A 70,928-nucleotide genomic window follows, 5' to 3' on the forward strand; every position below is an offset into this window, starting at 1 on the left:
TCTGTTTTCTGGTCAAAAAATGGATGTGTCCACGTTGTGTTTTGGGGCATTTCCTGTCGTGGGCGCTGGTCCTACCCACACAAGCGAGGTATCATTTTATTGGGAGACTTGGGGGAACGCTGGGTGGAAGGAAATTTGTGGCTCCTCTCAGATTCCAGAACTTTCTGTCACCGAAATGTGAGGAAAATTTGTTTTTTTAGCCAAATTTTGAGGTTTGCAAATAATTCTGGGTATCAGAACCTGGTCAGAGCCCCACAAGGCACCCCATCTTGTATTCCCCTAGGTCTGTAGTTTTAAAAAATGCACAGGTTGGTAGGTTTTCCAAGGTCCCGGCTGAGCTAGAGGCCAAAATCTACAAGAAGGCACTTTGCAAAAAAACACCTCTGTTTTCTGTCAAAAAAATGGGATGTGTCCACGTTGTGTTTTGGGGGATTTCCTGTCGTGGGCGCTGGTCCTACCCACACAAGTGAGGTATCATTTTTATTGGGAGACTTGGGGGAACGCTGGGTGGAAGAAATTTGTGGCTCCTCTCAGATTCCAGAACTTTCTGTCACCCGAAATGTGAGGAAAATTTGTTTTTTTAGCCAAATTTTGAGGTTTGCAAAGGATTCTGGGTAACAGAACCTGGTCAGAGCCCCACAAGTCACCCCATCTTGGATTCCCCTAGGTCTCTAGTTAAAAAAATGCACAGGTTTGGTAGGGTTTATCTAGGTGCCGACTGAGCTAGTGGCCAAAATCTACAGGTAGGCACTTTGCAAAAAACACCTCTGTTTTCTGTCAAAAAATGGGATGTGTCCAAGCTGTGTTTTGGGCATTTCCTGTCGCGGGCGCTAGGCCTACCCACACAAGTGAGGTATCATTTTATCGCGAGACTTGGGGAAACGCTGGTGGAAGGAAATATCTGGCCTCCTCTTAGATTTCAGAACTTTCTGCAACCGAATGTGAGGAAAATGTGTTTTATTAGCCAAATTTGAGGTTTGCAAATGAGTCTGGGTAACAGAACCTGGTCAGAGCTCCACAAGTCACCCCATCTTGGATTCCCCTCGGTCTCTAGTCTTCAAAAATGCACAGTTTGGTAGGTTTCCCTGGGTGCCGGCCTGAGCTAGAGGCCAAAATCTACAGGTAGCACTTTGCAAAAAACACCTCTGTTTTCTGTCAAAAATGGGATGTGTCCACGTTGTTTTTTGGGGTATTTCCTGTCGCGGGCGCTAGGCCTACCCACACAAGTGAGGTATCATTTTTATCGTGAGACTTGGGGGAACGCTGGGCGGAAGGAAATTTGTGGCTCCTCTCAGATTCCAGAACTTTCTGTCACCGAAATGTTAGGGAAATGTGTTTTTTTAGCCAAATTTTGAGGTTTGCAACGGATTCTGGGTACAGAACCTGGTCAGAACCCCACAAGTCACCCCATCTTGGATTCCCCTAGGTCTCTAGTTTTCAAAAATGCACAGATTTGGTAGTTTCCCTAGGTGCCGGCTGAGCTAGAGGCCAAAATCTACAGGTAGGCAATTTGCAAAAAACACCTCTGTTTTCTGTCAAAAAATGGGATGTGTCCAAGTTGTGTTTGGGGGATTTCCTGTCGCCGGCGCTAGGCCTACCCACACAAGTGAGGTATCATTTTTATCAGGAGACTTGGGCGAACGCTGGGTGGAAGGAAATGTGTGGCTCCTCTCAGATTCCACAACGTTCTGTCACCGAAATGTGAGGAAAATGTGGTATTTTTTAGCCAAATTTTGAGGTTTGCAAAGGATTCTGGGTAACAGAACCTGGTCAGAGCCCCACAAGTCACCCCATCTTGGATTCCCCTAGGTCTCTAGTTGTAAAAAATGCACAGGTTTGGTAGGTTTCTCTAGGTGCCGGCTGAGATAGAGGCCAAAATCTACAGGTAGGGACTTTGCAAAAAACACCTCTGTTTTCTGTCAAAAAATGGGATGTGTCCACGTTGTGTTTTGGGGCATTTCCTGTTGCGGGCGCTAGGCCTACCCACACAAGTGAGGTATCATTTTTATCGCGAGACTTGGGGGAACGCTGGGTGGAAGGAAATATCTGGCTCCTCTTAGATTCCAGAACTTTCTGTAACCGAAATATGAGGAAAATGTGTTTTTTTAGCCAAATTTGAGGTTTGCAAAGGATTCTGGGTAACAGAACCTGGTCAGAGCTCCACAAGTCACCCCATCTTGGATTCCCCTCGGTCTTTAGTCTTCAAAAATGCACAGGTTTGGTAGGTTTCCCCAGGTGCCGGCCGAGCTAGCGGCCAACATCTACAGGTAGGCACTTTGCAAAAAACACCTCTGTTTTCTGTCAAAAAATGGGATGTGTCCAGGTTGTGTTTTGGGGCATTTCCTGTCGCGGGCGCTAGGCCTACCCACACAAGTGAGGTATCATTTTTATCGGGAGACTTGGGGGAACGCTGAGCAGAAGGAAATTCGTGGCTCCTCTCAGATTCCAGAACTTTCTGTCACCGAAATGTGAGGGAAATGTGTTTTTTTAGCCACATTTTGAGGTTTGCAACGGATGCTGGGTAACAGAACCTGGTCAGAGCCCCACAAGTCACCCCATCTTGGATTCCCCTAGGTCTCTAGTTTTCAAAAATGCACAGGTTTGGTAGGTTTCCCTAGGTGCCCGGCTGAGCTAGAGGCCAAACTCTACAGGTAGGCACTTTGCAAAAAACACCTCTGTTTTCTGTCCAAAAATGGGATGTGTCCACGTTGTGTTTTGGGGCATTTCCTGTCGTGGGCGCTGGTCCTACCCACACAAGTGAGGTATCATTTTTATTGGGAGACTTGGGGGAACGCTGGGTGGAAGGAAATTTGTGGCTCCTCTCAGATTCCAGAACTTTCTGTCACCGAAATGTGAGGAAAATTTGTTTTTTTTAGCCAAATTTTGAGGTTTGCAAATAATTCTGGGTATCAGAACCTGGTCAGAGCCCCACAAGGCACCCCATCTTGGATTCCCCTAGGTCTGTAGTTTTAAAAAATGCACAGGTTTGGTAGGTTTTTCCAAGGTCCCGGCTGAGCTAGAGGCCAAAATCTACAGGTAGGCACTTTGCAAGAAACACCTCTGTTTTCTGTCAAAAAATGGGATGTGTCCACGTTGTGTTTTGGGGGATTTATTGTCGTGGGCGCTGGTCCTACCCACACAAGTGAGGTATCATTTTTATTGGGAGACTTGGGGGAACGCTGGGTGGAAGAAATTTGTGGCTCCTCTCAGATTCCAGAACTTTCTGTCACCGAAATGTGAGGAAAATTTGTTTTTTTAGCCAAATTTTGAGGTTTGCAAAGGATTCTGGGTATCAGAACCTGGTCAGAGCCCCACAAGTCACCCCAACTTGGATTCCCCTAGGTCTCTAGTTTTCAAAAATGCACAGGTTTGGTAGGTTTCTCTAGGTGCCGGCTGAGCTAGAGGCCAAAATCTACAGGTAGGCACTTTGCAAAAAACACCTCTGTTTTCTGTCAAAAAATGGGATGCGTCCACGCTGTGTTTTGGGGCATTTCCTGTCACGGGCGCTAGGCCTACCCACACAAGTGAGGTATCATTTTTATCGGGAGACTTGGGGGAACGCTGAGTGGAAGGACATTTTTGGCTCCTCTCAGATTCCAGAACTGTCTGTCACCGAAATGTGAGGAAAATGTGTTTTTTCAGCCAAATTTTGAGGTTTGCAAAGGATTCTGGGTAACAGAACCTGGTCAGAGCCCACAAGTCACCCCATCTTGGATTCCCCTAGGTCTCTAGTTTTCAAAAAAGTACAGGTTTGGTAGGTTTCCCCCAGGTGCCGTCCGAGCTAGCGGCCAACATCTACAGGTAGGCACTTTGCAGAAAACACCTCTGTTTTCTGTCAAAAAATGGGATGTGTCCACGTTGTGTTTTGGGGCATTTCCTGTCACGGACGCTAGGCCTACCCACACAAGTGAGGTATCATTTTTATCGGGAGACTTGGGGGGGACGCTGGGTGCAAGGAAATATCTGGCTCCTCTTAGATTCCAGAACTTTCTGTAACCGAAATGTGAGGAAAATGTGTTTTTTTAGCCAAATTTGAGGTTTGCAAAGGATTCTGGGTAACAGAACCTGGTCAGAGCTCCACAAGTCACCCCATCTTGGATTCCCCTCGGTCTCTAGTTTAAAAAAATGCACAGGTTTGGTGGGTTTATCTAGGTGCCGACTGAGCTAGTGGCCAAAATCTACAGGTAGGCACTTTGCAAAAAACACCTCTGTTTTCTTTCAAAAAATGGGATGTGTCCAAGCTGTGTTTTGGGGCATTTCCTGTCGCGGGCGCTAGGCCTACCCACACAAGTGAGGTATCATTTTTATCGCGAGACTTGGGGAAACGCTGGGTGGAAGGAAATATCTGGCTCCTCTTAGATTCCAGAACTTTCTGCAACCGAAATGTGAGGAAAATGTGTTTTTTTTAGCCAAATTTGAGGTTTGAAAATGATTCTGGGTAACAGAACCTGGTCAGAGCTCCACAAGTCACCCCATCTTGGATTCCCCTCGGTCTCTAGTCTTCAAAAATGCACAGGTTTGGTAGGTTTCCCTGGGTGCCGGCTGAGCTAGAGGCCAAAATCTACAGGTAGGCACTTTGCAAAAAACACCTCTGTTTTCTGTCAAAAAATGGGATGTGTCCACGTTGTGTTTTGGGGTATTTCCTGTCGCGGGCGCTAGGCCTACCCACACAAGTGAGGTATAATTTTTATCGTGAGACTTGGGGGAACGCTGGGCGGAAGGAAATTTGTGGCTTCTCTCAGATTCCAGAACTTTCTGTCACCGAAATGTTAGGGAAATGTGTTTTTTTAGCCAAATTTTGAGGTTTGCAACGGTTTCTGGGTAACAGAACCTGGTCAGAACCCCACAAGTCACCCCATCTTGGATTCCCCTAGGTCTCTAGTTTTCAAAAATGCACAGATTTGGTAGTTTCCCTAGGTGCCGGCTGAGCTAGAGGCCAAAATCTACAGGTAGGCACTTTGCAAAAAACACCTCTGTTTTCTGTCAAAAAATGGGATGTGTCCAAGTTGTGTTTTGGGGGATTTCCTGTCGCCGGCGCTAGGCCTACCCACACAAGTGAGGTATCATTTTTATCAGGAGACTTGGGGGAACGCTGGGTGGAAGGAAATGTGTGGCTCCTCTCAGATTCCACAACGTTCTGTCACCGAAATGTGAGGAAAATGTGTATTTTTTAGCCAAATTTTGAGGTTTGCAAAGGATTCTGGGTAACAGAACCTGGTCAGAGCCCCACAAGTCACCCCATCTTGGATTCCCCTAGGTCTCTAGTTTTAAAAAATGCACAGGTTTGGTAGGTTTCTCTAGGTGCCGGCTGAGATAGAGGCCAAAATCTACAGGTAGGCACTTTGCAAAAAACACCTCTGTTTTCTGTCAAAAAATGGGATGTGTCCACGTTGTGTTTTGGGGCATTTCCTGTCGCGGGCGCTAGGCCTACCCACACAAGTGAGGTATCATTTTTATCGGGAGACTTGGGGGAACGCTGAGTGGAAGGAAATTTGTGGCTCCTCTCAGATTCCAGAACTGTCTGTCACCGAAATGTGAGGAAAATGTGTTTTTTCAGCCAAATTTTGAGGTTTGCAAAGGATTCTGGGTAACAGAACCTGGTCAGAGCCCAACAAGTCCCCCCATCTTGGATTCCCCTAGGTCTCTAGTTTTCAAAAAAGTACAGGTTTGGTAGGTTTCCCCAGGTGCCGGCCGAGCTGGCGCCATCATCTACAGGTAGGCACTTTGCAGAAAACACCTCTGTTTTCTGTCAAAAAATGGGATGTGTCCACGTTGTGTTTTGGGGCATTTCCTGTCACGGACGCTAGGCCTACCCACACAAGTGAGGTATCATTTTTATCGGGAGACTTGGGGGAACGGTGGGCGGAAGGAAATTTGTGGCTCCTCTCAGATTCCAGAACTTTCTGTCACCGAAATGTTAGGGAAATGTGTTTTTTTAGCCAAATTTTGAGGTTTGCAAAGGATTCTGGGTAACAGAACCTGGTCAGAGCCCCACAAGTCACCCCAACTTGGATTCCCCTAGGTCTCTAGTTTTCAAAAATGCACAGATTTGGTAGTATTCCCTAGGTGCCGGCTGAGCTAGAGGCCAAAATCTACAGGTAGGCACTTTGCAAAAAACACCTCTGTTTTCTGTCAAAAAATGGGATGTGTCCAAGTTGTGTTTTGGGGGATTTCCTGTCGCCGGCGCTAGGCCTACCCACACAAGTGAGGTATCATTTTTATCAGGAGACTTGGGGGAACGCTGGGTGGAAGGAAATGTGTGGCTCCTCTCAGATTCCACTACGTTCTGTCACCGAAATGTGAGGAAAATGTGTATTTTTTAGCCAAATTTTGAGGTTTGCAAAGGATTCTGGGTAACAGAACCTGGTCGGAGCCCCACAAGTCACCCCATCTTGGATTCCCCTAGGTCTCTAGTTTTAAAAAATGCACAGGTTTGGTAGGTTTCTCCAGGTGCCGGCTGAGCTAGAGGCCAAAATCTACAGGTAGGCACTTTGCAAAAAACACCTGTTTTCTGTCAAAAAATGGGATGCGTCCACGCTGTGTTTTGGGGCATTTCCTGTCGCGGGCGCTAGGCCTACCCACACAAGTGAGGTATCATTTTTATCGGGAGACTTGGGGGAACGCTGAGTGGAAGGAAATTTGTGGCTCCTCTCAGATTCCAGAACTGTCTGTCACCGAAATGTGAGGAAAATATGTTTTTTCAGCCAAATTTTGAGGTTTGCAAAGGATTCTGGGTAACAGAACCTGGTCAGAGCCCCACAAGTCACCCCATCTTGGATTCCCCTAGGTCTCAAGTTTTCAAAAAAGTACAGGTTTGGTAGGTTTCCCCAGGTGCCGGCCGAGCTAGCGGCCAACATCTACAGGTAGGCACTTTGCAGAAAACACCTCTGTTTTCTGTCAAAAAATGGGATGTGTCCACGTTGTGTTTTGGGGCATTTCCTGTCACCGACGCTAGGCCTACCCACACAAGTGAGGTATCATTTTTATCGGGAGACTTGGGGGGACGCTGGGTGCAAGGAAATATCTGGCTCCTCTTAGATTCCAGAACTTTCTGTAACCGAAATGTGAGGAAAATGTGTTTTTTTAGCCAAATTTGAGGTTTGCAAAGGATTCTGGGTAACAGAACCTGGTCAGAGCTCCACAAGTCACCCCATCTTGGATTCCTCTCGGTCTCTAGTCTTAAAAAATGCACAGGTTTGGTAGGTTTCCCTGGGTGCCGGCTGAGCTAGAGGCCAAAATCTACAGGTAGGCACTTTGCAAAAAACACCTCTGTTTTCTGTCAAAAAATGGGATGTGTCCAGGTTGTGTTTTGGGGCATTTCCTGTCGCGGGCGCTAGGCCTACCCACACAAGTGAGGTATCATTTTTATCGGGAGACTTGGGGGAACGCTGAGCAGAAGGAAATTCGTGGCTCCTCTCAGATTCCAGAACTTTCTGTCACCGAAATGTGAGGGAAATGTGTTTTTTTAGCCACATTTTGAGGTTTGCAACGGATGCTGGGTAACAGAACCTGGTCAGAGCCCCACAAGTCACCCCATCTTGGATTCCCCTAGGTCTCTAGTTTTCAAAAATGCACAGGTTTGGTAGGTTTCCCTAGGTACCGGTTGAGCTAGAGGCCAAACTCTACAGGTAGGCACTTTGCAAAAAACACCTCTGTTTTCTGTCCAAAAATGGGATGTGTCCACGTTGTGTTTTGGGGGATTTCCTGTCGCCGGCGCTAGGCCTACCCACACAAGTGAGGTATCATTTTTATCAGGAGATTTGGGGAAACGCTGGGTGGAAGGAAATGTGTGGCTCCTCTCAGTTTCCACAACGTTCTGTCACCGAAATGTGAGGAAAATATTTTTTTTTAGCCAAATTTTGAGGTTTGCAAAGGATTCTGGGTAACAGAACCTGGTCAGAGCCCCACAAGTCACCCCATCTTGGATTCCCCTAGGTCTCTAGTTTGTAAAAAATGCACAGGTTTGGTAGGTTTCTCTAGGTGCCGGCTGAGGTAGAGGCCAAAATCTACAGGTAGGCACTTTGCAAAAAACACCTCTGTTTTCTGTCAAGAAATGGGATGTGTCCACGCTGTGTTTTGAGGCATTTCCTGTCGTGGGCGCTAGGCCTACCCACACAAGTGAGGTATCATTTTTATCGGGAGACTTGGGGGAACGCTGAGTGGAAGGAAACTTGTGGCTCCTCTCAGATTCCAGAACTGTCTGTCACCGAAATGTGAGGAAAATTTGTTTTTTCGGCCAAATTTTGAGGTTTGCAAAGGATTCTGGGTAACAGAACCTGGTCAGAGCCCCACAAGCCACCACATATTGGATTCCCCTAGGATTCAAGTTTTAAAAAAGGCACAGGTTTGGTAGGTTTCCCTAGGTACCGGCTGAGCTAGAGGCCAAAATCTACAGGTAGGCACTTTGCAAAAAACACCTCTGTTTTCTTTAAAAAAATGGGATGTGTCCACGTTGTGTTTTGGGGCATTTCCTGTCGCGGGCACTAGGCCTACCCACACAAGTGAGGTGTCATTTTTATCGGGAGACTTGGGTGGAAGGAAATTTGTGGCTCCTCTCAGATTCCGGAACTTTCTGTCACCGAAATTTGAGGGAAATTAGTTTTTCTAGCCAGATTCTGAGGTTTGCAAAAGATTCTGGGTAACAGAACCTGGTCAGAGCACCACAAGTCACCCCATCTTGGATTCCCCTAGGTCTCTAGTTTTAAAAAATACACAGGTTTGGTAGGTTTCCCCAGGTGCCAGCTGAGCTAGAGGCCAAAATCTACAGGTAGGCACTTTGCAAAAAACACCTCTGTTTTCTGTCAAAAAATGGGATGTGTCCACGTTGTGTTTTGGGGCATTTCCTGTCGTGGGCGCTGGTCCTACCCACACAAGTGAGGTATCATTTTTATTGGGAGACTTGGGGGAACGCTGGGTGGAAGGAAATTTGTGGCTCCTCTCAGATTCCAGAACTTTCTGTCACCGAAATGTGAGGAAAATTTGTTTTTTTAGCCAAATTTTGAGGTTTGCAAATAATTCTGGGTATCAGAACCTGGTCAGAGCCCCACAAGGCACCCCATCTTGGATTCCCCTAGGTCTGTAGTTTTAAAAAATGCACAGGTTTGGTAGGTTTTCCAAGGTCCCGGCTGAGCTAGAGGCCAAAATCTACAGGTAGGCACTTTGCAAAAAACACCTCTGTTTTCTGTCAAAAAATGGGATGTGTCCACGTTGTGTTTTGGGGGATTTCCTGTCGTGGGCGCTGGTCCTACCCACACAAGTGAGGTATCATTTTTATTGGGAGACTTGGGGGAACGCTGGGTGGAAGAAATTTGTGGCTCCTCTCAGATTCCAGAACTTTCTGTCACCGAAATGTGAGGAAAATTTGTTTTTTTAGCCAAATTTTGAGGTTTGCAAAGGATTCTGGGTAACAGAATCTGGTCAGAGCCCCACAAGTCACCCCATCTTGGATTCCCCTAGGTCTCTAGTTTAAAAAAATGCACAGGTTTGGTAGGTTTATCTAGGTGCCGACTGAGCTAGTGGCCAAAATCTACAGGTAGGCACTTTGCAAAAAACACCTCTGTTTTCTGTCAAAAAATGGGATGTGTCCAAGCTGTGTTTTGGGGCATTTCCTGTCGCGGGCGCTAGGCCTACCCACACAAGTGAGGTATCATTTTTATCGCGAGACTTGGGGAAACGCTGGGTGGAAGGAAATATCTGGCTCCTCTTAGATTTCAGAACTTTCTGCAACCGAAATGTGAGGAAAATGTGTTTTATTAGCCAAATTTGAGGTTTGCAAATGATTCTGGGTAACAGAACCTGGTCAGAGCTCCACAAGTCACCCCATCTTGGATTCCCCTCGGTCTCTAGTCTTCAAAAATGCACAGGTTTGGTAGGTTTCCCTGGGTGCCGGCTGAGCTAGAGGCCAAAATCTACAGGTAGGCACTTTGCAAAAAACACCTCTGTTTTCTGTCAAAAAATGGGATGTGTCCACGTTGTTTTTTGGGGTATTTCCTGTCGCGGGCGCTAGGCCTACCCACACAAGTGAGGTATCATTTTTATCGTGAGACTTGGGGGAACGCTGGGCGGAAGGAAATTTGTGGCTCCTCTCAGATTCCAGAACTTTCTGTCACCGAAATGTTAGGGAAATGTGTTTTTTTAGCCAAATTTTGAGGTTTGCAACGGATTCTGGGTAACAGAACCTGGTCAGAACCCCACAAGTCACCCCATCTTGGATTCCCCTAGGTCTCTAGTTTTCAAAAATGCACAGATTTGGTAGTTTCCCTAGGTGCCGGCTGAGCTAGAGGCCAAAATCTACAGGTAGGCAATTTGCAAAAAACACCTCTGTTTTCTGTCAAAAAATGGGATGTGTCCAAGTTGTGTTTTGGGGGATTTCCTGTCGCCGGCGCTAGGCCTACCCACACAAGTGAGGTATCATTTTTATCAGGAGACTTGGGGGAACGCTGGGTGGAAGGAAATGTGTGGCTCCTCTCAGATTCCACAACGTTCTGTCACCGAAATGTGAGGAAAATGTGTATTTTTTAGCAAAATTTTGAGGTTTGCAAAGGATTCTGGGTAACAGAACCTGGTCAGAGCCCCACAAGTCACCCCATCTTGGATTCCCCTAGGTCTCTAGTTTTAAAAAATGCACAGGTTTGGTAGGTTTCTCTAGGTGCCGGCTGAGATAGAGGCCAAAATCTACAGGTAGGGACTTTGCAAAAAACACCTCTGTTTTCTGTCAAAAAATGGGATGTGTCCACGTTGTGTTTTGGGGCATTTCCTGTTGCGGGCGCTAGGCCTACCCACACAAGTGAGTTATCATTTTTATCGGGAGACTTGGGGGAACGCTGAGTGGAAGGAAATTTGTGGCTCCTCTCAGATTCCAGAACTGTCTGTCACCGAAATGTGAGGAAAATGTGTTTTTTCAGCCAAATTTTGAGGTTTGCAAAGGATTCTGGGTAACAGAACCGGGTCAGAGCCCAACAAGTCCCCCCATCTTGGATTCCCCTAGGTCTCTAGTTTTCAAAAAAGTACAGGTTTGGTAGGTTTCCCCAGGTGCCGGCCGAGCTAGCGGCCAACATCTACAGGTAGGCACTTTGCAAAAAACACCTCTGTTTTCTGTCAAAAAATGGGATGTGTCCAGGTTGTGTTTTGGGGCATTTCCTGTCGCGGGCGCTAGGCCTACCCACACAAGTGAGGTATCATTTTTATCGGGAGACTTGGGGGAACGCTGAGCAGAAGGAAATTCGTGGCTCCTCTCAGATTCCAGAACTTTCTGTCACCGAAATGTGAGGGAAATGTGTTTTTTTAGCCACATTTTGAGGTTTGCAACGGATGCTGGGTAACAGAACCTGGTCAGAGCCCCACAAGTCACCCCATCTTGGATTCCCCTAGGTCTCTAGTTTTCAAAAATGCACAGGTTTGGTAGGTTTCCCTAGGTGCCGGCTGAGCTAGAGGCCAAACTCTACAGGTAGGCACTTTGCAAAAAACACCTCTGTTTTCTGTCCAAAAATGGGATGTGTCCACGTTGTGTTTTGGGGCATTTCCTGTCGTGGGCGCTGGTCCTACCCACACAAGTGAGGTATCATTTTTATTGGGAGACTTGGGGGAACGCTGGGTGGAAGGAAATTTGTGGCTCCTCTCAGATTCCAGAACTTTCTGTCACCGAAATGTGAGGAAAATTTGTTTTTTTAGCCAAATTTTGAGGTTTGCAAATAATTCTGGGTATCAGAACCTGGTCAGAGCCCCACAAGGCACCCCATCTTGGATTCCCCTAGGTCTGTAGTTTGTAAAAAATGCACAGGTTTGGTAGGTTTCTCTAGGTGCCGGCTGAGGTAGAGGCCAAAATCTACAGGTAGGCACTTTGCAAAAAACACCTCTGTTTTCTGTCAAGAAATGGGATGTGTCCACGCTGTGTTTTGGGGCATTTCCTGTCGTGGGCGCTAGGCCTACCCACACAAGTGAGGTATCATTTTTATCGGGAGACTTGGGGGAACGCTGAGTGGAAGGAAACTTGTGGCTCCTCTCAGATTCCAGAACTGTCTGTCACCGAAATGTGAGGAAAATTTGTTTTTTCAGCCAAATTTTGAGGTTTGCAAAGGATTCTGGGTAACAGAACCTGGTCAGAGCCCCACAAGCCACCACATATTGGATTCCCCTAGGATTCAAGTTTTAAAAAAGGCACAGGTTTGGTAGGTTTCCCTAGGTACCGGCTGAGCTAGAGGCCAAAATCTACAGGTAGGCACTTTGCAAAAAACACCTCTGTTTTCTTTAAAAAAATGGGATGTGTCCACGTTGTGTTTTGGGGCATTTCCTGTCGCGGGCACTAGGCCTACCCACACAAGTGAGGTGTCATTTTTATCGGGAGACTTGGGTGGAAGGAAATTTGTGGCTCCTCTCAGATTCCGGAACTTTCTGTCACCGAAATTTGAGGGAAATGAGTTTTTCTAGCCAGATTCTGAGGTTTACAAAGGATTCTGAGTAACAGAACCTGGTCAGAGCCCCACAAGTCACCCCATCTTGGATTCCCCTAGGTCTCTAGTTTTAAAAAATACACAGGTTTGGTAGGTTTCCCTAGGTGCCAGCTGAGCTAGAGGCCAAAATCTACAGGTAGGCACTTTGCAAAAAACACCTCTGTTTTCTGTCAAAAAATGGGATGTGTCCACGTTGTGTTTTGGGGCATTTCCTGTCGTGGGCGCTGGTCCTACCCACACAAGTGAGGTATCATTTTTATTGGGAGACTTGGGGGAACGCTGGGTGGAAGGAAATTTGTGGCTCCTCTCAGATTCCAGAACTTTCTGTCACCGAAATGTGAGGAAAATTTGTTTTTTTAGCCAAATTTTGAGGTTTGCAAATAATTCTGGGTATCAGAACCTGGTCAGAGCCCCACAAGGCACCCCATCTTGGATTCCCCTAGGTCTGTAGTTTTAAAAAATGCACAGGTTTGGTAGGTTTTCCAAGGTCCCGGCTGAGCTAGAGGCCAAAATCTACAGGTAGGCACTTTGCAAGAAACACCTCTGTTTTCTGTCAAAAAATGGGATGTGTCCACGTTGTGTTTTGGGGGATTTATTGTCGTGGGCGCTGGTCCTACCCACACAAGTGAGGTATCATTTTTATTGGGAGACTTGGGGGAACGCTGGGTGGAAGAAATTTGTGGCTCCTCTCAGATTCCAGAACTTTCTGTCACCGAAATGTGAGGAAAATTTGTTTTTTTAGCCAAATTTTGAGGTTTGCAAAGGATTCTGGGTATCAGAACCTGGTCAGAGCCCCACAAGTCACCCCAACTTGGATTCCCCTAGGTCTCTAGTTTTCAAAAATGCACAGGTTTGGTAGGTTTCTCTAGGTGCCGGCTGAGCTAGAGGCCAAAATCTACAGGTAGGCACTTTGCAAAAAACACCTCTGTTTTCTGTCAAAAAATGGGATGCGTCCACGCTGTGTTTTGGGGCATTTCCTGTCGCGGGCGCTAGGCCTACCCACACAAGTGAGGTATCATTTTTATCGGGAGACTTGGGGGAACGCTGAGTGGAAGGACATTTTTGGCTCCTCTCAGATTCCAGAACTGTCTGTCACCGAAATGTGAGGAAAATGTGTTTTTTCAGCCAAATTTTGAGGTTTGCAAAGGATACTGGGTAACAGAACCTGGTCAGAGCCCCACAAGTCACCCCATCTTGGATTCCCCTAGGTCTCTAGTTTTCAAAAAAGTACAGGTTTGGTAGGTTTCCCCAGGTGCCGGCCGAGCTAGCGGCCAACATCTACAGGTAGGCACTTTGCAGAAAACACCTCTGTTTTCTGTCAAAAAATGGGATGTGTCCACGTTGTGTTTTGGGGCATTTCCTGTCACGGACGCTAGGCCTACCCACACAAGTGAGGTATCATTTTTATCGGGAGACTTGGGGGGACGCTGGGTGGAAGGAAATGTGTGGCTCCTCTCAGTTTCCACAACGTTCTGTCACCGAAATGTGAGGAAAATGTGTTTTTTTTAGCCAAATTTTGAGGTTTGCAAAGGATTCTGGGTAACAGAACCTGGTCAGAGCCCCACAAGTCACCCCATCTTGGATTCCCCTAGGTCTCTAGTTTGTAAAAAATGCAGAGGTTTGGTAGGTTTCTCTAGGTGCCGGCTGAGGTAGAGGCCAAAATCTACAGGTAGGCACTTTGCAAAAAACACCTCTGTTTTCTGTCAAGAAATGGGATGTGTCCACGCTGTGTTTTGGGGCATTTCCTGTCGTGGGCGCTAGGCCTACCCACACAAGTGAGGTATCATTTTTATCGGGAGACTTGGGGGAACGCTGAGTGGAAGGAAACTTGTGGCTCCTCTCAGATTCCAGAACTGTCTGTCACCGAAATGTGAGGAAAATTTGTTTTTTCAGCCAAATTTTGAGGTTTGCAAAGGATTCTGGGTAACAGAACCTGGTCAGAGCCCCACAAGCCACCACATATTGGATTCCCCTAGGATTCAAGTTTTAAAAAAGGCACAGGTTTGGTAGGTTTCCCTAGGTACCGGCTGAGCTAGAGGCCAAAATCTACAGGTAGGCACTTTGCAAAAAACACCTCTGTTTTCTTTAAAAAAATGGGATGTGTCCACGTTGTGTTTTGGGGCATTTCCTGTCGCGGGCACTAGGCCTACCCACACAAGTGAGGTGTCATTTTTATCGGGAGACTTGGGTGGAAGGAAATTTGTGGCTCCTCTCAGATTCCGGAACTTTCTGTCACCGAAATTTGAGGGAAATGAGTTTTTCTAGCCAGATTCTGAGGTTTACAAAGGATTCTGAGTAACAGAACCTGGTCAGAGCCCCACAAGTCACCCCATCTTGGATTCCCCTAGGTCTCTAGTTTTAAAAAATACACAGGTTTGGTAGGTTTCCCTAGGTGCCAGCTGAGCTAGAGGCCAAAATCTACAGGTAGGCACTTTGCAAAAAACACCTCTGTTTTCTGTCAAAAAATGGGATGTGTCCACGTTGTGTTTTGGGGCATTTCCTGTCGTGGGCGCTGGTCCTACCCACACAAGTGAGGTATCATTTTTATTGGGAGACTTGGGGGAACGCTGGTTGGAAGGAAATTTGTGGCTCCTCTCAGATTCCAGAACTTTCTGTCACCGAAATGTGAGGAAAATTTGTTTTTTTAGCCAAATTTTGAGGTTTGCAAATAATTCTGGGTATCAGAACCTGGTCAGAGCCCCACAAGGCACCCCATCTTGGATTCCCCTAGGTCTGTAGTTTTAAAAAATGCACAGGTTTGGTAGGTTTTCCAAGGTCCCGGCTGAGCTAGAGGTCAAAATCTACAGGTAGGCACTTTGCAAGAAACACCTCTGTTTTCTGTCAAAAAATGGGATGTGTCCACGTTGTGTTTTGGGGGATTTATTGTCGTGGGCGCTGGTCCTACCCACACAAGTGAGGTATCATTTTTATTGGGAGACTTGGGGGAACGCTGGGTGGAAGAAATTTGTGGCTCCTCTCAGATTCCAGAACTTTCTGTCACCGAAATGTGAGGAAAATTTGTTTTTTTAGCCAAATTTTGAGGTTTGCAAAGGATTCTGGGTATCAGAACCTGGTCAGAGCCCCACAAGTCACCCCAACTTGGATTCCCCTAGGTCTCTAGTTTTCAAAAATGCACAGGTTTGGTAGGTTTCTCTAGGTGCCGGCTGAGCTAGAGGCCAAAATCTACAGGTAGGCACTTTGCAAAAAACACCTCTGTTTTCTGTCAAAAAATGGGATGCGTCCACGCTGTGTTTTGGGGCATTTCCTGTCGCGGGCGCTAGGCCTACCCACACAAGTGAGGTATCATTTTTATCGGGAGACTTGGGGGAACGCTGAGTGGAAGGAAATTTTTGGCTCCTCTCAGATTCCAGAACTGTCTGTCACCGAAATGTGAGGAAAATGTGTTTTTTCAGCCAAATTTTGAGGTTTGCAAAGGATTCTGGGTAACAGAACCTGGTCAGAGCCCCACAAGTCACCCCATCTTGGATTCCCCTAGGTCTCTAGTTTTCAAAAAAGTACAGGTTTGGTAGGTTTCCCCAGGTGCCGGCCGAGCTAGCGGCCAACATCTACAGGTAGGCACTTTGCAGAAAACACCTCTGTTTTCTGTCAAAAAATGGGATGTGTCCACGTTGTGTTTTGGGGCATTTCCTGTCACGGACGCTAGGCCTACCCACACAAGTGAGGTATCATTTTTATCGGGAGACTTGGGGGGACGCTGGGTGCAAGGAAATATCTGGCTCCTCTTAGATTCCAGAACTTTCTGTAACCGAAATGTGAGGAAAATGTGTTTTTTTAGCCAAATTTGAGGTTTGCAAAGGATTCTGGGTAACAGAACCTGGTCAGAGCTCCACAAGTCACCCCATCTTGGATTCCCCTCGGTCTCTAGTTTAAAAAAATGCACAGGTTTGGTGGGTTTATCTAGGTGCCGACTGAGCTAGTGGCCAAAATCTACAGGTAGGCACTTTGCAAAAAACACCTCTGTTTTCTTTCAAAAAATGGGATGTGTCCAAGCTGTGTTTTGGGGCATTTCCTGTCGCGGGCGCTAGGCCTACCCACACAAGTGAGGTATCATTTTTATCGCGAGACTTGGGGAAACGCTGGGTGGAAGGAAATATCTGGCTCCTCTTAGATTCCAGAACTTTCTGCAACCGAAATGTGAGGAAAATGTGTTTTTTTAGCCAAATTTGAGGTTTGCAAATGATTCTGGGTAACAGAACCTGGTCAGAGCTCCACAAGTCACCCCATCTTGGATTCCCCTCGGTCTCTAGTCTTCAAAAATGCACAGGTTTGGTAGGTTTCCCTGGGTGCCGGCTGAGCTAGAGGCCAAAATCTACAGGTAGGCACTTTGCAAAAAACACCTCTGTTTTCTGTCAAAAAATGGGATGTGTCCACGTTGTGTTTTGGGGTATTTCCTGTCGCGGGCGCTAGGCCTACCCACACAAGTGAGGTATCATTTTTATCGTGAGACTTGGGGGAACGCTGGGCGGAAGGAAATTTGTGGCTCCTCTCAGATTCCAGAACTTTCTGTCACCGAAATGTTAGGGAAATGTGTTTTTTTAGCCAAATTTTGAGGTTTGCAACGGTTTCTGGGTAACAGAACCTGGTCAGAACCCCACAAGTCACCCCATCTTGGATTCCCCTAGGTCTCTAGTTTTCAAAAATGCACAGATTTGGTAGTTTCCCTAGGTGCCGGCTGAGCTAGAGGCCAAAATCTACAGGTAGGCACTTTGCAAAAAACACCTCTGTTTTCTGTCAAAAAATGGGATGTGTCCAAGTTGTGTTTTGGGGGATTTCCTGTCGCCGGCGCTAGGCCTACCCACACAAGTGAGGTATCATTTTTATCAGGAGACTTGGGGGAACGCTGGGTGGAAGGAAATGTGTGGCTCCTCTCAGATTCCACAACGTTCTGTCACCGAAATGTGAGGAAAATGTGTATTTTTTAGCCAAATTTTGAGGTTTGCAAAGGATTCTGGGTAACAGAACCTGGTCAGAGCCCCACAAGTCACCCCATCTTGGATTCCCCTAGGTCTCTAGTTTTAAAAAATGCACAGGTTTGGTAGGTTTCTCTAGGTGCCGGCTGAGATAGAGGCCAAAATCTACAGGTAGGCACTTTGCAAAAAACACCTCTGTTTTCTGTCAAAAAATGGGATGTGTCCACGTTGTGTTTTGGGGCATTTCCTGTCGCGGGCGCTAGGCCTACCCACACAAGTGAGGTATCATTTTTATCGGGAGACTTGGGGGAACGCTGAGTGGAAGGAAATTTGTGGCTCCTCTCAGATTCCAGAACTGTCTGTCACCGAAATGTGAGGAAAATGTGTTTTTTCAGCCAAATTTTGAGGTTTGCAAACGATTCTGGGTAACAGAACCTGGTCAGAGCCCAACAAGTCCCCCCATCTTGGATTCCCCTAGGTCTCTAGTTTTCAAAAAAGTACAGGTTTGGTAGGTTTCCCCAGGTGCCGGCCGAGCTGGCGCCATCATCTACAGGTAGGCACTTTGCAGAAAACACCTCTGTTTTCTGTCAAAAAATGGGATGTGTCCACGTTGTGTTTTGGGGCATTTCCTGTCACGGACGCTAGGCCTACCCACACAAGTGAGGTATCATTTTTATCAGGAGACTTGGGGGAACGCTGGGCGGAAGGAAATCTGTGGCTTCTCTCAGATTCCAGAACTTTCTGTCACCGAAATGTTAGGGAAATGTGTTTTTTTAGCCAAATTTTGAGGTTTGCAACGGATTCTGGGTAACAGAACCTGGTCAGAGCCCCACAAGTCACCCCAACTTGGATTCCCCTAGGTCTCTAGTTTTCAAAAATGCACAGATTTGGTAGTATTCCCTAGGTGCCGGCTGAGCTAGAGGCCAAAATCTACAGGTAGGCACTTTGCAAAAAACACCTCTGTTTTCTGTCAAAAAATGGGATGTGTCCAAGTTGTGTTTTGGGGGATTTCCTGTCGCCGGCGCTAGGCCTACCCACACAAGTGAGGTATCATTTTTATCAGGAGACTTGGGGGAACGCTGGGTGGAAGGAAATGTGTGGCTCCTCTCAGATTCCACTACGTTCTGTCACCGAAATGTGAGGAAAATGTGTATTTTTTAGCCAAATTTTGAGGTTTGCAAAGGATTCTGGGTAACAGAACCTGGTCGGAGCCCCACAAGTCACCCCATCTTGGATTCCCCTAGGTCTCTAGTTTTATAAAATGCACAGGTTTGGTAGGTTTCTCCAGGTGCCGGCTGAGCTAGAGGCCAAAATCTACAGGTAGGCCCTTTGCAAAAAACACCTGTTTTCTGTCAAAAAATGGGATGCGTCCACGCTGTGTTTTGGGGCATTTCCTGTCGCGGGCGCTAGGCCTACCCACACAAGTGAGGTATCATTTTTATCGGGAGACTTGGGGGAACGCTGAGTGGAAGGAAATTTGTGGCTCCTCTCAGATTCCAGAACTGTCTGTCACCGAAATGTGAGGAAAATGTGTTTTTTCAGCCAAATTTTGAGGTTTGCAAAGGATTCTGGGTAACAGAACCTGGTCAGAGCCCCACAAGTCACCCCATCTTGGATTCCCCTAGGTCTCAAGTTTTCAAAAAAGTACAGGTTTGGTAGGTTTCCCCAGGTGCCGGCCGAGCTAGCGGCCAACATCTACAGGTAGGCACTTTGCAGAAAACACCTCTGTTTTCTGTCAAAAAATGGGATGTGTCCACGTTGTGTTTTGGGGCATTTCCTGTCACGGACGCTAGGCCTACCCACACAAGTGAGGTATCATTTTTATCGGGAGACTTGGGGGGACGCTGGGTGCAAGGAAATATCTGGCTCCTCTTAGATTCCAGAACTTTCTGTAACCGAAATGTGAGGAAAATGTGTTTTTTTAGCCAAATTTGAGGTTTGCAAAGGATTCTGGGTAACAGAACCTGGTCAGAGCTCCACAAGTCACCCCATCTTGGATTCCTCTCGGTCTCTAGTCTTAAAAAATGCACAGGTTTGGTAGGTTTCCCTGGGTGCCGGCTGAGCTAGAGGCCAAAATCTACAGGTAGGCACTTTGCAAAAAACACCTCTGTTTTCTGTCAAAAAATGGGATGTGTCCAGGTTGTGTTTTGGGGCATTTCCTGTCGCGGGCGCTAGGCCTACCCACACAAGTGAGGTATCATTTTTATCGGGAGACTTGGGGGAACGCTGAGCAGAAGGAAATTCGTGGCTCCTCTCAGATTCCAGAACTTTCTGTCACCGAAATGTGAGGGAAATGTGTTTTTTTAGCCACATTTTGAGGTTTGCAACGGATGCTGGGTAACAGAACCTGGTCAGAGCCCCACAAGTCACCCCATCTTGGATTCCCCTAGGTCTCTAGTTTTCAAAAATGCACAGGTTTGGTAGGTTTCCCTAGGTACCGGCTGAGCTAGAGGCCAAACTCTACAGGTAGGCACTTTGCAAAAAACACCTCTGTTTTCTGTCCAAAAATGGGATGTGTCCACGTTGTGTTTTGGGGGATTTCCTGTCGCCGGCGCTAGGCCTACCCACACAAGTGAGGTATCATTTTTATCAGGAGATTTGGGGAAACGCTGGGTGGAAGGAAATGTGTGGCTCCTCTCAGTTTCCACAACGTTCTGTCACCGAAATGTGAGGATTTTTTTTTTTGTTTTAGCCAAATTTTGAGGTTTGCAAAGGATTCTGGGTAACAGAACCTGGTCAGAGCCCCACAAGTCACCCCATCTTGGATTCCCCTAGGTCTCTAGTTTGTAAAAAATGCACAGGTTTGGTAGGTTTCTCTAGGTGCCGGCTGAGGTAGAGGCCAAAATCTACAGGTAGGCACTTTGCAAAAAACACCTCTGTTTTCTGTCAAGAAATGGGATGTGTCCACGCTGTGTTTTGAGGCATTTCCTGTCGTGGGCGCTAGGCCTACCCACACAAGTGAGGTATCATTTTTATCGGGAGACTTGGGGGAACGCTGAGTGGAAGGAAACTTGTGGCTCCTCTCAGATTCCAGAACTGTCTGTCACCGAAATGTGAGGAAAATTTGTTTTTTCAGCCAAATTTTGAGGTTTGCAAAGGATTCTGGGTAACAGAACCTGGTCAGAGCCCCACAAGCCACCACATATTGGATTCCCCTAGGATTCAAGTTTTAAAAAAGGCACAGGTTTGGTAGGTTTCCCTAGGTACCGGCTGAGCTAGAGGCCAAAATCTACAGGTAGGCACTTTGCAAAAAACACCTCTGTTTTCTTTAAAAAAATGGGATGTGTCCACGTTGTGTTTTGGGGCATTTCCTGTCGCGGGCACTAGGCCTACCCACACAAGTGAGGTGTCATTTTTATCGGGAGACTTGGGTGGAAGGAAATTCGTGGCTCCTCTCAGATTCCGGAACTTTCTGTCACCGAAATTTGAGGGAAATGAGTTTTTCTAGCCAGATTCTGAGGTTTGCAAAAGATTCTGGGTAACAGAACCTGGTCAGAGCCCCACAAGTCACCCCATCTTGGATTCCCCTAGGTCTCTAGTTTTAAAAAATACACAGGTTTGGTAGGTTTCCCCAGGTGCCAGCTGAGCTAGAGGCCAAAATCTACAGGTAGGCACTTTGCAAAAAACACCTCTGATTTCTGTCAAAAAATGGGATGTGTCCACGTTGTGTTTTGGGGCATTTCCTGTCGTGGGCGCTGGTCCTACCCACACAAGTGAGGTATCATTTTTATTGGGAGACTTGGGGGAACGCTGGGTGGAAGGAAATTTGTGGCTCCTCTCAGATTCCAGAACTTTCTGTCACCGAAATGTGAGGAAAATTTGTTTTTTTAGCCAAATTTTGAGGTTTGCAAATAATTCTGGGTATCAGAACCTGGTCAGAGCCCCACAAGGCACCCCATCTTGGATTCCCCTAGGTCTGTAGTTTTAAAAAATGCACAGGTTTGGTAGGTTTTCCAAGGTCCCGGCTGAGCTAGAGGCCAAAATCTACAGGTAGGCACTTTGCAAAAAACACCTCTGTTTTCTGTCAAAAAATGGGATGTGTCCACGTTGTGTTTTGGGGGATTTCCTGTCGTGGGCGCTGGTCCTACCCACACAAGTGAGGTATCATTTTTATTGGGAGACTTGGGGGAACGCTGGGTGGAAGAAATTTGTGGCTCCTCTCAGATTCCAGAACTTTCTGTCACCGAAATGTGAGGAAAATTTGTTTTTTTAGCCAAATTTTGAGGTTTGCAAAGGATTCTGGGTATCAGAACCTGGTCAGAGCCCCACAAGGCACCCCATCTTGGATTCCCCTAGGTCTGTAGTTTTCAAAAATGCACAGGTTTGGTAGGTTTTCCAAGGTCCCGGCTGAGCTAGAGGCCAAAATCTACAGGTAGGCACTTTGCGAAAAACACCTCTGTTTTCTGTCAAAAAATGGGATGTGTCCACGTTGTGTTTTGGGGCATTTCCTGTTGCATGCGCTAGGGCTACCCACACAAGTGAGGTATCATTTTTATCGGGAGACTTGTGGGAACGCTGGGAAGAAGGAAATTTGTGGCTCCTCTCGGATTCCAGAACTTTCTGTCACCGAAATGTGAGGAAAGTGTGTCTTTTTAGCCAAATTTTGAGGTTTGCAAGGATTCTGGGTATCAGAACCTGTTCAGAGCCCCACAAGTCACCCCATCTTGGATTCCCCTAGGTCTCTAGTTTTAAACAATGCACTTGTTTGGTAGGTTTCCCAAGGTGCCGGCTGAGCTAGAGGCCAAAATCCACAGGTAGGCACTTTGCAAAAAACACCTCTGTTTTCTGTTAAAAAATGGGATGTGTCCACGTTGTGTTTTGGGGGATTTCCTGTCACAGGTGCTAGGCCTACCCACACAAGTGAGGTATAATTTTTATCGGGAGACTTGGGGGAACGCTGGGTGGAAGGAAATTTATGGCTCCTCTCAGATTCCAGAACTGTCTGTCACTGAAATGTGAGGGAAATGTATTTTTTTAGCCAAATTTTGAGGTTTGCAAAGGATTCTGGGTAACAGAACCTGGTCAGAGCCGCACAAGTCACCCCATCTTGGATTCCCCTAGGTCTCTAGTTTTAAAAAATGCACAGGTTTGGTAGGTTTCTCTAGGTGCCGGCTGAGATAGAGGCCAAAATCTACAGGTAGGCACTTTGCAAAAAACACCTCTGTTTTCTGTCAAAAAATGGGATGTGTCCACGTTGTGTTTTGGGGCATTTCCTGTCGCGGGCGCTAGGCCTACCCACACAAGTGAGGTATCATTTTTATCGGGAGACTTGGGGGAACGCTGAGTGGAAGGAAATTTGTGGCTCCTCTCAGATTCCAGAACTGTCTGTCACCGAAATGTGAGGAAAATGTGTTTTTTCAGCCAAATTTTGAGGTTTGCAAAGGATTCTGGGTAACAGAACCTGGTCAGAGCCCCACAAGGCACCCCATCTTGGATTCCCCTAGGTCTGTAGTTTTCAAAAATGCACAGGTTTGGTAGGTTTTCCAAGGTCCCGGCTGAGCTAGAGGCCAAAATCTACAGGTAGGCACTTTGCAAAAAAACACCTCTGTTTTCTGTCAAAAAATGGGATGTGTCCACGTTGTGTTTTGGGGGATTTCCTGTCGTGGGCGCTGGTCCTACCCACACAAGTGAGGTATCATTTTTATTGGGAGACTTGGGGGAAGGCTGGGTGGAAGAAATTTGTGGCTCCTCTCAGATTCCAGAACTTTCTGTCACCGAAATGTGAGGAAAATTTTTTTTTTTAGCCTAATTTTGAGGTTTGCAAATAATTCTGGGTATCAGAACCTGGTCAGAGCCCCACAAGGCACCCCATCTTGGATTCCCCTAGGTCTGTAGTTTTCAAAAATGCACAGGTTTGGTAGGTTTTCCAAGGTCCCGGCTGAGCTAGAGGCCAAAATCTACAGGTAGGCACTTTGCAAAAAACATCTCTGTTTTCTGTCAAAAAATGGGATGTGTCCACGTTGTGTTTTGGGGGATTTCCTGTCGTGGGCGCTGGTCCTACCCACACAAGTGAGGTATCATTTTTATTGGGAGACTTGGGGGAACGCTGGGTGGAAGAAATTTGTGGCTCCTCTCAGATTCCAGAACTTTCTGTCACCGAAATGTGAGGAAAATTTGTTTTTTTAGCCAAATTTTGAGGTTTGCAAAGGATTCTGGGTATCAGAACCTGGTCAGAGCCCCACAAGGCACCCCATCTTGGATTCCCCTAGGTCTGTAGTTTTCAAAAATGCACAGGTTTGGTAGGTTTTCCAAGGTCCCGGCTGAGCTAGAGGCCAAAATCTACAGGTAGGCACTTTGCAAAAAACACCTCTGTTTTCTGTCAAAAAATGGGATGTGTCCACGTTGTGTTTTGGGGCATTTCCTGTTGCATGCGCTAGGGCTACCCACACAAGTGAGGTATCATTTTTATCGGGAGACTTGGGGGAACGCTGGGAAGAAGGAAATTTGTGGCTCCTCTCGGATTCCAGAACTTTCTGTCACCGAAATGTGAGGAAAGTGTGTCTTTTTAGCCAAATTTTGAGGTTTGCAAGGATTCTGGGTATCAGAACCTGTTCAGAGCCCCACAAGTCACCCCATCTTGGATTCCCCTAGGTCTCTAGTTTTAAACAATGCACTTGTTTGGTAGGTTTCCCAAGGTGCCGGCTGAGCTAGAGGCCAAAATCCACAGGTAGGCACTGTGCAAAAAACACCTCTGTTTTCTGTTAAAAAATGGGATGTGTCCACGTTGTGTTTTGGGGGATTTCCTGTCACAGGTGCTAGGCCTACCCACACAAGTGAGGTATAATTTTTATCGGGAGACTTGGGGGAACGCTGGGTGGAAGGAAATTTATGGCTCCTCTCAGATTCCAGAACTGTCTGTCACTGAAATGTGAGGGAAATGTATTTTTTTAGCCAAATTTTGAGGTTTGCAAAGGATTCTGGGTAACAGAACCTGGTCAGAGCCGCACAAGTCACCCCATCTTGGATTCCCCTAGGTCTCTAGTTTTAAAAAATGCACAGGTTTGGTAGGTTTCTCTAGGTGCCGGCTGAGATAGAGGCCAAAATCTACAGGTAGGCACTTTGCAAAAAACACCTCTGTTTTCTGTCAAAAAATGGGATGTGTCCACGTTGTGTTTTGGGGCATTTCCTGTCACTGACGCAAGGCCTACCCACACAAGTGAGGTATCATTTTTATCGGGAGACTTGGGGGGACGCTGGGTGCAAGGAAATATCTGGCTCCTCTTAGATTCCAGAACTTTCTGTAACCGAAATGTGAGGAAAATGTGTTTTTTTAGCCAAATTTGAGGTTTGCAAAGGATTCTGGGTAACAGAACCTGGTCAGAGCTCCACAAGTCACCCCATCTTGGATTCCCCTCGGTCTCTAGTTTAAAAAAATGCACAGGTTTGGTAGGTTTATCTAGGTGCCGACTGAGCTAGTGGTCAAAATCTACAGGTAGGCACTTTGCAAAAAACACCTCTGTTTTCTGTCAAAAAATGGGATGTGTCCAAGCTTTGTTTTGGGGCATTTCCTGTCGCGGGCGCTAGGCCTACCCACACAAGTGAGGTATAATTTTTATCGCGAGACTTGGGGAAACGCTGGGTGGAAGGAAATATCTGGCTCCTCTTAGATTCCAGAACTTTCTGCAACCGAAATGTGAGGAAAATGTGTTTTTTTAGCCAAATTTGAGGTTTGCAAATGATTCTGGGTAACAGAACCTGGTCAAAGCTCCACAAGTCACCCCATCTTGGATTCCTCTCGGTCTCTAGTCTTAAAAAATGCACAGGTTTGGTAGGTTTCCCTGGGTGCCGGCTGAGATAGAGGCCAAAATCTACAGGTAGGCACTTTGCAAAAAACACCTCTGTTTTCTGTCAAAAAATGGGATGTGTCCACGTTGTGTTTTGCGGCATTTCCTGTCGCGGGCGCTAGGCCTACCCACACAAGTGAGGTATCATTTTTATCAGGAGACTTGGGGGAACGCTGGGTGGAAGGAAATGTGTGGCTCCTCTCAGATTCCACAACGTTCTGTCACCGAAATGTGAGGAAAATGTGTATTTTTTAGCCAAATTTTGAGGTTTGCAAAGGATTCTGGGTAACAGAACCTGGTCAGAGCCCCACAAGTCACCCCATCTTGGATTCCCCTAGGTCTCTAGGTTAAAAAAATGTACAGGTTTGGTAGGTTTCTCTAGGTGCCGGCTGAGATAGAGGCCAAAATCTACAGGTAGGCACTTTGCAAAAAACACCTCTGTTTTCTGTCAAAAAATGGGATGTGTCCACGTTGTGTTTTGGGGGATTTCCTGTCGTGGGCGCTGGTCCTACCCACACAAGTGAGGTATCATTTTTATTGGGAGACTTGGGGGAACGCTGGGTGGAAGAAATTTGTGGCTCCTCTCAGATTCCAGAACTTTCTGTCACCGAAATGTGAGGAAAATTTGTTTTTTTAGCCAAATTTTGAGGTTTGCAAAGGATTCTGGGTATCAGAACCTGGTCAGAGCCCCACAAGGCACCCCATCTTGGATTCCCCTAGGTCTGTAGTTTTCAAAAATGCACAGGTTTGGTAGGTTTTCCAAGGTCCCGGCTGAGCTAGAGGCCAAAATCTACAGGTAGGCACTTTGCAAAAAACACCTCTGTTTTCTGTCAAAAAATGGGATGTGTCCACGTTGTGTTTTGGGGCATTTCCTGTTGCATGCGCTAGGGCTACCCACACAAGTGAGGTATCATTTTTATCGGGAGACTTGGGGGAACGCTGGGAAGAAGGAAATTTGTGGCTCCTCTCGGATTCCAGAACTTTCTGTCACCGAAATGTGAGGAAAGTGTGTCTTTTTAGCCAAATTTTGAGGTTTGCAAGGATTCTGGGTATCAGAACCTGTTCAGAGCCCCACAAGTCACCCCATCTTGGATTCCCCTAGGTCTCTAGTTTTAAACAATGCACTTGTTTGGTAGGTTTCCCAAGGTGCCGGCTGAGCTAGAGGCCAAAATCCACAGGTAGGCACTTTGCAAAAAACACCTCTGTTTTCTGTTAAAAAATGGGATGTGTCCACGTTGTGTTTTGGGGGATTTCCTGTCACAGGTGCTAGGCCTACCCACACAAGTGAGGTATAATTTTTATCGGGAGACTTGGGGGAACGCTGGGTGGAAGGAAATTTATGGCTCCTCTCAGATTCCAGAACTGTCTGTCACTGAAATGTGAGGGAAATGTATTTTTTTTGCCAAATTTTGAGGTTTGCAAAGGATTCTGGGTAACAGAACCTGGTCAGAGCCGCACAAGTCACCCCATCTTGGATTCCCCTAGGTCTCTAGTTTTAAAAAATGCACAGGTTTGGTAGGTTTCTCTAGGTGCCGGCTGAGATAGAGGCCAAAATCTACAGGTAGGCACTTTGCAAAAAACACCTCTGTTTTCTGTCAAAAAATGGGATGTGTCCACGTTGTGTTTTGGGGCATTTCCTGTCACTGACGCAAGGCCTACCCACACAAGTGAGGTATCATTTTTATCGGGAGACTTGGGGGGACGCTGGGTGCAAGGAAATATCTGGCTCCTCTTAGATTCCAGAACTTTCTGTAACCGAAATGTGAGGAAAATGTGTTTTTTTAGCCAAATTTGAGGTTTGCAAAGGATTCTGGGTAACAGAACCTGGTCAGAGCTCCACAAGTCACCCCATCTTGGATTCCCCTCGGTCTCTAGTTTAAAAAAATGCACAGGTTTGGTAGGTTTATCTAGGTGCCGACTGAGCTAGTGGCCAAAATCTACAGGTAGGCACTTTGCAAAAAACACCTCTGTTTTCTGTCAAAAAATGGGATGTGTCCAAGCTGTGTTTTGGGGCATTTCCTGTCGCGGGCGCTAGGCCTACCCACACAAGTGAGGTATAATTTTTATCGCGAGACTTGGGGAAACGCTGGGTGGAAGGAAATATCTGGCTCCTCTTAGATTCCAGAACTTTCTGCAACCGAAATGTGAGGAAAATGTGTTTTTTTAGCCAAATTTGAGGTTTGCAAATGATTCTGGCTAACAGAACCTGGTCAGAGCTCCACAAGTCACCCCATCTTGGATTCCTCTCGGTCTCTAGTCTTAAAAAATGCACAGGTTTGGTAGGTTTCCCTGGGTGCCGGCTGAGATAGAGGCCAAAATCTACAGGTAGGCACTTTGCAAAAAACACCTCTGTTTTCTGTCAAAAAATGGGATGTGTCCACGTTGTGTTTTGCGGCATTTCCTGTCGCGGGCGCTAGGCCTACCCACACAAGTGAGGTATCATTTTTATCAGGAGACTTGGGGGAACGCTGGGTGGAAGGAAATGTGTGGCTCCTCTCAGATTCCACAACGTTCTGTCACCGAAATGTGAGGAAAATGTGTATTTTTTAGCCAAATTTTGAGGTTTGCAAAGGATTCTGGGTAACAGAACCTGGTCAGAGCCCCACAAGTCACCCCATCTTGGATTCCCCTAGGTCTCTAGTTTAAAAAAATGTACAGGTTTGGTAGGTTTCTCTAGGTGCCGGCTGAGATAGAGGCCAAAATCTACAGGTAGGCACTTTGCAAAAAACACCTCTGTTTTCTGTCAAAAAATGGGATGTGTCCACGTTGTGTTTTGGGGCATTTCCTGTCGCGGGCGCTAGGCCTACCCACACAAGTGAGGTATCATTTTTATCGGGAGACTTGGGGGAACGCTGAGTGGAAGGAAATTTGTGGCTCCTCTCAGATTCCAGAACTGTCTGTCACCGAAATGTGAGGAAAATGTGTTTTTTCAGCCAAATTTTGAGGTTTGCAAAGGATTCTGGGTAACAGAACCTGGTCAGAGCCCAACAAGTCCCCCCATCTTGGATTCCCCTAGGTCTCTAGTTTTCAAAAAAGTACAGGTTTGGTAGGTTTCCCCAGGTGCCGGCCGAGCTAGCGGCCAACATCTACAGGTAGGCACTTTGCAGAAAACACCTCTGTTTTCTGTCAAAAAATGGGATGTGTCCACGTTGTGTTTTGGGGCATTTCCTGTCACGGACGCTAGGCCTACCCACACAAGTGAGGTATCATTTTTATCGGGAGACTTGGGGGAACGCTGGGCGGAAGGAAATTTGTGGCTCCTCTCAGATTCCAGAACTTTCTGTCACCGAAATGTTAGGGAAATGTGTTTTTTTAGCCAAATTTTGAGGTTTGCAACGGATTCTGGGTAACAGAACCTGGTCAGAGCCCCACAAGTCACCCCATCTTGGATTCCCCTAGGTCTCTAGTTTTCAAAAATGCACAGATTTGGTAGTATTCCCTAGGTGCCGGCTGAGCTAGAGGCCAAAATCTACAGGTAGGCACTTTGCAAAAAACACCTCTGTTTTCTGTCAAAAAATGGGATGTGTCCAAGTTGTGTTTTGGGGGATTTCCTGTCGCCGGCGCTAGGCCTACCCACACAAGTGAGGTATCATTTTTATCAGGAGACTTGGGGGAACGCTGGGGGGAAGGAAATGTGTGGCTCCTCTCAGATTCCACAACGTTCTGTCACCGAAATGTGAGGAAAATGTGTATTTTTTAGCCAAATTTTGAGGTTTGCAAAGGATTCTGGGTAACAGAACCTGGTCGGAGCCCCACAAGTCACCCCATCTTGGATTCCCCTAGGTCTCTAGTTTTAAAAAATGCACAGGTTTGGTAGGTTTCTCTAGGTGCCGGCTGAGCTAGAGGCCAAAATCTACAGGTAGGCACTTTGCAAAAAACACCTCTGTTTTCTGTCAAAAAATGGGACGCGTCCACGCTGTGTTTTGGGGCATTTCCTGTCGCGGGCGCTAGGCCTACCCACACAAATGAGGTATCATTTTTATCGGGAGACTTGGGGGAACGCTGAGTGGAAGGAAATTTGTGGCTCCTCTCAGATTCCAGAACTGTCTGTCACCGAAATGTGAGGAAAATGTGTTTTTCAGCCAAATTTTGAGGTTTGCAAAGGATTCTGGGTAACAGAACCTGGTCAGAGCCCAACAAGTCCCCCCATCTTGGATTCCCCTAGGTCTCTAGTTTTCAAAAAAGTACAGGTTTGGTAGGTTTCCCCAGGTGCCGGCCGAGCTAGCGGCCAACATCTACAGGTAGGCACTTTGCAGAAAACACCTCTGTTTTCTGTCAAAAAATGGGATGTGTCCACGTTGTGTTTTGGGGCATTTCCTGTCACGGACGCTAGGCCTACCCACACAAGTGAGGTATCATTTTTATCGGGAGACTTGGGGGAACGCTGGGCGGAAGGAAATTTGTGGCTCCTCTCAGATTCCAGAACTTTCTGTCACCGAAATGTTAGGGAAATGTGTTTTTTTAGCCAAATTTTGAGGTTTGCAACGGATTCTGGGTAACAGAACCTGGTCAGAACCCCACAAGTCACCCCATCTTGGATTCCCCTAGGTCTCTAGTTTTCAAAAATGCACAGATTTGGTAGTTTCCCTAGGTGCCGGCTGAGCTAGAGGCCAAAATCTACAGGTAGGCACTTTGCAAAAAACACCTCTGTTTTCTGTCAAAAAATGGGATGTGTCCAAGTTGTGTTTTGGGGGATTTCCTGTCGCCGGCGCTAGGCCTACCCTCACAAGTGAGGTATAATTTTTATCAGGAGACTTGGGGGAACGCTGGGTGGAAGGAAATGTGTGGCTCCTCTCAGATTCCACAACGTTCTGTCACCGAAATGTGAGGAAAATGTGTATTTTTTAGCCAAATTTTGAGGTTTGCAAAGGATTCTGGGTAACAGAACCTGGTCAGAGCCCCACAAGTCACCCCATCTTGGATTCCCCTAGGTCTCTAGTTTAAAAAAATGCACAGGTTTGGTAGGTTTCTCTAGGTGCCGGCTGAGATAGAGGCCAAAATCTACAGGTAGGCACTTTGCAAAAAACACCTCTGTTTTCTGTCAAAAAATGGGATGTGTCCACGTTGTGTTTTGGGGCATTTCCTGTCGCGGGCGCTAGGCCTACCCACACAAGTGAGGTATCATTTTTATCGGGAGACTTGGGGGAACGCTGAGTGGAAGGAAATTTGTGGCTCCTCTCAGATTCCAGAACTGTCTGTCACCGAAATGTGAGGAAAATGTGTTTTTTCAGCCAAATTTTGAGGTTTGCAAAGGATTCTGGGTAACAGAACCTGGTCAGAGCCCAACAAGTCCCCCCATCTTGGATTCCCCTAGGTCTCTAGTTTTCAAAAAAGTACAGGTTTGGTAGGTTTCCCCAGGTGCCGGCCGAGCTAGCGGCCAACATCTACAGGTAGGCACTTTGCAGAAAACACCTCTGTTTTCTGTCAAAAAATGGGATGTGTCCACGTTGTGTTTTGGGGCATTTCCTGTCACGGACGCTAGGCCTACCCACACAAGTGAGGTATCATTTTTATCGGGAGACTTGGGGGAACGCTGGGCGGAAGGAAATTTGTGGCTCCTCTCAGATTCCAGAACTTTCTGTCACCGAAATGTTAGGGAAATGTGTTTTTTTAGCCAAATTTTGAGGTTTGCAACGGATTCTGGGTAACAGAACCTGGTCAGAGCCCCACAAGTCACCCCATCTTGGATTCCCCTAGGTCTCTAGTTTTCAAAAATGCACAGATTTGGTAGTATTCCCTAGGTGCCGGCTGAGCTAGAGGCCAAAATCTACAGGTAGGCACTTTGCAAAAAACACCTCTGTTTTCTGTCAAAAAATGGGATGTGTCCAAGTTGTGTTTTGGGGGATTTCCTGTCGCCGGCGCTAGGCCTACCCACACAAGTGAGGTATCATTTTTATCAGGAGACTTGGGGGAACGCTGGGTGGAAGGAAATGTGTGGCTCCTCTCAGATTCCACAACGTTCTGTCACCGAAATGTGAGAAAAATGTGTATTTTTTAGCCAAATTTTGAGGTTTGCAAAGGATTCTGGGTAACAGAACCTGGCGGAGCCCCACTAGTCACCCCATCTTGGATTCCCCTAGGTCTCTAGTTTTAAAAAATGCACAGGTTTGGTAGGTTTCTCTAGGTGCCGGCTGAGCTAGAGGCCAAAATCTACAGGTAGGCACTTTGCAAAAAACACCTCTGTTTTCTGTCAAAAAATGGGATGCCTCCACGCTGTGTTTTGGGGCATTTCCTGTCGCGGGCGCTAGGCCTACCCACACAAGTGAGGTATCATTTTTATCGGGAGACTTGGGGGAACGCTGAGTGGAAGGAAATTTGTGGCTCCTCTCAGATTCCAGAACTGTCTGTCACCGAAATGTGAGGAAAATGTGTTTTTTCAGCCAAATTTTGAGGTTTGCAAAGGATTCTGGGTAACAGAACCTGGTCAGAGCCCCACAAGTCACCCCATCTTGGATTCCCCTAGGTCTCTAGTTTTCAAAAAAGTACAGGTTTGGTAGGTTTCCCCAGGTGCCGGCCGAGCTAGCGGCCAACATCTACAGGTAGGCACTTTGCAGAAAACACCTCTGTTTTCTGTCAAAAAATGGGATGTGTCCACGTTGTGTTTTGGGGCATTTCCTGTCACGGACGCTAGGCCTACCCACACAAGTGAGGTATCATTTTTATCGGGAGACTTGGGGGGACGCTGGGTGCAAGGAAATATCTGGCTCCTCTTAGATTCCAGAACTTTCTGTAACCGAAATGTGAGGAAAATGTGTTTTTTTTAGCCAAATTTGAGGTTTGCAAAGGATTCTGGGTAACAGAACCTGGTCAGAGCTCCACAAGTCACCCCATCTTGGATTCCCCTCGGTCTCTAGTTTAAAAAAATGCACAGGTTTGGTAGGTTTATCTAGGTGCCGACTGAGCTAGTGGCCAAAATCTACAGGTAGGCACTTTGCAAAAAACACCTCTGTTTTCTTTAAAAAAATGGGATGTGTCCAAGCTGTGTTTTGGGGCATTTCCTGTCGCGGGCGCTAGGCCTACCCACACAAGTGAGGTATCATTTTTATCGCGAGACTTGGGGAAACGCTGGGTGGAAGGAAATATCTGGCTCCTCTTAGATTCCAGAACTTTCTGCAACCGAAATGTGAGGAAAATGTGTTTTTTTAGCCAAATTTGAGGTTTGCAAATGATTCTGGGTAACAGAACCTGGTCAGAGCTCCACAAGTCACCCCATCTTGGATTCCCCTCGGTCTCTAGTCTTCAAAAATGCACAGGTTTGGTAGGTTTCCCTGGGTGCCGGCTGAGCTAGAGGCCAAAATCTACAGGTAGGCACTTTGCAAAAAACACCTCTGTTTTCTGTCAAAAAATGGGATGTGTCCACGTTGTGTTTTGGGGTATTTCCTGTCGCGGGCGCTAGGCCTACCCACACAAGTGAGGTATCATTTTTATCGTGAGACTTGGGGGAACGCTGGGCGGAAGGAAATTTGTGGCTCCTCTCAGATTCCAGAACTTTCTGTCACCGAAATGTTAGGGAAATGTGTTTTTTTAGCCAAATTTTGAGGTTTGCAACGGATTCTGGGTAACAGAACCTGGTCAGAACCCCACAAGTCACCCCATCTTGGATTCCCCTAGGTCTCTAGTTTTCAAAAATGCACAGAATTGGTAGTTTCCCTAGGTGCCGGCTGAGCTAGAGGCCAAAATCTACAGGTAGGCACTTTGCAAAAAACACCTCTGTTTTCTGTCAAAAAATGGGATGTGTCCAAGTTGTGTTTTGGGGGATTTCCTGTCGCCGGCGCTAGGCCTACCCTCACAAGTGAGGTATAATTTTTATCAGGAGACTTGGGGGAACGCTGGGTGGAAGGAAATGTGTGGCTCCTCTCAGATTCCACAACGTTCTGTCACCGAAATGTGAGGAAAATGTGTATTTTTTAGCCAAATTTTGAGGTTTGCAAAGGATTCTGGGTAACAGAACCTGGTCAGAGCCCCACAAGTCACCCCATCTTGGAATCCCCTAGGTCTCTAGTTTTAAAAAATGCACAGGTTTGGTAGGTTTCTCTAGGTGCCGGCTGAGATAGAGGCCAAAATCTACAGGTAGGCACTTTGCAAAAAACACCTCTGTTTTCTGTCAAAAAATGGGATGTGTCCACGTTGTGTTTTGGGGCATTTCCTGTCGCGGGCGCTAGGCCTACCCACACAAGTGAGGTATCATTTTTATCGGGAGACTTGGGGGAACGCTGAGTGGAAGGAAATTTGTGGCTCCTCTCAGATTCCAGAACTGTCTGTCACCGAAATGTGAGGAAAATGTGTTTTTTCAGCCAAATTTTGAGGTTTGCAAAGGATTCTGGGTAACAGAACCTGGTCAGAGCCCAACAAGTCCCCCCATCTTGGATTCCCCTAGGTCTCTAGTTTTCAAAAAAGTACAGGTTTGGTAGGTTTCCCCAGGTGCCGGCCGAGCTAGCGGCCAACATCTACAGGTAGGCACTTTGCAGAAAACACCTCTGTTTTCTGTCAAAAAATGGGATGTGTCCACGTTGTGTTTTGGGGCATTTCCTGTCACGGACGCTAGGCCTACCCACACAAGTGAGGTATCATTTTTATCGGGAGACTTGGGGGAACGCTGGGCGGAAGGAAATTTGTGGCTCCTCTCAGATTCCAGAACTTTCTGTCACCGAAATGTTAGGGAAATGTGTTTTTTTAGCCAAATTTTGAGGTTTGCAACGGATTCTGGGTAACAGAACCTGGTCAGAGCCCCACAAGTCACCCCAACTTGGATTCCCCTAGGTCTCTAGTTTTCAAAAATGCACAGATTTGGTAGTATTCCCTAGGTGCAGGCTGAGCTAGAGGCCAAAATCTACAGGTAGGCACTTTGCAAAAAACACCTCTGTTTTCTGTCAAAAAATGGGATGCGTCCACGCTGTGTTTTGGGGCATTTCCTGTCGCGGGCGCTAGGCCTACCCACACAAGTGAGGTATCATTTTTATCGGGAGACTTGGGGGAACGCTGAGTGGAAGGAAATTTGTGGCTCCTCTCAGATTCCAGAACTGTCTGTCACCGAAATGTGAGGAAAATGTGTTTTTTCAGCCAAATTTTGAGGTTTGCAAAGGATTCTGGGTAACAGAACCTGGTCAGAGCTCCACAAGTCACCCCATCTTGGATTCCTCTCGGTCTCTAGTCTTAAAAAATGCACAGGTTTGGTAGGTTTCCCTGGGTGCCGGCTGAGCTAGAGGCCAAAATCTACAGGTAGGCACTTTGCAAAAAACACCTCTGTTTTCTGTCAAAAAATGGGATGTGTCCAGGTTGTGTTTTGGGGCATTTCCTGTCGCGGGCGCTAGGCCTACCCACCCAAGTGAGGTATCATTTTTATCGGGAGACTTGGGGGAACGCTGAGCAGAAGGAAATTCGTGGCTCCTCTCAGATTCCAGAACTTTCTGTCACCGAAATGTGAGGGAAATGTGTTTTTTTAGCCACATTTTGAGGTTTGCAACGGATGCTGGGTAACAGAACCTGGTCAGAGCCCCACAAGTCACCCCATCTTGCATTCCCCTAGGTCTCTAGTTTTCAAAAATGCACAGGTTTGGTAGGTTTCCCTGGGTGCCGGCTGAGCTAGAGGCCAAAATCTACAGGTAGGCACTTTGCAAAAAACACCTCTGTTTTCTGTCCAAAAATGGGATGTGTCCACGTTGTGTTTTGGGGGATTTCCTGTCGCCGGCGCTAGGCCTACCCACACAAGTGAGGTATCATTTTTATCAGGAGATTTGGGGAAACGCTGGTTGGAAGGAAATGTGTGGCTCCTCTCAGTTTCCACAACGTTCTGTCACCGAAATGTGAGGAAAATGTGTTTTTTTTAGCCAAATTTTGAGGTTTGCAAAGGATTCTGGGTAACAGAACCTGGTCAGAGCCCCACAAGTCACCCCATCTTGGATTCCCCTAGGTCTCTAGTTTGTAAAAAATGCACAGGTTTGGTAGGTTTCTCTAGGTGCCGGCTGAGGTAGAGGCCAAAATCTACAGGTAGGCACTTTGCAAAAAACACCTCTGTTTTCTGTCAAGAAATGGGATGTGTCCACGCTGTGTTTTGGGGCATTTCCTGTCGTGGGCGCTAGGCCTACCCACACAAGTGAGGTATCATTTTTATCGGGAGACTTGGGGGAACGCTGAGTGGAAGGAAACTTGTGGCTCCTCTCAGATTCCAGAACTGTCTGTCACCGAAATGTGAGGAAAATTTGTTTTTTCAGCCAAATTTTGAGGTTTGCAAAGGATTCTGGGTAACAGAACCTGGTCAGAGCCCCACAAGCCACCACATATTGGATTCCCCTAGGATTCAAGTTTTAAAAAAGGCACAGGTTTGGTAGGTTTCCCTAGGTACCGGCTGAGCTAGAGGCCAAAATCTACAGGTAGGCACTTTGCAAAAAACACCTCTGTTTTCTTTAAAAAAATGGGATGTGTCCACGTTGTGTTTTGGGGCATTTCCTGTCGCGGGCACTAGGCCTACCCACACAAGTGAGGTGTCATTTTTATCGGGAGACTTGGGTGGAAGGAAATTTGTGGCTCCTCTCAGATTCCGGAACTTTCTGTCACCGAAATTTGAGGGAAATGAGTTTTTCTAGCCAGATTCTGAGGTTTACAAAGGATTCTGAGTAACAGAACCTGGTCAGAGCCCCACAAGTCACCCCATCTTGGATTCCCCTAGGTCTCTAGTTTTAAAAAATACACAGGTTTGGTAGGTTTCCCTAGGTGCCAGCTGAGCTAGAGGCCAAAATCTACAGGTAGGCACTTTGCAAAAAACACCTCTGTTTTCTGTCAAAAAATGGGATGTGTCCACGTTGTGTTTTGGGGCATTTCCTGTCGTGGGCGCTGGTCCTACCCACACAAGTGAGGTATCATTTTTATCGGGAGACTTGGGGGAACGCTGAGTGGAAGGAAACTTGTGGCTCCTCTCAGATTCCAGAACTGTCTGTCACCGAAATGTGAGGAAAATGTGTTTTTTCAGCCAAATTTTGAGGTTTGCAAAGGATTCTGGGTAACAGAACCTGGTCAGAGCCCCACAAGTCACCCCATCTTGGATTCCCCTAGGTCTCTAGTTTTAAAAAATGCACAGGTTTGGTAGGTTTCTCTAGGTGCCGGCTGAGATAGAGGCCAAAATCTACAGGTAGGCACTTTGCAAAAAACACCTCTGTTTTCTGTCAAAAAATGGGATGTGTCCACGTTGTGTTTTGGGGCATTTCCTGTCGCGGGCGCTAGGCCTACCCACACAAGTGAGGTATCATTTTTATCGGGAGACTTGGGGGAACGCTGAGTGGAAGGAAATTTGTGGCTCCTCTCAGATTCCAGAACTGTCTGTCACCGAAATGTGAGGAAAATGTGTTTTTTCAGCCAAATTTTGAGGTTTGCAAAGGATTCTGGGTAACAGAACCTGGTCAGAGCCCAACAAGTCCCCCCATCTTGGATTCCCCTAGGTCTCTAGTTTTCAAAAAAGTACAGGTTTGGTAGGTTTCCCCAGGTGCCGGCCGAGCTAGCGGCCAACATCTACAGGTAGGCACTTTGCAGAAAACACCTCTGTTTTCTGTCAAAAAATGGGATGTGTCCACGTTGTGTTTTGGGGCATTTCCTGTCACGGACGCTAGGCCTACCCACACAAGTGAGGTATCATTTTTATCGGGAGACTTGGGGGAACGCTGGGCGGAAGGAAATTTGTGGCTCCTCTCAGATTCCAGAACTTTCTGTCACCGAAATGTTAGGGAAATGTGTTTTTTTAGCCAAATTTTGAGGTTTGCAACGGATTCTGGGTAACAGAACCTGGTCAGAGCCCCACAAGTCACCCCAACTTGGATTCCCCTAGGTCTCTAGTTTTCAAAAAAGTACAGGTTTGGTAGGTTTCCCCAGGTGCCGGCCGAGCTAGCGGCCAACATCTACAGGTAGGCACTTTGCAGAAAACACCTCTGTTTTCTGTCAAAAAATGGGATGTGTCCACGTTGTGTTTTGGGGCATTTCCTGTCACGGACGCTAGGCCTACCCACACAAGTGAGGTATCATTTTTATCGGGAGACTTGGGGGAACGCTGGGCGGAAGGAAATTTGTGGCTCCTCTCAGATTCCAGAACTTTCTGTCACCGAAATGTTAGGGAAATGTGTTTTTTTAGCCAAATTTTGAGGTTTGCAACGGATTCTGGGTAACAGAACCTGGTCAGAGCCCCACAAGTCACCCCATCTTGGATTCCCCTAGGTCTCTAGTTTTCAAAAATGCACAGATTTGGTAGTATTCCCTAGGTGCCGGCTGAGCTAGAGGCCAAAATCTACAGGTAGGCACTTTGCAAAAAACACCTCTGTTTTCTGTCAAAAAATGGGATGTGTCCAAGTTGTGTTTTGGGGGATTTCCTGTCGCCGGCGCTAGGCCTACCCACACAAGTGAGGTATCATTTTTATCAGGAGACTTGGGGGAACGCTGGGTGGAAGGAAATGTGTGGCTCCTCTCAGATTCCACTACGTTCTGTCACCGAAATGTGAGGAAAATGTGTATTTTTTAGCCAAATTTTGAGGTTTGCAAAGGATTCTGGGTAACAGAACCTGGTCGGAGCCCCACAAGTCACCCCATCTTGGATTCCCCTAGGTCTCTAGTTTTATAAAATGCACAGGTTTGGTAGGTTTCTCCAGGTGCCGGCTGAGCTAGAGGCCAAAATCTACAGGTAGGCACTTTGCAAAAAACACCTGTTTTCTGTCAAAAAATGGGATGCGTCCACGCTGTGTTTTGGGGCATTTCCTGTCGCGGGCGCTAGGCCTACCCACACAAGTGAGGTATCATTTTTATCGGGAGACTTGGGGGAACGCTGAGTGGAAGGAAATTTGTGGCTCCTCTCAGATTCCAGAACTGTCTGTCACCGAAATGTGAGGAAAATGTGTTTTTTCAGCCAAATTTTGAGGTTTGCAAAGGATTCTGGGTAACAGAACCTGGTCAGAGCCCCACAAGTCACCCCATCTTGGATTCCCCTAGGTCTCAAGTTTTCAAAAAAGTACAGGTTTGGTAGGTTTCCCCAGGTGCCGGCCGAGCTAGCGGCCAACATCTACAGGTAGGCACTTTGCAGAAAACACCTCTGTTTTCTGTCAAAAAATGGGATGTGTCCACGTTGTGTTTTGGGGCATTTCCTGTCACGGACGCTAGGCCTACCCACACAAGTGAGGTATCATTTTTATCGGGAGACTTGGGGGGACGCTGGGTGCAAGGAAATATCTGGCTCCTCTTAGATTCCAGAACTTTCTGTAACCGAAATGTGAGGAAAATGTGTTTTTTTAGCCAAATTTGAGGTTTGCAAAGGATTCTGGGTAACAGAACCTGGTCAGAGCTCCACAAGTCACCCCATCTTGGATTCCTCTCGGTCTCTAGTCTTAAAAAATGCACAGGTTTGGTAGGTTTCCCTGGGTGCCGGCTGAGCTAGAGGCCAAAATCTACAGGTAGGCACTTTGCAAAAAACACCTCTGTTTTCTGTCAAAAAATGGGATGTGTCCAGGTTGTGTTTTGGGGCATTTCCTGTCGCGGGCGCTAGGCCTACCCACACAAGTGAGGTATCATTTTTATCGGGAGACTTGGGGGAACGCTGAGCAGAAGGAAATTCGTGGCTCCTCTCAGATTCCAGAACTTTCTGTCACCGAAATGTGAGGGAAATGTGTTTTTTTAGCCACATTTTGAGGTTTGCAACGGATGCTGGGTAACAGAACCTGGTCAGAGCCCCACAAGTCACCCCATCTTGGATTCCCCTAGGTCTCTAGTTTTCAAAAATGCACAGGTTTGGTAGGTTTCCCTAGGTACCGGCTGAGCTAGAGGCCAAACTCTACAGGTAGGCACTTTGCAAAAAACACCTCTGTTTTCTGTCCAAAAATGGGATGTGTCCACGTTGTGTTTTGGGGGATTTCCTGTCGCCGGCGCTAGGCCTACCCACACAAGTGAGGTATCATTTTTATCAGGAGATTTGGGGAAACGCTGGGTGGAAGGAAATGTGTGGCTCCTCTCAGTTTCCACAACGTTCTGTCACCGAAATGTGAGGATTTTTTTTTTTGTTTTAGCCAAATTTTGAGGTTTGCAAAGGATTCTGGGTAACAGAACCTGGTCAGAGCCCCACAAGTCACCCCATCTTGGATTCCCCTAGGTCTCTAGTTTGTAAAAAATGCACAGGTTTGGTAGGTTTCTCTAGGTGCCGGCTGAGGTAGAGGCCAAAATCTACAGGTAGGCACTTTGCAAAAAACACCTCTGTTTTCTGTCAAGAAATGGGATGTGTCCACGCTGTGTTTTGAGGCATTTCCTGTCGTGGGCGCTAGGCCTACCCACACAAGTGAGGTATCATTTTTATCGGGAGACTTGGGGGAACGCTGAGTGGAAGGAAACTTGTGGCTCCTCTCAGATTCCAGAACTGTCTGTCACCGAAATGTGAGGAAAATTTGTTTTTTCAGCCAAATTTTGAGGTTTGCAAAGGATTCTGGGTAACAGAACCTGGTCAGAGCCCCACAAGCCACCACATATTGGATTCCCCTAGGATTCAAGTTTTAAAAAAGGCACAGGTTTGGTAGGTTTCCCTAGGTACCGGCTGAGCTAGAGGCCAAAATCTACAGGTAGGCACTTTGCAAAAAACACCTCTGTTTTCTTTAAAAAAATGGGATGTGTCCACGTTGTGTTTTGGGGCATTTCCTGTCGCGGGCACTAGGCCTACCCACACAAGTGAGGTGTCATTTTTATCGGGAGACTTGGGTGGAAGGAAATTCGTGGCTCCTCTCAGATTCCGGAACTTTCTGTCACCGAAATTTGAGGGAAATGAGTTTTTCTAGCCAGATTCTGAGGTTTGCAAAAGATTCTGGGTAACAGAACCTGGTCAGAGCCCCACAAGTCACCCCATCTTGGATTCCCCTAGGTCTCTAGTTTTAAAAAATACACAGGTTTGGTAGGTTTCCCCAGGTGCCAGCTGAGCTAGAGGCCAAAATCTACAGGTAGGCACTTTGCAAAAAACACCTCTGTTTTCTGTCAAAAAATGGGATGTGTCCACGTTGTGTTTTGGGGCATTTCCTGTCGTGGGCGCTGGTCCTACCCACACAAGTGAGGTATCATTTTTATTGGGAGACTTGGGGGAACGCTGGGTGGAAGGAAATTTGTGGCTCCTCTCAGATTCCAGAACTTTCTGTCACCGAAATGTGAGGAAAATTTGTTTTTTTAGCCAAATTTTGAGGTTTGCAAATAATTCTGGGTATCAGAACCTGGTCAGAGCCCCACAAGGCACCCCATCTTGGATTCCCCTAGGTCTGTAGTTTTAAAAAATGCACAGGTTTGGTAGGTTTTCCAAGGTCCCGGCTGAGCTAGAGGCCAAAATCTACAGGTAGGCACTTTGCAAAAAACACCTCTGTTTTCTGTCAAAAAATGGGATGTGTCCACGTTGTGTTTTGGGGGATTTCCTGTCGTGGGCGCTGGTCCTACCCACACAAGTGAGGTATCATTTTTATTGGGAGACTTGGGGGAACGCTGGGTGGAAGAAATTTGTGGCTCCTCTCAGATTCCAGAACTTTCTGTCACCGAAATGTGAGGAAAATTTGTTTTTTTAGCCAAATTTTGAGGTTTGCAAAGGATTCTGGGTATCAGAACCTGGTCAGAGCCCCACAAGGCACCCCATCTTGGATTCCCCTAGGTCTGTAGTTTTCAAAAATGCACAGGTTTGGTAGGTTTTCCAAGGTCCCGGCTGAGCTAGAGGCCAAAATCTACAGGTAGGCACTTTGCGAAAAACACCTCTGTTTTCTGTCAAAAAATGGGATGTGTCCACGTTGTGTTTTGGGGCATTTCCTGTTGCATGCGCTAGGGCTACCCACACAAGTGAGGTATCATTTTTATCGGGAGACTTGTGGGAACGCTGGGAAGAAGGAAATTTGTGGCTCCTCTCGGATTCCAGAACTTTCTGTCACCGAAATGTGAGGAAAGTGTGTCTTTTTAGCCAAATTTTGAGGTTTGCAAGGATTCTGGGTATCAGAACCTGTTCAGAGCCCCACAAGTCACCCCATCTTGGATTCCCCTAGGTCTCTAGTTTTAAACAATGCACTTGTTTGGTAGGTTTCCCAAGGTGCCGGCTGAGCTAGAGGCCAAAATCCACAGGTAGGCACTTTGCAAAAAACACCTCTGTTTTCTGTTAAAAAATGGGATGTGTCCACGTTGTGTTTTGGGGGATTTCCTGTCACAGGTGCTAGGCCTACCCACACAAGTGAGGTATAATTTTTATCGGGAGACTTGGGGGAACGCTGGGTGGAAGGAAATTTATGGCTCCTCTCAGATTCCAGAACTGTCTGTCACTGAAATGTGAGGGAAATGTATTTTTTTAGCCAAATTTTGAGGTTTGCAAAGGATTCTGGGTAACAGAACCTGGTCAGAGCCGCACAAGTCACCCCATCTTGGATTCCCCTAGGTCTCTAGTTTTAAAAAATGCACAGGTTTGGTAGGTTTCTCTAGGTGCCGGCTGAGATAGAGGCCAAAATCTACAGGTAGGCACTTTGCAAAAAACACCTCTGTTTTCTGTCAAAAAATGGGATGTGTCCACGTTGTGTTTTGGGGCATTTCCTGTCGCGGGCGCTAGGCCTACCCACACAAGTGAGGTATCATTTTTATCGGGAGACTTGGGGGAACGCTGAGTGGAAGGAAATTTGTGGCTCCTCTCAGATTCCAGAACTGTCTGTCACCGAAATGTGAGGAAAATGTGTTTTTTCAGCCAAATTTTGAGGTTTGCAAAGGATTCTGGGTAACAGAACCTGGTCAGAGCCCCACAAGGCACCCCATCTTGGATTCCCCTAGGTCTGTAGTTTTCAAAAATGCACAGGTTTGGTAGGTTTTCCAAGGTCCCGGCTGAGCTAGAGGCCAAAATCTACAGGTAGGCACTTTGCAAAAAAACACCTCTGTTTTCTGTCAAAAAATGGGATGTGTCCACGTTGTGTTTTGGGGGATTTCCTGTCGTGGGCGCTGGTCCTACCCACACAAGTGAGGTATCATTTTTATTGGGAGACTTGGGGGAAGGCTGGGTGGAAGAAATTTGTGGCTCCTCTCAGATTCCAGAACTTTCTGTCACCGAAATGTGAGGAAAATTTTTTTTTTTAGCCTAATTTTGAGGTTTGCAAATAATTCTGGGTATCAGAACCTGGTCAGAGCCCCACAAGGCACCCCATCTTGGATTCCCCTAGGTCTGTAGTTTTCAAAAATGCACAGGTTTGGTAGGTTTTCCAAGGTCCCGGCTGAGCTAGAGGCCAAAATCTACAGGTAGGCACTTTGCAAAAAACATCTCTGTTTTCTGTCAAAAAATGGGATGTGTCCACGTTGTGTTTTGGGGGATTTCCTGTCGTGGGCGCTGGTCCTACCCACACAAGTGAGGTATCATTTTTATTGGGAGACTTGGGGGAACGCTGGGTGGAAGAAATTTGTGGCTCCTCTCAGATTCCAGAACTTTCTGTCACCGAAATGTGAGGAAAATTTGTTTTTTTAGCCAAATTTTGAGGTTTGCAAAGGATTCTGGGTATCAGAACCTGGTCAGAGCCCCACAAGGCACCCCATCTTGGATTCCCCTAGGTCTGTAGTTTTCAAAAATGCACAGGTTTGGTAGGTTTTCCAAGGTCCCGGCTGAGCTAGAGGCCAAAATCTACAGGTAGGCACTTTGCAAAAAACACCTCTGTTTTCTGTCAAAAAATGGGATGTGTCCACGTTGTGTTTTGGGGCATTTCCTGTTGCATGCGCTAGGGCTACCCACACAAGTGAGGTATCATTTTTATCGGGAGACTTGGGGGAACGCTGGGAAGAAGGAAATTTGTGGCTCCTCTCGGATTCCAGAACTTTCTGTCACCGAAATGTGAGGAAAGTGTGTCTTTTTAGCCAAATTTTGAGGTTTGCAAGGATTCTGGGTATCAGAACCTGTTCAGAGCCCCACAAGTCACCCCATCTTGGATTCCCCTAGGTCTCTAGTTTTAAACAATGCACTTGTTTGGTAGGTTTCCCAAGGTGCCGGCTGAGCTAGAGGCCAAAATCCACAGGTAGGCACTTTGCAAAAAACACCTCTGTTTTCTGTTAAAAAATGGGATGTGTCCACGTTGTGTTTTGGGGGATTTCCTGTCACAGGTGCTAGGCCTACCCACACAAGTGAGGTATAATTTTTATCGGGAGACTTGGGGGAACGCTGGGTGGAAGGAAATTTATGGCTCCTCTCAGATTCCAGAACTGTCTGTCACTGAAATGTGAGGGAAATGTATTTTTTTAGCCAAATTTTGAGGTTTGCAAAGGATTCTGGGTAACAGAACCTGGTCAGAGCCGCACAAGTCACCCCATCTTGGATTCCCCTAGGTCTCTAGTTTTAAAAAATGCACAGGTTTGGTAGGTTTCTCTAGGTGCCGGCTGAGATAGAGGCCAAAATCTACAGGTAGGCACTTTGCAAAAAACACCTCTGTTTTCTGTCAAAAAATGGGATGTGTCCACGTTGTGTTTTGGGGCATTTCCTGTCACTGACGCAAGGCCTACCCACACAAGTGAGGTATCATTTTTATCGGGAGACTTGGGGGGACGCTGGGTGCAAGGAAATATCTGGCTCCTCTTAGATTCCAGAACTTTCTGTAACCGAAATGTGAGGAAAATGTGTTTTTTTAGCCAAATTTGAGGTTTGCAAAGGATTCTGGGTAACAGAACCTGGTCAGAGCTCCACAAGTCACCCCATCTTGGATTCCCCTCGGTCTCTAGTTTAAAAAAATGCACAGGTTTGGTAGGTTTATCTAGGTGCCGACTGAGCTAGTGGTCAAAATCTACAGGTAGGCACTTTGCAAAAAACACCTCTGTTTTCTGTCAAAAAATGGGATGTGTCCAAGCTGTGTTTTGGGGCATTTCCTGTCGCGGGCGCTAGGCCTACCCACACAAGTGAGGTATAATTTTTATCGCGAGACTTGGGGAAACGCTGGGTGGAAGGAAATATCTGGCTCCTCTTAGATTCCAGAACTTTCTGCAACCGAAATGTGAGGAAAATGTGTTTTTTTAGCCAAATTTGAGGTTTGCAAATGATTCTGGGTAACAGAACCTGGTCAGAGCTCCACAAGTCACCCCATCTTGGATTCCTCTCGGTCTCTAGTCTTAAAAAATGCACAGGTTTGGTAGGTTTCCCTGGGTGCCGGCTGAGATAGAGGCCAAAATCTACAGGTAGGCACTTTGCAAAAAACACCTCTGTTTTCTGTCAAAAAATGGGATGTGTCCACGTTGTGTTTTGCGGCATTTCCTGTCGCGGGCGCTAGGCCTACCCACACAAGTGAGGTATCATTTTTATCAGGAGACTTGGGGGAACGCTGGGTGGAAGGAAATGTGTGGCTCCTCTCAGATTCCACAACGTTCTGTCACCGAAATGTGAGGAAAATGTGTATTTTTTAGCCAAATTTTGAGGTTTGCAAAGGATTCTGGGTAACAGAACCTGGTCAGAGCCCCACAAGTCACCCCATCTTGGATTCCCCTAGGTCTCTAGGTTAAAAAAATGTACAGGTTTGGTAGGTTTCTCTAGGTGCCGGCTGAGATAGAGGCCAAAATCTACAGGTAGGCACTTTGCAAAAAACACCTCTGTTTTCTGTCAAAAAATGGGATGTGTCCACGTTGTGTTTTGGGGGATTTCCTGTCGTGGGCGCTGGTCCTACCCACACAAGTGAGGTATCATTTTTATTGGGAGACTTGGGGGAACGCTGGGTGGAAGAAATTTGTGGCTCCTCTCAGATTCCAGAACTTTCTGTCACCGAAATGTGAGGAAAATTTGTTTTTTTAGCCAAATTTTGAGGTTTGCAAAGGATTCTGGGTATCAGAACCTGGTCAGAGCCCCACAAGGCACCCCATCACCCCATCTTGCATTCCCCTAGGTCTCTAGTTTTCAAAAATGCACAGGTTTGGTAGGTTTCCCTGGGTGCCGGCTGAGCTAGAGGCCAAAATCTACAGGTAGGCACTTTGCAAAAAACACCTCTGTTTTCTGTCCAAAAATGGGATGTGTCCACGTTGTGTTTTGGGGGATTTCCTGTCGCCGGCGCTAGGCCTACCCACACAAGTGAGGTATCATTTTTATCAGGAGATTTGGGGAAACGCTGGTTGGAAGGAAATGTGTGGCTCCTCTCAGTTTCCACAACGTTCTGTCACCGAAATGTGAGGAAAATGTGTTTTTTTTAGCCAAATTTTGAGGTTTGCAAAGGATTCTGGGTAACAGAACCTGGTCAGAGCCCCACAAGTCACCCCATCTTGGATTCCCCTAGGTCTCTAGTTTGTAAAAAATGCACAGGTTTGGTAGGTTTCTCTAGGTGCCGGCTGAGGTAGAGGCCAAAATCTACAGGTAGGCACTTTGCAAAAAACACCTCTGTTTTCTGTCAAGAAATGGGATGTGTCCACGCTGTGTTTTGGGGCATTTCCTGTCGTGGGCGCTAGGCCTACCCACACAAGTGAGGTATCATTTTTATCGGGAGACTTGGGGGAACGCTGAGTGGAAGGAAACTTGTGGCTCCTCTCAGATTCCAGAACTGTCTGTCACCGAAATGTGAGGAAAATTTGTTTTTTCAGCCAAATTTTGAGGTTTGCAAAGGATTCTGGGTAACAGAACCTGGTCAGAGCCCCACAAGCCACCACATATTGGATTCCCCTAGGATTCAAGTTTTAAAAAAGGCACAGGTTTGGTAGGTTTCCCTAGGTACCGGCTGAGCTAGAGGCCAAAATCTACAGGTAGGCACTTTGCAAAAAACACCTCTGTTTTCTTTAAAAAAATGGGATGTGTCCACGTTGTGTTTTGGGGCATTTCCTGTCGCGGGCACTAGGCCTACCCACACAAGTGAGGTGTCATTTTTATCGGGAGACTTGGGTGGAAGGAAATTTGTGGCTCCTCTCAGATTCCGGAACTTTCTGTCACCGAAATTTGAGGGAAATGAGTTTTTCTAGCCAGATTCTGAGGTTTACAAAGGATTCTGAGTAACAGAACCTGGTCAGAGCCCCACAAGTCACCCCATCTTGGATTCCCCTAGGTCTCTAGTTTTAAAAAATACACAGGTTTGGTAGGTTTCCCTAGGTGCCAGCTGAGCTAGAGGCCAAAATCTACAGGTAGGCACTTTGCAAAAAACACCTCTGTTTTCTGTCAAAAAATGGGATGTGTCCACGTTGTGTTTTGGGGCATTTCCTGTCGTGGCGCTGGTCCTACCCACACAAGTGAGGTATCATTTTTATCGGGAGACTTGGGGGAACGCTGAGTGGAAGGAAACTTGTGGCTCCTCTCAGATTCCAGAACTGTCTGTCACCGAAATGTGAGGAAAATGTGTTTTTTTCAGCCAAATTTTGAGGTTTGCAAAGGATTCTGGGTAACAGAACCTGGTCAGAGCCCCACAAGTCACCCCATCTTGGATTCCCCTAGGTCTCTAGTTTTAAAAAATGCACAGGTTTGGTAGGTTTCTCTAGGTGCCGGCTGAGATAGAGGCCAAAATCTACAGGTAGGCACTTTGCAAAAAACACCTCTGTTTTCTGTCAAAAAATGGGATGTGTCCACGTTGTGTTTTGGGGCATTTCCTGTCGCGGGCGCTAGGCCTACCCACACAAGTGAGGTATCATTTTTATCGGGAGACTTGGGGGAACGCTGAGTGGAAGGAAATTTGTGGCTCCTCTCAGATTCCAGAACTGTCTGTCACCGAAATGTGAGGAAAATGTGTTTTTTCAGCCAAATTTTGAGGTTTGCAAAGGATTCTGGGTAACAGAACCTGGTCAGAGCCCAACAAGTCCCCCCATCTTGGATTCCCCTAGGTCTCTAGTTTTCAAAAAAGTACAGGTTTGGTAGGTTTCCCCAGGTGCCGGCCGAGCTAGCGGCCAACATCTACAGGTAGGCACTTTGCAGAAAACACCTCTGTTTTCTGTCAAAAAATGGGATGTGTCCACGTTGTGTTTTGGGGCATTTCCTGTCACGGACGCTAGGCCTACCCACACAAGTGAGGTATCATTTTTATCGGGAGACTTGGGGGAACGCTGGGCGGAAGGAAATTTGTGGCTCCTCTCAGATTCCAGAACTTTCTGTCACCGAAATGTTAGGGAAATGTGTTTTTTTAGCCAAATTTTGAGGTTTGCAACGGATTCTGGGTAACAGAACCTGGTCAGAGCCCCACAAGTCACCCAACTTGGATTCCCCTAGGTCTCTAGTTTTCAAAAAAGTACAGGTTTGGTAGGTTTCCCCAGGTGCCGGCCGAGCTAGCGGCCAACATCTACAGGTAGGCACTTTGCAGAAAACACCTCTGTTTTCTGTCAAAAAATGGGATGTGTCCACGTTGTGTTTTGGGGCATTTCCTGTCACGGACGCTAGGCCTACCCACACAAGTGAGGTATCATTTTTATCGGGAGACTTGGGGGAACGCTGGGCGGAAGGAAATTTGTGGCTCCTCTCAGATTCCAGAACTTTCTGTCACCGAAATGTTAGGGAAATGTGTTTTTTTAGCCAAATTTTGAGGTTTGCAACGGATTCTGGGTAACAGAACCTGGTCAGAGCCCCACAAGTCACCCCATCTTGGATTCCCCTAGGTCTCTAGTTTTCAAAAATGCACAGATTTGGTAGTATTCCCTAGGTGCCGGCTGAGCTAGAGGCCAAAATCTACAGGTAGGCACTTTGCAAAAAACACCTCTGTTTTCTGTCAAAAAATGGGATGTGTCCAAGTTGTGTTTTGGGGGATTTCCTGTCGCCGGCGCTAGGCCTACCCACACAAGTGAGGTATCATTTTTATCAGGAGACTTGGGGGAACGCTGGGTGGAAGGAAATGTGTGGCTCCTCTCAGATTCCACAACGTTCTGTCACCGAAATGTGAGGAAAATGTGTATTTTTTAGCCAAATTTTGAGGTTTGCAAAGGATTCTGGGTAACAGAACCTGGTCGGAGCCCCACAAGTCACCCCATCTTGGATTCCCCTAGGTCTCTAGTTTTAAAAAATGCACAGGTTTGGTAGGTTTCTCTAGGTGCCGGCTGAGCTAGAGGCCAAAATCTACAGGTAGGCACTTTGCAAAAAACACCTCTGTTTTCTGTCAAAAAATGGGACGCGTCCACGCTGTGTTTTGGGGCATTTCCTGTCGCGGGCGCTAGGCCTACCCACACAAGTGAGGTATCATTTTTATCGGGAGACTTGGGGGAACGCTGAGTGGAAGGAAATTTGTGGCTCCTCTCAGATTCCAGAACTGTCTGTCACCGAAATGTGAGGAAAATGTGTTTTTCAGCCAAATTTTGAGGTTTGCAAAGGATTCTGGGTAACAGAACCTGGTCAGAGCCCAACAAGTCCCCCCATCTTGGATTCCCCTAGGTCTCTAGTTTTCAAAAAAGTACAGGTTTGGTAGGTTTCCCCAGGTGCCGGCCGAGCTAGCGGCCAACATCTACAGGTAGGCACTTTGCAGAAAACACCTCTGTTTTCTGTCAAAAAATGGGATGTGTCCACGTTGTGTTTTGGGGCATTTCCTGTCACGGACGCTAGGCCTACCCACACAAGTGAGGTATCATTTTTATCGGGAGACTTGGGGGAACGCTGGGCGGAAGGAAATTTGTGGCTCCTCTCAGATTCCAGAACTTTCTGTCACCGAAATGTTAGGGAAATGTGTTTTTTTAGCCAAATTTTGAGGTTTGCAACGGATTCTGGGTAACAGAACCTGGTCAGAACCCCACAAGTCACCCCATCTTGGATTCCCCTAGGTCTCTAGTTTTCAAAAATGCACAGATTTGGTAGTTTCCCTAGGTGCCGGCTGAGCTAGAGGCCAAAATCTACAGGTAGGCACTTTGCAAAAAACACCTCTGTTTTCTGTCAAAAAATGGGATGTGTCCAAGTTGTGTTTTGGGGGATTTCCTGTCGCCGGCGCTAGGCCTACCCTCACAAGTGAGGTATAATTTTTATCAGGAGACTTGGGGGAACGCTGGGTGGAAGGAAATGTGTGGCTCCTCTCAGATTCCACAACGTTCTGTCACCGAAATGTGAGGAAAATGTGTATTTTTTAGCCAAATTTTGAGGTTTGCAAAGGATTCTGGGTAACAGAACCTGGTCAGAGCCCCACAAGTCACCCCATCTTGGATTCCCCTAGGTCTCTAGTTTAAAAAAATGCACAGGTTTGGTAGGTTTCTCTAGGTGCCGGCTGAGATAGAGGCCAAAATCTACAGGTAGGCACTTTGCAAAAAACACCTCTGTTTTCTGTCAAAAAATGGGATGTGTCCACGTTGTGTTTTGGGGCATTTCCTGTCGCGGGCGCTAGGCCTACCCACACAAGTGAGGTATCATTTTTATCGGGAGACTTGGGGGAACGCTGAGTGGAAGGAAATTTGTGGCTCCTCTCAGATTCCAGAACTGTCTGTCACCGAAATGTGAGGAAAATGTGTTTTTTCAGCCAAATTTTGAGGTTTGCAAAGGATTCTGGGTAACAGAACCTGGTCAGAGCCCAACAAGTCCCCCCATCTTGGATTCCCCTAGGTCTCTAGTTTTCAAAAAAGTACAGGTTTGGTAGGTTTCCCCAGGTGCCGGCCGAGCTAGCGGCCAACATCTACAGGTAGGCACTTTGCAGAAAACACCTCTGTTTTCTGTCAAAAAATGAGATGTGTCCACGTTGTGTTTTGGGGCATTTCCTGTCACGGACGCTAGGCCTACCCACACAAGTGAGGTATCATTTTTATCGGGAGACTTGGGGGAACGCTGGGCGGAAGGAAATTTGTGGCTCCTCTCAGATTCCAGAACTTTCTGTCACCGAAATGTTAGGGAAATGTGTTTTTTTAGCCAAATTTTGAGGTTTGCAACGGATTCTGGGTAACAGAACCTGGTCAGAGCCCCACAAGTCACCCCATCTTGGATTCCCCTAGGTCTCTAGTTTTCAAAAATGCACAGATTTGGTAGTATTCCCCAGGTGCCGGCTGAGCTAGAGGCCAAAATCTACAGGTAGGCACTTTGCAAAAAACACCTCTGTTTTCTGTCAAAAAATGGGATGTGTCCAAGTTGTGTTTTGGGGGATTTCCTGTCGCCGGCGCTAGGCCTACCCACACAAGTGAGGTATCATTTTTATCAGGAGACTTGGGGGAACGCTGGGTGGAAGGAAATGTGTGGCTCCTCTCAGATTCCACAACGTTCTGTCACCGAAATGTGAGAAAAATGTGTATTTTTTAGCCAAATTTTGAGGTTTGCAAAGGATTCTGGGTAACAGAACCTGGTCGGAGCCCCACTAGTCACCCCATCTTGGATTCCCCTAGGTCTCTAGTTTTAAAAAATGCACAGGTTTGGTAGGTTTCTCTAGGTGCCGGCTGAGCTAGAGGCCAAAATCTACAGGTAGGCACTTTGCAAAAAACACCTCTGTTTTCTGTCAAAAAATGGGATGCCTCCACGCTGTGTTTTGGGGCATTTCCTGTCGCGGGCGCTAGGCCTACCCACACAAGTGAGGTATCATTTTTATCGGGAGACTTGGGGGAACGCTGAGTGGAAGGAAATTTGTGGCTCCTCTCAGATTCCAGAACTGTCTGTCACCGAAATGTGAGGAAAATGTGTTTTTTCAGCCAAATTTTGAGGTTTGCAAAGGATTCTGGGTAACAGAACCTGGTCAGAGCCCCACAAGTCACCCCATCTTGGATTCCCCTAGGTCTCTAGTTTTCAAAAAAGTACAGGTTTGGTAGGTTTCCCCAGGTGCCGGCCGAGCTAGCGGCCAACATCTACAGGTAGGCACTTTGCAGAAAACACCTCTGTTTTCTGTCAAAAAATGGGATGTGTCCACGTTGTGTTTTGGGGCATTTCCTGTCACGGACGCTAGGCCTACCCACACAAGTGAGGTATCATTTTTATCGGGAGACTTGGGGGGACGCTGGGTGCAAGGAAATATCTGGCTCCTCTTAGATTCCAGAACTTTCTGTAACCGAAATGTGAGGAAAATGTGTTTTTTTAGCCAAATTTGAGGTTTGCAAAGGATTCTGGGTAACAGAACCTGGTCAGAGCTCCACAAGTCACCCCATCTTGGATTCCCCTCGGTCTCTAGTTTAAAAAAATGCACAGGTTTGGTAGGTTTATCTAGGTGCCGACTGAGCTAGTGGCCAAAATCTACAGGTAGGCACTTTGCAAAAAACACCTCTGTTTTCTTTAAAAAAATGGGATGTGTCCAAGCTGTGTTTTGGGGCATTTCCTGTCGCGGGCGCTAGGCCTACCCACACAAGTGAGGTATCATTTTTATCGCGAGACTTGGGGAAACGCTGGGTGGAAGGAAATATCTGGCTCCTCTTAGATTCCAGAACTTTCTGCAACCGAAATGTGAGGAAAATGTGTTTTTTTAGCCAAATTTGAGGTTTGCAAATGATTCTGGGTAACAGAACCTGGTCAGAGCTCCACAAGTCACCCCATCTTGGATTCCCCTCGGTCTCTAGTCTTCAAAAATGCACAGGTTTGGTAGGTTTCCCTGGGTGCCGGCTGAGCTAGAGGCCAAAATCTACAGGTAGGCACTTTGCAAAAAACACCTCTGTTTTCTGTCAAAAAATGGGATGTGTCCACGTTGTGTTTTGGGGTATTTCCTGTCGCGGGCGCTAGGCCTACCCACACAAGTGAGGTATCATTTTTATCGTGAGACTTGGGGGAACGCTGGGCGGAAGGAAATTTGTGGCTCCTCTCAGATTCCAGAACTTTCTGTCACCGAAATGTTAGGGAAATGTGTTTTTTTAGCCAAATTTTGAGGTTTGCAACGGATTCTGGGTAACAGAACCTGGTCAGAACCCCACAAGTCACCCCATCTTGGATTCCCCTAGGTCTCTAGTTTTCAAAAATGCACAGAATTGGTAGTTTCCCTAGGTGCCGGCTGAGCTAGAGGCCAAAATCTACAGGTAGGCACTTTGCAAAAAACACCTCTGTTTTCTGTCAAAAAATGGGATGTGTCCAAGTTGTGTTTTGGGGGATTTCCTGTCGCCGGCGCTAGGCCTACCCTCACAAGTGAGGTATAATTTTTATCAGGAGACTTGGGGGAACGCTGGGTGGAAGGAGATGTGTGGCTCCTCTCAGATTCCACAACGTTCTGTCACCGAAATGTGAGGAAAATGTGTATTTTTTAGCCAAATTTTGAGGTTTGCAAAGGATTCTGGGTAACAGAACCTGGTCAGAGCCCCACAAGTCACCCCATCTTGGAATCCCCTAGGTCTCTAGTTTTAAAAAATGCACAGGTTTGGTAGGTTTCTCTAGGTGCCGGCTGAGATAGAGGCCAAAATCTACAGGTAGGCACTTTGCAAAAAACACCTCTGTTTTCTGTCAAAAAATGGGATGTGTCCACGTTGTGTTTTGGGGCATTTCCTGTCGCGGGCGCTAGGCCTACCCACACAAGTGAGGTATAATTTTTATCGGGAGACTTGGGGGAACGCTGAGTGGAAGGAAATTTGTGGCTCCTCTCAGATTCCAGAACTGTCTGTCACCGAAATGTGAGGAAAATGTGTTTTTTCAGCCAAATTTTGAGGTTTGCAAAGGATTCTGGGTAACAGAACCTGGTCAGAGCCCAACAAGTCCCCCCATCTTGGATTCCCCTAGGTCTCTAGTTTTCAAAAAAGTACAGGTTTGGTAGGTTTCCCCAGGTGCCGGCCGAGCTAGCGGCCAACATCTACAGGTAGGCACTTTGCAGAAAACACCTCTGTTTTCTGTCAAAAAATGGGATGTGTCCACGTTGTGTTTTGGGGCATTTCCTGTCACGGACGCTAGGCCTACCCACACAAGTGAGGTATCATTTTTATCGGGAGACTTGGGGGAACGCTGGGCGGAAGGAAATTTGTGGCTCCTCTCAGATTCCAGAACTTTCTGTCACCGAAATGTTAGGGAAATGTGTTTTTTTAGCCAAATTTTGAGGTTTGCAACGGATTCTGGGTAACAGAACCTGGTCAGAGCCCCACAAGTCACCCCAACTTGGATTCCCCTAGGTCTCTAGTTTTCAAAAATGCACAGATTTGGTAGTATTCCCTAGGTGCAGGCTGAGCTAGAGGCCAAAATCTACAGGTAGGCACTTTGCAAAAAACACCTCTGTTTTCTGTCAAAAAATGGGATGCGTCCACGCTGTGTTTTGGGGCATTTCCTGTCGCGGGCGCTAGGCCTACCCACACAAGTGAGGTATCATTTTTATCGGGAGACTTGGGGGAACGCTGAGTGGAAGGAAATTTGTGGCTCCTCTCAGATTCCAGAACTGTCTGTCACCGAAATGTGAGGAAAATGTGTTTTTTCAGCCAAATTTTGAGGTTTGCAAAGGATTCTGGGTAACAGAACCTGGTCAGAGCTCCACAAGTCACCCCATCTTGGATTCCTCTCGGTCTCTAGTCTTAAAAAATGCACAGGTTTGGTAGGTTTCCCTGGGTGCCGGCTGAGCTAGAGGCCAAAATCTACAGGTAGGCACTTTGCAAAAAACACCTCTGTTTTCTGTCAAAAAATGGGATGTGTCCAGGTTGTGTTTTGGGGCATTTCCTGTCGCGGGCGCTAGGCCTACCCACCCAAGTGAGGTATCATTTTTATCGGGAGACTTGGGGGAACGCTGAGCAGAAGGAAATTCGTGGCTCCTCTCAGATTCCAGAACTTTCTGTCACCGAAATGTGAGGGAAATGTGTTTTTTTAGCCACATTTTGAGGTTTGCAACGGATGCTGGGTAACAGAACCTGGTCAGAGCCCCACAAGTCACCCCATCTTGGATTCCCCTAGGTCTCTAGTTTTAAAAAATGCACAGGTTTGGTAGGTTTCCCTGGGTGCCGGCTGAGCTAGAGGCCAAAATCTACAGGTAGGCACTTTGCAAAAAACACCTCTGTTTTCTGTCCAAAAATGGGATGTGTCCACGTTGTGTTTTGGGGGATTTCCTGTCGCCGGCGCTAGGCCTACCCACACAAGTGAGGTATCATTTTTATCAGGAGATTTGGGGAAACGCTGGTTGGAAGGAAATGTGTGGCTCCTCTCAGTTTCCACAACGTTCTGTCACCGAAATGTGAGGAAAATGTGTTTTTTTTAGCCAAATTTTGAGGTTTGCAAAGGATTCTGGGTAACAGAACCTGGTCAGAGCCCCACAAGTCACCCCATCTTGGATTCCCCTAGGTCTCTAGTTTGTAAAAAATGCACAGGTTTGGTAGGTTTCTCTAGGTGCCGGCTGAGGTAGAGGCCAAAATCTACAGGTAGGCACTTTGCAAAAAACACCTCTGTTTTCTGTCAAGAAATGGGATGTGTCCACGCTGTGTTTTGGGGCATTTCCTGTCGTGGGCGCTAGGCCTACCCACACAAGTGAGGTATCATTTTTATCGGGAGACTTGGGGGAACGCTGAGTGGAAGGAAACTTGTGGCTCCTCTCAGATTCCAGAACTGTCTGTCACCGAAATGTAAGGAAAATTTGTTTTTTCAGCCAAATTTTGAGGTTTGCAAAGGATTCTGGGTAACAGAACCTGGTCAGAGCCCCACAAGCCACCACATATTGGATTCCCCTAGGATTCAAGTTTTAAAAAAGGCACAGGTTTGGTAGGTTTCCCTAGGTACCGGCTGAGCTAGAGGCCAAATTCTACAGGTAGGCACTTTGCAAAAAACACCTCTGTTTTCTTTAAAAAAATGGGATGTGTCCACGTTGTGTTTTGGGGCATTTCCTGTCGCGGGCACTAGGCCTACCCACACAAGTGAGGTGTCATTTTTATCGGGAGACTTGGGTGGAAGGAAATTTGTGGCTCCTCTCAGATTCCGGAACTTTCTGTCACCGAAATTTGAGGGAAATGAGTTTTTCTAGCCAGATTCTGAGGTTTACAAAGGATTCTGAGTAACAGAACCTGGTCAGAGCCCCACAAGTCACCCCATCTTGGATTCCCCTAGGTCTCTAGTTTTAAAAAATACACAGGTTTGGTAGGTTTCCCTAGGTGCCAGCTGAGCTAGAGGCCAAAATCTACAGGTAGGCACTTTGCAAAAAACACCTCTGTTTTCTGTCAAAAAATGGGATGTGTCCACGTTGTGTTTTGGGGCATTTCCTGTCGTGGGCGCTGGTCCTACCCACACAAGTGAGGTATCATTTTTATCGGGAGACTTGGGGGAACGCTGAGTGGAAGGAAACTTGTGGCTCCTCTCAGATTCCAGAACTGTCTGTCACCGAAATGTGAGGAAAATGTGTTTTTTCAGCCAAATTTTGAGGTTTGCAAAGGATTCTGGGTAACAGAACCTGGTCAGAGCCCCACAAGTCACCCCATCTTGGATTCCCCTAGGTCTCTAGTTTTAAAAAATGCACAGGTTTGGTAGGTTTCTCTAGGTGCCGGCTGAGATAGAGGCCAAAATCTACAGGTAGGCACTTTGCAAAAAACACCTCTGTTTTCTGTCAAAAAATGGGATGTGTCCACGTTGTGTTTTGGGGCATTTCCTGTCGCGGGCGCTAGGCCTACCCACACAAGTGAGGTATCATTTTTATCGGGAGACTTGGGGGAACGCTGAGTGGAAGGAAATTTGTGGCTCCTCTCAGATTCCAGAACTGTCTGTCACCGAAATGTGAGGAAAATGTGTTTTTTCAGCCAAATTTTGAGGTTTGCAAAGGATTCTGGGTAACAGAACCTGGTCAGAGCCCAACAAGTCCCCCCATCTTGGATTCCCCTAGGTCTCTAGTTTTCAAAAAAGTACAGGTTTGGTAGGTTTCCCCAGGTGCCGGCCGAGCTAGCGGCCAACATCTACAGGTAGGCACTTTGCAGAAAACACCTCTGTTTTCTGTCAAAAAATGGGATGTGTCCACGTTGTGTTTTGGGGCATTTCCTGTCACGGACGCTAGGCCTACCCACACAAGTGAGGTATCATTTTTATCGGGAGACTTGGGGGAACGCTGGGCGGAAGGAAATTTGTGGCTCCTCTCAGATTCCAGAGCTTTCTGTCACCGAAATGTTAGGGAAATGTGTTTTTTTAGCCAAATTTTGAGGTTTGCAACGGATTCTGGGTAACAGAACCTGGTCAGAGCCCCACAAGTCACCCCAACTTGGATTCCCCTAGGTCTCTAGTTTTCAAAAATGCACACATTTGGTAGTATTCCCTAGGTGCAGGCTGAGCTAGAGGCCAAAATCTACAGGTATGCACTTTGCAAAAAACACCTCTGTTTTCTGTCAAAAAATGGGATGTGTCCAAGTTGTGTTTTGGGGGATTTCCTGTCGCCGGCGCTAGGCCTACCCACACAAGTGAGGTATCATTTTTATCAGGAGACTTGGGGGAACGCTGGGTGGAAGGAAATGTGTGGCTCCTCTCAGATTCCACTACGTTCTGTCACCGAAATGTGAGGAAAATGTGTATTTTTTAGCCAAATTTTGAGGTTTGCAAAGGATTCTGGGTAACAGAACCTGGTCGGAGCCCCACAAGTCACCCCATCTTGGATTCCCCTAGGTCTCTAGTTTTAAAAAATGCACAGGTTTGGTAGGTTTCTCCAGGTGCCGGCTGAGCTAGAGGCCAAAATCTACAGGTAGGCACTTTGCAAAAAACACCTCTGTTTTCTGTCAAAAAATGGGATGCGTCCACGCTGTGTTTTGGGGCATTTCCTGTCGCGGGCGCTAGGCCTACCCACACAAGTGAGGTATCATTTTTATCGGGAGACTTGGGGGAACGCTGAGTGGAAGGAAATTTGTGGCTCCTCTCAGATTCCAGAACTGTCTGTCACCGAAATGTGAGGAAAATGTGTTTTTTCAGCCAAATTTTGAGGTTTGCAAAGGATTCTGGGTAACAGAACCTGGTCAGAGCCCAACAAGTCCCCCCATCTTGGATTCCCCTAGGTCTCTAGTTTTCAAAAAAGTACAGGTTTGGTAGGTTTCCCCAGGTGCCGGCCGAGCTAGCGGCCAACATCTACAGGTAGGCACTTTGCAGAAAACACCTCTGTTTTCTGTCAAAAAATGGGATGTGTCCACGTTGTGTTTTGGGGCATTTCCTGTCACGGACGCTAGGCCTACCCACACAAGTGAGGTATCATTTTTATCGGGAGACTTGGGGGGACGCTGGGTGCAAGGAAATATCTGGCTCCTCTTAGATTCCAGAACTTTCTGTAACCGAAATGTGAGGAAAATGTGTTTTTTTAGCCAAATTTGAGGTTTGCAAAGGATTCTGGGTAACAGAACCTGGTCAGAGCTCCACAAGTCACCCCATCTTGGATTCCTCTCGGTCTCTAGTCTTAAAAAATGCACAGGTTTGGTAGGTTTCCCTGGGTGCCGGCTGAGCTAGAGGCCAAAATCTACAGGTAGGCACTTTGCAAAAAACACCTCTGTTTTCTGTCAAAAAATGGGATGTGTCCAGGTTGTGTTTTGGGGCATTTCCTGTCGCGGGCGCTAGGCCTACGCACACAAGTGAGGTATCATTTTTATCGGGAGACTTGGGGGAACGCTGAGCAGAAGGAAATTCGTGGCTCCTCTCAGATTCCAGAACTTTCTGTCACCGAAATGTGAGGGAAATGTGTTTTTTTAGCCACATTTTGAGGTTTGCAACGGATGCTGGGTAACAGAACCTGGTCAGAGCCCCACAAGTCACCCCATCTTGGATTCCCCTAGGTCTCTAGTTTTCAAAAATGCACAGGTTTGGTAGGTTTCCCTGGGTGCCGGCTGAGCTAGAGGCCAAAATCTACAGGTAGGCACTTTGCAAAAAACACCTCTGTTTTCTGTCCAAAAATGGGATGTGTCCACGTTGTGTTTTGGGGGATTTCCTGTCGCCGGCGCTAGGCCTACCCACACAAGTGAGGTATCATTTTTATCAGGAGATTTGGGGAAACGCTGGTTGGAAGGAAATGTGTGGCTCCTCTCAGTTTCCACAACGTTCTGTCACCGAAATGTGAGGAAAATGTGTTTTTTTTAGCCAAATTTTGAGGTTTGCAAAGGATTCTGGGTAACAGAACCTGGTCAGAGCCCCACAAGTCACCCCATCTTGGATTCCCCTAGGTCTCTAGTTTGTAAAAAATGCACAGGTTTGGTAGGTTTCTCTAGGTGCCGGCTGAGGTAGAGGCCAAAATCTACAGGTAGGCACTTTGCAAAAAACACCTCTGTTTTCTGTCAAGAAATGGGATGTGTCCACGCTGTGTTTTGGGGCATTTCCTGTCGTGGGCGCTAGGCCTACCCACACAAGTGAGGTATCATTTTTATCGGGAGACTTGGGGGAACGCTGAGTGGAAGGAAACTTGTGGCTCCTCTCAGATTCCAGAACTGTCTGTCACCGAAATGTGAGGAAAATTTGTTTTTTCAGCCAAATTTTGAGGTTTGCAAAGGATTCTGGGTAACAGAACCTGGTCAGAGCCCCACAAGCCACCACATATTGGATTCCCCTAGGATTCAAGTTTTAAAAAAGGCACAGGTTTGGTAGGTTTCCCTAGGTACCGGCTGAGCTAGAGGCCAAAATCTACAGGTAGGCACTTTGCAAAAAACACCTCTGTTTTCTTTAAAAAAATGGGATGTGTCCACGTTGTGTTTTGGGGCATTTCCTGTCGCGGGCACTAGGCCTACCCACACAAGTGAGGTGTCATTTTTATCGGGAGACTTGGGTGGAAGGAAATTTGTGGCTCCTCTCAGATTCCGGAACTTTCTGTCACCGAAATTTGAGGGAAATGAGTTTTTCTAGCCAGATTCTGAGGTTTACAAAGGATTCTGAGTAACAGAACCTGGTCAGAGCCCCACAAGTCACCCCATCTTGGATTCCCCTAGGTCTCTAGTTTTAAAAAATACACAGGTTTGGTAGGTTTCCCTAGGTGCCAGCTGAGCTAGAGGCCAAAATCTACAGGTAGGCACTTTGCAAAAAACACCTCTGTTTTCTGTCAAAAAATGGGATGCGTCCACGCTGTGTTTTGGGGCATTTCCTGTCGCGGGCGCTAGGCCTACCCACACAAGTGAGGTATCATTTTTATCGGGAGACTTGGGGGAACGCTGAGTGGAAGGAAATTTGTGGCTCCTCTCAGATTCCAGAACTGTCTGTCACCGAAATGTGAGGAAAATGTGTTTTTTCAGCCAAATTTTGAGGTTTGCAAAGGATTCTGGGTAACAGAACCTGGTCAGAGCCCAACAAGTCCCCCCATCTTGGATTCCCCTAGGTCTCTAGTTTTCAAAAAAGTACAGGTTTGGTAGGTTTCCCCAGGTGCCGGCCGAGCTAGCGGCCAACATCTACAGGTAGGCACTTTGCAGAAAACACCTCTGTTTTCTGTCAAAAAATGGGATGTGTCCACGTTGTGTTTTGGGGCATTTCCTGTCACGGACGCTAGGCCTACCCACACAAGTGAGGTATCATTTTTATCGGGAGACTTGGGGGGACGCTGGGTGCAAGGAAATATCTGGCTCCTCTTAGATTCCAGAACTTTCTGTAACCGAAATGTGAGGAAAATGTGTTTTTTTAGCCAAATTTGAGGTTTGCAAAGGATTCTGGGTAACAGAACCTGGTCAGAGCTCCACAAGTCACCCCATCTTGGATTCCTCTCGGTCTCTAGTCTTAAAAAATGCACAGGTTTGGTAGGTTTCCCTGGGTGCCGGCTGAGCTAGAGGCCAAAATCTACAGGTAGGCACTTTGCAAAAAACACCTCTGTTTTCTGTCAAAAAATGGGATGTGTCCAGGTTGTGTTTTGGGGCATTTCCTGTCGCGGGCGCTAGGCCTACGCACACAAGTGAGGTATCATTTTTATCGGGAGACTTGGGGGAACGCTGAGCAGAAGGAAATTCGTGGCTCCTCTCAGATTCCAGAACTTTCTGTCACCGAAATGTGAGGGAAATGTGTTTTTTTAGCCACATTTTGAGGTTTGCAACGGATGCTGGGTAACAGAACCTGGTCAGAGCCCCACAAGTCACCCCATCTTGGATTCCCCTAGGTCTCTAGTTTTCAAAAATGCACAGGTTTGGTAGGTTTCCCTGGGTGCCGGCTGAGCTAGAGGCCAAAATCTACAGGTAGGCACTTTGCAAAAAACACCTCTGTTTTCTGTCCAAAAATGGGATGTGTCCACGTTGTGTTTTGGGGGATTTCCTGTCGCCGGCGCTAGGCCTACCCACACAAGTGAGGTATCATTTTTATCAGGAGATTTGGGGAAACGCTGGTTGGAAGGAAATGTGTGGCTCCTCTCAGTTTCCACAACGTTCTGTCACCGAAATGTGAGGAAAATGTGTTTTTTTTAGCCAAATTTTGAGGTTTGCAAAGGATTCTGGGTAACAGAACCTGGTCAGAGCCCCACAAGTCACCCCATCTTGGATTCCCCTAGGTCTCTAGTTTGTAAAAAATGCACAGGTTTGGTAGGTTTCTCTAGGTGCCGGCTGAGGTAGAGGCCAAAATCTACAGGTAGGCACTTTGCAAAAAACACCTCTGTTTTCTGTCAAGAAATGGGATGTGTCCACGCTGTGTTTTGGGGCATTTCCTGTCGTGGGCGCTAGGCCTACCCACACAAGTGAGGTATCATTTTTATCGGGAGACTTGGGGGAACGCTGAGTGGAAGGAAACTTGTGGCTCCTCTCAGATTCCAGAACTGTCTGTCACCGAAATGTGAGGAAAATTTGTTTTTTCAGCCAAATTTTGAGGTTTGCAAAGGATTCTGGGTAACAGAACCTGGTCAGAGCCCCACAAGCCACCACATATTGGATTCCCCTAGGATTCAAGTTTTAAAAAAGGCACAGGTTTGGTAGGTTTCCCTAGGTACCGGCTGAGCTAGAGGCCAAAATCTACAGGTAGGCACTTTGCAAAAAACACCTCTGTTTTCTTTAAAAAAATGGGATGTGTCCACGTTGTGTTTTGGGGCATTTCCTGTCGCGGGCACTAGGCCTACCCACACAAGTGAGGTGTCATTTTTATCGGGAGACTTGGGTGGAAGGAAATTTGTGGCTCCTCTCAGATTCCGGAACTTTCTGTCACCGAAATTTGAGGGAAATGAGTTTTTCTAGCCAGATTCTGAGGTTTACAAAGGATTCTGAGTAACAGAACCTGGTCAGAGCCCCACAAGTCACCCCATCTTGGATTCCCCTAGGTCTCTAGTTTTAAAAAATACACAGGTTTGGTAGGTTTCCCTAGGTGCCAGCTGAGCTAGAGGCCAAAATCTACAGGTAGGCACTTTGCAAAAAACACCTCTGTTTTCTGTCAAAAAATGGGATGTGTCCACGTTGTGTTTTGGGGCATTTCCTGTCGTGGGCGCTGGTCCTACCCACACAAGTGAGGCATCATTTTTATTGGGAGACTTGGGGGAACGCTGGGTGGAAGGAAATTTGTGGCTCCTCTCTGATTCCAGAACTTTCTGTCACCAAAATGTGAGGAAAATGTGTTTTTTTAGCCAAATTTTGAGGTTTGCAAATAATTCTGGGTATCAGAACCTGGTCAGAGCCCCACAAGGCACCCCATCTTGGATTCCCCTAGGTCTGTAGTTTTAAAAAATGCACAGGTTTGGTAGGTTTTCCAAGGTCCCGGCTGAGCTAGAGGCCAAAATCTACAGGTAGGCACTTTGCAAGAAACACCTCTGTTTTCTGTCAAAAAATGGGATGTGTCCACGTTGTGTTTTGGGGGATTTCCTGTCGTGGGCGCTGGTCCTACCCACACAAGTGAGGTATTATTTTTATTGGGAGACTTGGGGGAACGCTGGGTGGAAGAAATTTGTGGCTCCTCTCAGATTCCAGAACTTTCTGTCACCGAAATGTGAGGAAAATTTGTTTTTTTAGCCAAATTTTGAGGTTTGCAAAGGATTCTGGGTATCAGAACCTGGTCAGAGCCCCACAAGTCACCCCAACTTGGATTCCCCTAGGTCTCTAGTTTTCAAAAATGCACAGGTTTGGTAGGTTTCTCTAGGTGCCGGCTGAGCTAGAGGCCAAAATCTACAGGTAGACACTTTGCAAAAAACACCTCTGTTTTCTGTCAAAAAATGGGATGCGTCCACGCTGTGTTTTGGGGCATTTCCTGTCGCCGGCGCTAGGCCTACCCACACAAGTGAGGTATCATTTTTATCGGGAGACTTGGGGGAACGCTGAGTGGAAGGAAATTTGTGGCTCCTCTCAGATTCCAGAACTGTCTGTCACCGAAATGTGAGGAAAATGTGTTTTTTCAGCCAAATTTTGAGGTTTGCAAAGGATTCTGGGTAACAGAACCTGGTCAGAGCCCCACAAGTCACCCCATCTTGGATTCCCCTAGGTCTCTAGTTTTCAAAAAAGTACAGGTTTGGTAGGTTTCCCCAGGTGCCGGCCGAGCTAGCGGCCAACATCTACAGGTAGGCACTTTGCAGAAAACACCTCTGTTTTCTGTCAAAAAATGGGATGTGTCCACGTTGTGTTTTGGGGCATTTCCTGTCACGGACGCTAGGCCTACCCACACAAGTGAGGTATCATTTTTATCGGGAGACTTGGGGGGACGCTGGGTGCAAGATAATATCTGGCTCCTCTTAGATTCCAGAACTTTCTGTAACCGAAATGTGAGGAAAATGTGTTTTTTTAGCCAAATTTGAGGTTTGCAAAGGATTCTGGGTAACAGAACCTGGTCAGAGCTCCACAAGTCACCCCATCTTGGATTCCCCTCGGTCTCTAGTTTAAAAAAATGCACAGGTTTGGTGGGTTTATCTAGGTGCCGACTGAGCTAGTGGCCAAAATCTACAGGTAGGCACTTTGCAAAAAACACCTCTGTTTTCTTTCAAAAAATGGGATGTGTCCAAGCTGTGTTTTGGGGCATTTCCTGTCGCGGGCGCTAGGCCTACCCACACAAGTGAGGTATCATTTTTATCGCGAGACTTGGGGAAACGCTGGGTGGAAGGAAATATCTGGCTCCTCTTAGATTCCAGAACTTTCTGCAACCGAAATGTGAGGAAAATGTGTTTTTTTAGCCAAATTTGAGGTTTGCAAATGATTCTGGGTAACAGAACCTGGTCAGAGCTCCACAAGTCACCCCATCTTGGATTCCCCTCGGTCTCTAGTCTTCAAAAATGCACAGGTTTGGTAGGTTTCCCTGGGTGCCGGCTGAGCTAGAGGCCAAAATCTACAGGTAGGCACTTTGCAAAAAACACCTCTGTTTTCTGTCAAAAAATGGGATGTGTCCACGTTGTGTTTTGGGGTATTTCCTGTCGCGGGCGCTAGGCCTACCCACACAAGTGAGGTATCATTTTTATCGTGAGACTTGGGGGAACGCTGGGCGGAAGGAAATTTGTGGCTCCTCTCAGATTCCACAACTTTCTGTCACCGAAATGTTAGGGAAATGTGTTTTTTTAGCCAAATTTTGAGGTTTGCAACGGATTCTGGGTAACAGAACCTGGTCAGAACCCCACAAGTCACCCCATCTTGGATTCCCCTAGGTCTCTAGTTTTCAAAAATGCACAGATTTGGTAGTTTCCCTAGGTGCCGGCTGAGCTAGAGGCCAAAATCTACAGGTAGGCACTTTGCAAAAAACACCTCTGTTTTCTGTCAAAAAATGGGATGTGTCCAAGTTGTGTTTTGGGGGATTTCCTGTCGCCGGCGCTAGGCCTACCCACACAAGTGAGGTATCATTTTTATCAGGAGACTTGGGGGAACGCTGGGTGGAAGGAAATGTGTGGCTCCTCTCAGATTCCACAACGTTCTGTCACCGCAATGTGAGGAAAATGTGTATTTTTTAGCCAAATTTTGAGGTTTGCAAAGGATTCTGGGTAACAGAACCTGGTCAGAGCCCCACAAGTCACCCCATCTTGGATTCCCCTAGGTCTCTAGTTTTAAAAAATGAACAGGTTTGGTAGGTTTCTCTAGGTGCCGGCTGAGATAGAGGCCAAAATCTACAGGTAGGCACTTTGCAAAAAACACCTCTGTTTTCTGTCAAAAAATGGGATGTGTCCAAGTTGTGTTTTGGGGGATTTCCTGTCGCCAGCGCTAGGCCTACCCACACAAGTGAGGTATCATTTTTATCAGGAGACTTGGGGGAACGCTGGGTGGAAGGAAATGTGTGGCTCCTCTCAGATTCCACAACGTTCTGTCACCGCAATGTGAGGAAAATGTGTATTTTTCAGCCAAATTTTGAGGTTTGCAAAGGATTCTGGGTAACAGAACCTGGTCAGAGCCCAACAAGTCCCCCCATCTTGGATTCCCCTAGGTCTCTAGTTTTCAAAAAAGTACAGGTTTGGTAGGTTTCCCCAGGTGCCGGCCGAGCTAGCGCCAACATCTACAGGTAGGCACTTTGCAGAAAACACCTCTGTTTTCTGTCCAAAAATGGGATGTGTCCACGTTGTGTTTTGGGGGATTTCCTGTCGCCGGCGCTAGGCCTACCCACACAAGTGAGGTATCATTTTTATCAGGAGATTTGGGGAAACGCTGGTTGGAAGGAAATGTGTGGCTCCTCTCAGTTTCCACAACGTTCTGTCACCGAAATGTGAGGAAAATGTGTTTTTTTTAGCCAAATTTTGAGGTTTGCAAAGGATTCTGGGTAACAGAACCTGGTCAGAGCCCCACAAGTCACCCCATCTTGGATTCCCCTAGGTCTCTAGTTTGTAAAAAATGCACAGGTTTGGTAGGTTTCTCTAGGTGCCGGCTGAGGTAGAGGCCAAAATCTACAGGTAGGCACTTTGCAAAAAACACCTCTGTTTTCTGTCAAGAAATGGGATGTGTCCACGCTGTGTTTTGGGGCATTTCCTGTCGTGGGCGCTAGGCCTACCCACACAAGTGAGGTATCATTTTTATCGGGAGACTTGGGGGAACGCTGAGTGGAAGGAAACTTGTGGCTCCTCTCAGATTCCAGAACTGTCTGTCACCGAAATGTGAGGAAAATTTGTTTTTTCAGCCAAATTTTGAGGTTTGCAAAGGATTCTGGGTAACAGAACCTGGTCAGAGCCCCACAAGCCACCACATATTGGATTCCCCTAGGATTCAAGTTTTAAAAAAGGCACAGGTTTGGTAGGTTTCCCTAGGTACCGGCTGAGCTAGAGGCCAAAATCTACAGGTAGGCACTTTGCAAAAAACACCTCTGTTTTCTTTAAAAAAATGGGATGTGTCCACGTTGTGTTTTGGGGCATTTCCTGTCGCGGGCACTAGGCCTACCCACACAAGTGAGGTGTCATTTTTATCGGGAGACTTGGGTGGAAGGAAATTTGTGGCTCCTCTCAGATTCCGGAACTTTCTGTCACCGAAATTTGAGGGAAATGAGTTTTTCTAGCCAGATTCTGAGGTTTACAAAGGATTCTGAGTAACAGAACCTGGTCAGAGCCCCACAAGTCACCCCATCTTGGATTCCCCTAGGTCTCTAGTTTTAAAAAATACACAGGTTTGGTAGGTTTCCCTAGGTGCCAGCTGAGCTAGAGGCCAAAATCTACAGGTAGGCACTTTGCAAAAAACACCTCTGTTTTCTGTCAAAAAATGGGATGTGTCCACGTTGTGTTTTGGGGCATTTCCTGTCGTGGGCGCTGGTCCTACCCACACAAGTGAGGCATCATTTTTATTGGGAGACTTGGGGGAACGCTGGGTGGAAGGAAATTTGTGGCTCCTCTCTGATTCCAGAACTTTCTGTCACCAAAATGTGAGGAAAATGTGTTTTTTTAGCCAAATTTTGAGGTTTGCAAATAATTCTGGGTATCAGAACCTGGTCAGAGCCCCACAAGGCACCCCATCTTGGATTCCCCTAGGTCTGTAGTTTTAAAAAATGCACAGGTTTGGTAGGTTTTCCAAGGTCCCGGCTGAGCTAGAGGCCAAAATCTACAGGTAGGCACTTTGCAAGAAACACCTCTGTTTTCTGTCAAAAAATGGGATGTGTCCACGTTGTGTTTTGGGGGATTTCCTGTCGTGGGCGCTGGTCCTACCCACACAAGTGAGGTATTATTTTTATTGGGAGACTTGGGGGAACGCTGGGTGGAAGAAATTTGTGGCTCCTCTCAGATTCCAGAACTTTCTGTCACCGAAATGTGAGGAAAATTTGTTTTTTTAGCCAAATTTTGAGGTTTGCAAAGGATTCTGGGTATCAGAACCTGGTCAGAGCCCCACAAGTCACCCCAACTTGGATTCCCCTAGGTCTCTAGTTTTCAAAAATGCACAGGTTTGGTAGGTTTCTCTAGGTGCCGGCTGAGCTAGAGGCCAAAATCTACAGGTAGACACTTTGCAAAAAACACCTCTGTTTTCTGTCAAAAAATGGGATGCGTCCACGCTGTGTTTTGGGGCATTTCCTGTCGCCGGCGCTAGGCCTACCCACACAAGTGAGGTATCATTTTTATCGGGAGACTTGGGGGAACGCTGAGTGGAAGGAAATTTGTGGCTCCTCTCAGATTCCAGAACTGTCTGTCACCGAAATGTGAGGAAAATGTGTTTTTTCAGCCAAATTTTGAGGTTTGCAAAGGATTCTGGGTAACAGAACCTGGTCAGAGCCCCACAAGTCACCCCATCTTGGATTCCCCTAGGTCTCTAGTTTTCAAAAAAGTACAGGTTTGGTAGGTTTCCCCAGGTGCCGGCCGAGCTAGCGGCCAACATCTACAGGTAGGCACTTTGCAGAAAACACCTCTGTTTTCTGTCAAAAAATGGGATGTGTCCACGTTGTGTTTTGGGGCATTTCCTGTCACGGACGCTAGGCCTACCCACACAAGTGAGGTATCATTTTTATCGGGAGACTTGGGGGGACGCTGGGTGCAAGATAATATCTGGCTCCTCTTAGATTCCAGAACTTTCTGTAACCGAAATGTGAGGAAAATGTGTTTTTTTAGCCAAATTTGAGGTTTGCAAAGGATTCTGGGTAACAGAACCTGGTCAGAGCTCCACAAGTCACCCCATCTTGGATTCCCCTCGGTCTCTAGTTTAAAAAAATGCACAGGTTTGGTGGGTTTATCTAGGTGCCGACTGAGCTAGTGGCCAAAATCTACAGGTAGGCACTTTGCAAAAAACACCTCTGTTTTCTTTCAAAAAATGGGATGTGTCCAAGCTGTGTTTTGGGGCATTTCCTGTCGCGGGCGCTAGGCCTACCCACACAAGTGAGGTATCATTTTTATCGCGAGACTTGGGGAAACGCTGGGTGGAAGGAAATATCTGGCTCCTCTTAGATTCCAGAACTTTCTGCAACCGAAATGTGAGGAAAATGTGTTTTTTTAGCCAAATTTGAGGTTTGCAAATGATTCTGGGTAACAGAACCTGGTCAGAGCTCCACAAGTCACCCCATCTTGGATTCCCCTCGGTCTCTAGTCTTCAAAAATGCACAGGTTTGGTAGGTTTCCCTGGGTGCCGGCTGAGCTAGAGGCCAAAATCTACAGGTAGGCACTTTGCAAAAAACACCTCTGTTTTCTGTCAAAAAATGGGATGTGTCCACGTTGTGTTTTGGGGTATTTCCTGTCGCGGGCGCTAGGCCTACCCACACAAGTGAGGTATCATTTTTATCGTGAGACTTGGGGGAACGCTGGGCGGAAGGAAATTTGTGGCTCCTCTCAGATTCCACAACTTTCTGTCACCGAAATGTTAGGGAAATGTGTTTTTTTAGCCAAATTTTGAGGTTTGCAACGGATTCTGGGTAACAGAACCTGGTCAGAACCCCACAAGTCACCCCATCTTGGATTCCCCTAGGTCTCTAGTTTTCAAAAATGCACAGATTTGGTAGTTTCCCTAGGTGCCGGCTGAGCTAGAGGCCAAAATCTACAGGTAGGCACTTTGCAAAAAACACCTCTGTTTTCTGTCAAAAAATGGGATGTGTCCAAGTTGTGTTTTGGGGGATTTCCTGTCGCCGGCGCTAGGCCTACCCACACAAGTGAGGTATCATTTTTATCAGGAGACTTGGGGGAACGCTGGGTGGAAGGAAATGTGTGGCTCCTCTCAGATTCCACAACGTTCTGTCACCGCAATGTGAGGAAAATGTGTATTTTTTAGCCAAATTTTGAGGTTTGCAAAGGATTCTGGGTAACAGAACCTGGTCAGAGCCCCACAAGTCACCCCATCTTGGATTCCCCTAGGTCTCTAGTTTTAAAAAATGAACAGGTTTGGTAGGTTTCTCTAGGTGCCGGCTGAGATAGAGGCCAAAATCTACAGGTAGGCACTTTGCAAAAAACACCTCTGTTTTCTGTCAAAAAATGGGATGTGTCCAAGTTGTGTTTTGGGGGATTTCCTGTCGCCAGCGCTAGGCCTACCCACACAAGTGAGGTATCATTTTTATCAGGAGACTTGGGGGAACGCTGGGTGGAAGGAAATGTGTGGCTCCTCTCAGATTCCACAACGTTCTGTCACCGCAATGTGAGGAAAATGTGTATTTTTCAGCCAAATTTTGAGGTTTGCAAAGGATTCTGGGTAACAGAACCTGGTCAGAGCCCAACAAGTCCCCCCATCTTGGATTCCCCTAGGTCTCTAGTTTTCAAAAAAGTACAGGTTTGGTAGGTTTCCCCAGGTGCCGGCCGAGCTAGCGCCAACATCTACAGGTAGGCACTTTGCAGAAAACACCTCTGTTTTCTGTCAAAAAATGGGATGTGTCCACGTTGTGTTTTGGGGCATTTCCTGTCACGGACGCTAGGCCTACCCACACAAGTGAGGTATCATTTTTATCGGGAGACTTGGGGGAACGCTGGGCGGAAGGAAATTTGTGGCTCCTCTCAGATTCCAGAACTTTCTGTCACCGAAATGTTAGGGAAATGTGTTTTTTTAGCCAAATTTTGAGGTTTGCAACGGATTCTGGGTAACAGAACCTGGTCAGAGCCCCACAAGTCACCCCAACTTGGATTCCCCTAGGTCTCTAGTTTTCAAAAATGCACAGATTTGGTAGTATTCCCTAGGTGCCGGCTGAGCTAGAGGCCAAAATCTACAGGTAGGCACTTTGCAAAAAACACCTCTGTTTTCTGTCAAAAAATGGGATGTGTCCAAGTTGTGTTTTGGGGGATTTCCTGTCGCCGGCGCTAGGCCTACCCACACAAGTGAGGTATCATTTTTATCAGGAGACTTGGGGGAACGCTGGGTGGAAGGAAATGTGTGGCTCCTCTCAGATTCCAGAACTTTGTCACCGAAATGTGAGGATAATGTGTTTTTTAGCCAAATTTTTAGGTTTGCAAAGGATTCTGGGTAACAGAACCTGGTCAGAGCCCAACAAGTCACCCCATCTTGGATTCCCCTAGGTCTCTAGTTTTCAAAAATGCACGGGTTTGGTAGGTTTCCCAAGGTGCCGGCTGAGCTAGAGGCCAAAATCGACAGGTAGGCACTTTGCAAAAAACACCTCTGTTTTCTGTTAAAAAATGGGATGTGTCCACGTTGTGTTTTGGGGCATTTCCTGTTGCGTGCACTAGGCCTACCCACACAAGTGAGGTATAATTTTTATCAAATTTTGAGGTTTGCAAAGGATTCTGGGTATCAGAACCTGGTGCCGGCTGAGCTAGAGGCCAAAATCTACAGGTATGCACTTTGCAAAAAACACCTCTGTTTTCTGTCAAAAAGTGGGATGTGTACACGTTGTGTTTTGGGGGATTTCCTGTCACAGGTGCTAGGCCTACCCACACAAGGGAGGTATCATTTTTATCGGGAGACTTGGGGGAACGCTGGGTGGAAGGAAATTTATGGCTCCTCTCAGATTCCAGAACTGTCTGTCACTGAAATGTGAGGGAAATGTATTTTTTTAGCCAAATTTTGAGGTTTGCAAAGGATTCTGGGTAACAGAACCTGGTCAGAGCCCCACAAGTCACCCCATCTTGGATTCCCCTAGGTCTCTAGTTTTCACAAATGCACAGGTTTGGTAGGTTTCCCTAGGTGCCGGCTGAGCTTGAGGCTAAAATCTACAGGTAGGCACTTTGCACAAAACACCTCTGTTTTCTGTAAAAAAATGGGATGTGTCCACGTTGTGTTTTGGGGCATTTCCTGTTGCGGGCGCTAGGCCTACCCACACAAGTGAGGTATCATTTTTATCGGGAGACTTGGGGGAACGGTGGGTGGGCAGAAATTTGTGGCTCCTCTCAGATTCCAGAACTTTCTGTCACCGAAATGTGAGGAAAATGTTTTTTTTTAGCCAAATTTTGAGGTTTGCAAAGGAGTCTGGGTAACAGAACCTGGTCAGAGCCCCACAAGTCATCCCATATTGGATTCCCCTAGGTCTCTAGTTTTCAAAAAGGCACAGGTTTGGTAGGTTTCCCTAGGTGCTGGCTGAGCTAGAGGCCCAAATCTACAGGTAGGCACTTTGCAAAAAACACCTCTGTTTTCTGTCAAAAAATGGGATGTGTCCACGTTGTGTTTTGGGGCATTTCCTGTTGCGGGCGCTAGGCCTACCCACACAAGTGAAGTATCATTTTTTTCAGGAGACTTGGCGGTACGCTGGGTGGAAGGAAATATCTGGCTCCTCTCAAATTCCAGAACTTTCTGTCACCGAAATGTGAGGAAAATGTGTTTTTTAGCCAAATTTTGCGGTTTGCAAAGGATTCTAGGTAACAGAACCTGGTCAGAGCCCCACAAGTCACCCCATCTTGGATTCCCCTAGGTCTCTAGTTTTCAAAAATGCACAGGTTTGGTAGGTTTCCCTAGGTGCCGGCTGAGCTAGAGGCCAAAATCTACAGGTAGGCACTTTGCAAAAAACACCTCTGTTTTCTGTCAAAAAATTGGATGTGTCCACGTTGTGTTTTGGGGCATTTCCTGTCGCGGGCGCTAGGCCTACCCACACAAGTGAGGTATCATTTTTATCAGGAGACATGGGGGAACGGTGGGTGGGCGTAAATTTGTGGCTCCTCTCAGATTCCAGAACTTTCTGTCACCGAAATGTGAGGAAAATGTGTTTTTTTTAGCCAAATTTGTAGGTTTGCAAAGGATTCTGGGTATCAGAACCTAGTCAGAGCCCCACAAGTCACCCCATCTTGGATTCCCCTAGGTCTCTAGTTTTTACAAATGCACAGGTTTGGTGGGTTTCCCTAGGTGCCGGCTGAGCTAGAGGCCAAAGTCTACAGGTAGGCACTTTGCAAAAAACTCCTCTGTTTTCTGTT

Source organism: Pleurodeles waltl, chromosome 9 (assembly GCF_031143425.1).
Source record: "Pleurodeles waltl isolate 20211129_DDA chromosome 9, aPleWal1.hap1.20221129, whole genome shotgun sequence".
NCBI lineage: Eukaryota > Metazoa > Chordata > Amphibia > Caudata > Salamandridae > Pleurodeles > Pleurodeles waltl.